A 72,089-nucleotide genomic window follows, 5' to 3' on the forward strand; every position below is an offset into this window, starting at 1 on the left:
AAAATGGGGAAGGCTTATAACGGCAGAAAACTTTCAAGATTACATAAATTGGTTATCAAGAATTAGGATTGGAGCTGGCAAGAAGTAAAGGTGCTTGTTAAGCAAGAAAGGGTTGGCTGGGGTCGAGACGATTACATAGTTGGGGGGCGGCTGTGATAGTGAAACCGTAAGGTTGCCACTAGAGCTGTTAGCAGACACTCTTGAAAACGGCTGGTGGTGTCCTTGAGTTTGAACCATTTCCGAAAACTCAAGTTCTCAGTGATGAGGGGAGGTATTTGAAACCACAACGACACAACGGCCACCTCGGTCCACTTTGATTTTTAAATGACTTTAAATCCATCACCAGTGTGTAGGTGGGGAGGAGAGGGATTAGAGCTGTGGGGCCCAGTATGAACTTGATCTTCCTCAACTTCATCGCTGCCTGCTTGCAGACACAGAGAGTACAAGTAAGTTGCCCAAAGTCACTCAGCTCCTAAGGGAGACCAGAAACCTGGCCAGGGTTTTAGTCATTCGACAGCTTAGCCGGGGACTGAGGTGATACTTGGAGATGCCATCATGGCGGGATAACACGGAGTTGACAGTCACGTGTGGGAGGCAGATTTCCAAAACCTGGGTAAATTTACAACAGCCAGAGTGGAAAGAGTTCCTGATCCTGTCCTTATAGCTCTGGCACATTTTGTTGGGGGAGGTGAGCCCTCATGGAGTCGGGCTGGGATCTGGAGGAAGGGACAAGTGAGCTCTGAGCTGGGCAGCACAGGAGACAAGTGAGGGCTCTGCTTGTACAAAGGCGCTGGGGCCAGAGGGGGCTGAACCTGCAGGAAGAGGGCAGGAGGTTGAGCACTGCAGAGGGCTTGGTGCTGGGGGAAGCTGGAGCTGAGGGAAGGCCGCAGTTCCTGTGCAGGGAACAGCAGTCCTGCAGGAGAGGGTGTGATTAGATCCTGGCGTGGGTGGGAGGAGACTGGAGGGGCCCAGCGGGTGGTGGTGGGCTGGGTGGTCGGAGGCTGGTGCAGGCACCCAGGGGAACATGTAGGGGCTTGGGCCAGGTTGTCAGTGGGGACAACAGAAGGTGTGTTCTTCGACCACAGCATCCTGAGCATGGCAAGTCTGGGATTTTGTTAGTTGAGTACCATGAGAACCTCCATGTGCCAGGCCTGCTGCTAGGCACATTTCCCCTCCTCTGTAAATCCTTTCTAAGCTGTCACAGGTCACAGGGCCATAGATGGAAGAGCCAGGATTGCAGCCCAGGCAGCCTGGCTCAGAGTCTCTGCTCGCTCACCCGACCAGGCTTCCTCTCCTTCTGGCTCCACTACCCTGTCTGTGGTCTTTTACAGAGCTCTGCCAATCAGACGAGGCGCAAAGAACAATCTCTCTTGTTTTTCACACTGATGTCTCTGAATTATTAAAAATGATCTGCTTTGACTTCATAATTGGCCATCTGTTAATCTTCTTCAACCATTTTTGTATCCTGATTGTTCATTATGTTTGCTTGAATTGCTTGATATAAGCTAATTAAATGCTTGAAGCAATCATGTAGTTTTCTGATTTTCAAAACTTTTGCCTCCTCGGCCAAACAGATTGAACGTATTTCTCTATAATTTATTTCTATAGTCTATAGTCTGTGGTTTTATGGCCACTTTTCTAGACGTGCACATAGAAAACTGCTTAAGCCTGTAACCCTACACCACCACCCAGATGAAGAAATACATTGTTACCAGCACCCCTAGAGCCTTCTCACCTTCCTCCCAATCACTAGCCCATCCCTCCTCCCCCAATACAAGCACTAATGCTGAGGTCCAGCACCATGAAGTCATTTTTCCTGCACACGCGGTGTGTATTCTTTTGCGCCGGGCTTTCTGTCACACCATGTTACATCTTTGAGATTCATTTCAGGTCTGGGGTGAAGCGTACTTAGTGCCCACCCAATGCCGATTAATGTCCCACTGTATGAATAGGTGGTAATTTATTTACGCATTCTAATGTTGTGGAACTTTGGGGTTATTTCCAGTTTGGACTTGTGGAAAGTGTTCCATTGATCCTCCGTAAATGTAGTTTTGTGCAGTTTGTAGCCCTTCTAGTTTATACTCTGGATGGTTACACAGCCTGAGTGACATACCTGAGTGTATGTTCTAAGATAGTTAATAATGCAAAATAGTTTTCAAAAGTGGTTATGCCCGGGGCTTCCCTGGTGGCGCAGTGGTTGGGGTCCGCCTGCCGGTGCAGGGGGCGCAGGTTCATGCCCCAGTCCGGGAGGATCCCGCGTGCCGCGGAGCGGCTGGGCCCGTGAGCCGTGGCCACTGGGCCTGCGCATCCGGAGCCTGTGCTCCGCGGCGGGAGAGGCCACAGCAGTGAGAGGCCCGCGTACCGCAAAAAAAAAAAAAAAAAAAAAAGTGGTTACGCCCACTTACCTCTCACCAGCTGTGTATAGGTGATCCAGTGACACCACATATCTCCAAGACGCTGTATCTTAACACTTTCAAATTCATTCTGGGGTCTCTGGACTCACAGATTGTCTTAAACCTATCAGGGCTGGAGACGATCAAATCAATAGACACCCCTCCCCGCTCCGCCCAAAGACGCTCACTTCCAGCTTTGGGATCACTTCGCTGATCCCAGTGAAAAGTCTGGAGTGTCTACCAGGACACATCCTCTGTGGGTGCCCTGAACTCTAAGTTCTCATCCCTGAAAGTCGGCCTCTCAGCCTCCTTGAGAATGAGCAGCTGCCCCTAAGGGGAAGCACCACACCTTCTGCTCAGGGTCTTGACCTCACAAATCCTCACTAGTTGGTAGCCCACCACTGTGGTCAGGGAGTACGTTTGTATATGTGCGTGTTTCTCCGCTTCAACTCAAATTGAAATACTGATCTCAATCTCATTCTGCGCTTGATGTGAAAAGTCAGTTTTGGGAGGGGGCCCAGAGCAAATTCCATCTAGCCCAAATCCCATCCACTTACGCACACAGTTTGATACATCCTGTAGTTGAGAAGCTTAAGTGAAAAGTAAATGTTGATGTATGAGTTCAACGCTGTCAGAAATATCTGTGGTTTAAGAAATACCATTCTTTTATTAGATTTTTGAGAAGATTGAAGCGATTGAAGCTGGAAGTTTTATCCTTTAACCAGATTCTCTTAGAATTGGGATGTTATGCAACTCTCCCCGGGTCCCCAGATAGCAGGTGACTGAGTGGGGACTCTCACCCAGGGCCTGGCTCTTGTCCCCAAGCCCACACACTTTCCACAGCCCCAGGACCTGGTCCCATCAACCTGTGGTCCGTGTGGGTGCAGGTGGGTCGTGGTGGAGGGAAGGATCAGAGGGTGCCTCACTGTGGCAGTTAGGGTCTCTCAAGACACAGGGCACTTCCTTTTCACAGGAAGGATTATTTTCTTAGCCCCAGGAAGGAAAAGGAACTTTGGAGTTGTGTCTGCTTTCTGACCCAGAGAGTTGCTGAGCTTGGCTTCACAACCTCCAGCTGCTGAGGGCAGCAAGTCGCCCAGATGCTCTGTGACCGGCTGCAGGAGTGAAGGAAGCCCCTCTGGGCACCTGGCTGCACACCGAGCCCTGCAGGGCCTGTAAAATTTCAGCGTCAAGGACGGCAAATAGGGAAACCCGAGGGTGCGCCTGCGGCTCAGCACACAGACCCTGCAGCCCGGCCTCCTAAGAAACCCACCTCAGTGCTGCCCCGATGGCGGTGGCCGCGGCCCTGGATGGAGTCCAGGCGGAAGCCAGATGCCCGGTCTTTCTGGAGGGCCTGAGAGACCCCGGCACCACTGTGTGTGACAACAACTCCGGCCGCTCCTGCATCCAGCGGTCCTGGGCTCACCTGGAGGGCAGGTTCCCCTGCCCCACGTGCCGCCACCCGTGCCAGGAGCGGCAGGTAAGGAGCAACGCCCAGCTGGGTAGGATGATCCGGGTGGGCAGGCTGCTCCAGAGAAGCCGGAGCAACAGGAGGAGACATGAGGAGGCGCGAGGAGCCGCGCCTGTGCAAGCTGCACCGCCAGGTCCTGAGCCTCTTCTGCGAGGAACACCTGGAGGTGCTGTGTCTGTCCCCTGTGCGCCCGGGCACCAGGGCCACTTGGTGAGGCCGGTGGGCGAGGCCGCGGCTGACCACCGGCAGAGGCTCGGCGCTCACGTGGAGCCTTTGGAGAGGCGGGGGGCAGATGTCCACAGCCTGGTGGCCGCGCAGGACAGAAAGCTGCTGGAGCTGCGGGAGCTGGTGCAGCGCCAGCGGCTGGAGCTGGCCTCGGAGTTCCGGCAGCTGAGCCGGGCTGTGGACGGCGAGCAGGAGGCCGTCCTGGCGAGGCTGGTCCAGGAGGAGCAGCACATCCGGAAGCAGCTGGGCGCCAACATCACCGCCTTCTCAGACCACATCTGCGAGCTGCGGGGCCTCCTGCACGAGGTGACGGAGAGAAGCGTGCTGCCTGGAGCCAGGCTGCTGAGCGGCATCGGGGGCGTCCTGGGCAGGTGCGAGCGTCTGAGGTGCCCCAACGTCTGCTCCTTGCAGCTGAGGCGGGAAGGCTGCAGCCTCGCCCCGCCGCACTCGGCTCTGCAGAAAATCATTCAGACGTTCCGGCAGGACGTGACACCCTGGACCCCGAGACGGCGCATCCCAACCTGCTCGTGTCCGAGGACAGAAAGTCGGTGACGTCTGCGAGGAGCAGGCAGCTCTTCCCCGCAAGCGCGTAGAGATTCTGCCCGGAGCCTGCTGCGCGAGGCCCAGGGGTCTTCGCCTGCCGCCCTTCGCCAGCTGCCGGCGGTACTGGGATGGGCGGGTGGGCAGGGCTGCGTGGGCCGTGGGCGTCTGCGCAGACTCCGTCCCCAGGAGCGTGGGCCGTGGGCGCCTGCGCAGACTCCACCCCCAGGAGCGTGGGCCGTGGGCGCCTGCGCAGACTCCGCCCCCAGGAGCGTGGGCCGTGGGCGCCTGCGCAGACTCCGCCGCGGACCGGCGCCTGCGCAGACTCCGCCCCGGAGGGATAGAGCCGCTTCCGGTCTGCGGGGCTACACCGAGGGGATTTTGAGGCCTGCGGGCCGGGAGGTGCCGTTCCGCTGGAGCTGAAGGAGGAGGCTGGCGGGATCGGTGTGTATCTGGACTGTGAGTTGGGCGCGATTTCCTTCTGCAGTTGGAAGGACGGGTCCCGCACATCCACTCTTTCACCGATAAATTTTCTGAGGTCCTAAAGCTCTCTTTCTGTATCGGATGCGAAGGATGATCAGTGATTTTGCTTCCTTTTCTTCCTGAAATTTATGGACACTAGGTAAAATATCTACACCTGTCCATACATCTAGCACCGAGACATTATTTTTTAATGGTTATTTTACTTAAAGCCATGAAGAAAGTTTCTCATTTTGTTTTCTATTTTGGTGGTGGTGGTGTCGTTTCCATAGCAGTAGAGATGTTGTCGGAACTAACAGGGACGCGGAGATTAACTGTAAAGTGTTTCTGGAGTTCTAACGTTGGAGCCTGTAAAACTATTATTTCACAGCTTCAATAAATGTGTGAACATTTGCATATTTTCTATAACCACACATTTACCTGTTCATAAACACATTACAAGTTCCAGGTTGGGAGAGAAGACACAGCTGTGCGGAGACAATTCTGAGAGGGCCTCTTGCTTTTCTGCCTGTGCTGGGATCGAAAAACCGCCTGATCCAGACTGTTTCCCAGGATGTTTTTATTATGGGAAACAGCCTTGAAAGATAGAGGTGATGTCTCCATCCAGACTTTAGGACTCGCCGTTCTCTCTTCCTTTTCCGCACACCTGGGAAAGATGATGCGAAAGCCTGAGAGCGCCTCCTTTGGTGCAGGGGGCAATGTCAAAACAGGCGAGACCCCAGTAGTGCCAGAAACCTGACACCAGCCCCACACAGTAACCACCAAAACAAACAAACAAACAAAAATCCAAGCTAGTCTCCTTTCTCTCTCAAGTTACCTTGGATCTACTCGGGTAACCACCGTTCCCTCCCCATAAATCTTATTATATGAGTAGTAAACATTTTCATATTCCTCTGCTATGTGTAGCATCATTGGATGCCTGACACTGAACCAAATTTTGAGTGGGGATCCACCGTGGCAATACAACCTGGTCCTAACATTTGGCATTCTGAGCAGGCTTTTGGTGATGTTCACCATCATCCATTTTCAGGGTGTTTCTCCTCTGGTTTTTGTTTGTTTGTTTTTGGCTTCCAACTGGCTCTGATGCCCCAAACAAGCGTGCACTTTGAGCATTTATACTTTTACTTGCGAATCAGCTCACCCTTAAGGGGGTCCTTAAAAAAAAAAAAGGGAGACAGAGAGAGAACGAAAAGAAAGAAATCTGGGGAGGATACAAAACTAGAACAGAGATCCACAATTTGACCTAATTGGAAATCTACAATTTACTAAAAGAATCGATAGAACAAAAAAGTTAAAAGGGGGAGATTCTCTTTTATGCCTCCCTAAGCTAGATGCTGATTTGGTAGGATCCCACTAAATTTAAACATAGTACCCCCGATAATGTTAGTCTGTTACCGAAGATAAAATGGACATCAAAGAGGTATGTCTCATCTTAACCATTGGAACTGTGGTTTTGCATAAATTCCCCACGGTCATAGCACATGTTGTCATAAATGTCCAAGAGAAGGCATAGATAATCTGACCCACTGAGGAATAAACTGAAATCAAATCAAGCCATTGGCACTTACACATTGGGTTCACGAAATAGGATGTCATAGGTGTCTCCATCTCCAGTTACAATAGATACTAAGACTAAATGTTAATTAAAACAAGGCATTCAAGATTTGAAATCCATTATGCATGATCTATTTAGTGGAAAGATTAATTATTCCCACTGCTTCTCTGTTTTACTTAAATTTCACCTCTTGTTTAACTTGAAAAGAATGGATTGCATCTCACAGTGAGTTACTACAACCCAAATGCTGTGTTCCCATCCAATGTTGTCTAATTACAAGCAGCGACTGGTAAATATCTGGCCATTACAGATTTGGCAGTATGTTCTGTTCAGGGCTTATTTCAACAGCTTCCCAGCTATAATTCTCCTTCACCTCCAAAGGGAAACCAGGCAATCCCATGTACATCAACAGCCTTGGCCTGGCAAGATTTTTACTTCATCCAACTTACTCTAGGAGAACTATTATGATTTACATTGATCACATCCTTCTTGAGAGATTCATTTGAACACTCAACCTTGGTTGATTTCCTGAAAGTTACTTGGTTAACTGAGAGCATCTCTATCCCTAACACTGTCAAGAAATAGCTATTGACCCTCTCAAAACCCACAACATGAAAACAAACCCAACATCTTCTAGGCCTTTTGGGATTCTGGAAGCAACATATTCCTTAAATTTCACTTAGGTCCATTTTTTTCTGTTACTTGCAAATCAGCCCACCTTTAAAGATGCCCCTTCCAACGAAGCTGATTAGAAACTAAGTTGGAATTTTTGGGGTACTCCTATTAGTGCCCCCAGAAATATCTTCTCTTTAGCAATTTCCTCATGCTTCCTGGAGACTCTGGACCACCATGACCACCATAGGTTTCCCCTGGGCTCCTGTGCTGACCTGCTTAGATTTGCTTAGATTTGTGTCATTGCCATCGCCAGTCACATGCTGGAATTTATTGGACATAGACGCTCTCACAGTGGCAGAGACTGTAACCCTCCCTACCCAGCTCCCCACAATGCCTTGAATTATGGGCCGAGAACCCCGCCAGGTCACCACAGCTACCTAGACCTCCTTACTACCAGATGGAGCCAAACTCAAGCCCTCTGGCCTATTGCCCCTGGGGGAGGGTTGGTCTTCACTGTTCTCAATCTCTTGCCAGATGCCTTGGTGCAAAGGAGGTACGTATAAGTGCATCATGCATATAAGTGCACCATGTATTTGTTTATGTTTTTCAACTATCACAAGATAGTTTTTGTCCCTCTTTTTATATAATCACGTATGTATTAGTCTGCTTGGGCTGCCATAACAGAATATCGTAAACTGGGGGGCTGAAACAATAAAACTTTATTTTATCATAGTTCTGGAAGCTAAAAGATCCCAGATCGAGGTCCAACAGTGTCAGTTTTTGGAGATAGCTCTCTTCCTGGCTTGTAGGCGGCTGCCTGTCTTCTCACTGTGTCCTCACATGCTAAAGAGGAAGAGAGAGCTACCTTCTGTCTCTTCTAAGGACATTAATCCTATCAGTTTAGGGCACATTTTTAATATTACCTTTAACCTTAGTTACCTCCTGAAGGCTCTATCTCCAAATACAGTAATACTCTATTACTGTGTTATTCATATATTACTATATCATTCAGTATATTCATATACTGAGGTTTAGGGCCTCAGTATATGAACTTGGGGTGGAGTGACATAATTCTGTCCCTAGCAACCTATGACATTTTCTCATTCCCCATTTCTCGTGGGAAGGATGTGGGTATTTATTAGAAATCTTGTGCAATTCTAGATAAAACCCTTTGTAAGAAATAAAAGAATACATTACTGGTTCTTCAAAATATACCACAAATGTCATCTGTCACATTTGGCTTTATGTTGAAGAAGCAGTAAATACTTGAAAAATATACATAATGTAATCTATGTAGGTGAATATGAAAAAGAATCTCTAGATATATTTAAGTATAAAAAGCCATGTACAGAACACTACACATAGCACACTCATACTATAAAAATAAAGAAACAAAAAAGAATTTCTATTCTTGCATATGTGTACATGAATAGGAAAAAAACAGAAGAAACTTAATAATGGTTATGCTGGAAAGGTGCTAGGAGGCCTGGGGGTCTGAGGTGAGAGAACAATTTGCTTTTTGGTGTACCCTACTTCCACGTGAATTTTTGCTACATTTATCTATATTTTTCCCTTCAAAAATTCACAACAAATAAATCTGATGTTCACTGGAAAATTGCTAGAATCCAAGTTTTAGTTTTGCCTGCTTAAAGAAAGACCTTTATCTTATTCCTTGAATGGATGGCCATCCCCATGGAGGAAGTCCTCAAACCTCAAAGTCTGCTGGCGGAGACTCTGCTTGGGATCTGAGCATCCAGGCTTCTAGCTCAGTGCCTCACATCACAGTGAGATTTTATATAAGGGCTGCTGGATGAATAATTAAATGAGATGTTTTGCTGGGATTGGTGAGTCATCAGCCTCAGTGTGAATAAAGTTACCAGGAGCCATGGTAGAACATATCAGAGTGCTCAGTCTATCTCAACTGAGAGGTTCTGCTGTTGAGCACGCAGGGAAACCTGGATCTGCTCCCAGCCCCATGCTGCCCCCTTGAATGGCATGCAGTGTGATGGAGGCTGTAACTGTCTGGTGGGCCCTGTTCATCCTGGGAAACGTGGGGTGAAGATCCAAAGATGTCAGCTGAGAAGAGAGCCAGGAGAGAAACCTGGGGATCACACACATCTGAGAGGGCTGAGAGGGAAAGATAACCTGTTGAACAGACTGAGAAAGTGCAGTCTGAGCCCAAGGTGCAGGATACAACATATACTCAAAAATCAGTTATATTTCTATATTCTGGCAATCAACAACCCTAAAAAGTAATTACGATAATTCCAGTTATAGTAGCCTTAAAAAGAAAAAAGTACTTAGGAATAAATTTAGCCATGGTGCTTTTAAGATTTATACATTGAAAACTATAAACCATTGCTGAATGAAATTATAGAAGACCTGAATAAATGGAAAGATATCTCATGTTCATGGATCGGAAGCCTTCATATGAAGGTAGTAGTGCTACCCAAAGCAGTATACAGATTCAATGCAATCCTTATCAAAACCCCAATTGTCTTTTTTTTTTTCCAGAAGTGGAAAAATTGATCTTAGAATTTATAAGCTATTGCAAGAGATGCCTAATAGCCAAAACAGTGTTGAAAAAGAAGAACAAAATAGGAAGCAAGCACAGAGTAAAGATGTTATTGGTTAAATTTGACTAGGCTCTGATGCTGTAACAAGTGAACAGTGACATCTCAATGGCTTGGCCCACAAAATTTATGTTTTGCTCTTTTGATATCCAGTACTGGAGCTGTGACTGCACCAAGTGAGTCTGAGAGCCATATTCTCTGATCTCGTGACACCACCATCACAGAGCTGTTGCAGCAGGACTCAGGAGAGTAGCAGGTCTGGTTTCCAAAGAGTACAGTGACTTGCTGCCAGTATTCCGGCATGGAAAGTAACTGCACAGTGGAGAAGCATGCAAACACTACCTTAGTCAGGAGGTCATCAAGAATGCATCATGTTGATAGCAGGTACCCTTGATGTGTGATAAAAACAGCACTTCATCTCCGTGGTCGTCTTCTCAAAATTCATAGCCCTAATCTTACCATGAGAACATAGAACAAACTGAAATTGAGGGACATTCTACAAAAACCTGACCGGTATTCCTCTAAACTGTCAGGGGACATCTGAGGACCTGTCACAGACCAGAGGAGCCCAAGGTTATATGACGCCCAAATGAAATGTGATATCATAGATGGGATCCTGGAACAGAAAAAAGAGGACATTAAGGAAAAACATGAAATCTGAATGAAATACGGAGTTCAGTTACTAATGTATCAATGGTTGTGAAAAATGTACTACAGTAGTGTAGGGAAACTGGGTATGGAGGACGCAGCCCTTTGTATCTATGGGATTTGCATCCACAGATTCAACCAACTGTGGATCAAAAATATTTTTTAAAAATTCCGGATAGTTCCAAAAAGCAAAGCTTGAATTTGCCACACCCAGTAATGATTTACATAGCATTTACATTGTATGAAGTACTGTAAGTAATCTAGGGGTGATTTGAAGTATACAGGAGGATGTGCATAGGTTATAGTATGCCATTTTATATAAGGGACTTGAGATCTGTGGATTTTTGTATCCTCCAGGGTGTTGGAACCAGTCTCCCTGCAGACACCAAGGAACGTCTGTATATATGAGAGCTCTCTCTAGTATGCATGCAACTTTGCTGTAAATCTAAAACTATGGTAAAACAACAAAGTTATTTAAATACTATATGAAAGAGCGACGCCGCGATGGTCTGTGGCTCTTATGTGCCAGGCAGGAAACAACACACATCATGTCTACACTCATGTTATCGGCTAGTTCTAGTGACACGACACCACTTGTTTGCAATGTGGCTGGGATCCTTGGGAGCCACCTTGCATGCAGGCTACTATATCCTTGAAAGAAAAGGAGAAAGAAAGAAGAAAAGAAGGAAGAAGGCAGCCTGTGGGGGGGGTCCCAGTTGTGGAAACCTTTCCTCCTTCACAGCTCCCTCCCACTGGTGCAGGTCCCGTCCCTATTCTTTTGTCTCTGTTTATTCTTCTTTCTTTTGCCCTACCCAGGTACGTGGGGGAGTTTCTTGCCTTTTGGGAGGTCTGAGGTCTTCTGCCAGCGTTCAGTAGGTGTTCTGTAGGAGTTGTTCCACATGTAGCTGTATTTCTGGTGTATCTGTGGGGAGGAAGGTGATCTCCGCGTCTTACTCCTCCACCGTCTTGAAGGTCTCCTCTAAACCTTTTGAATTGCTGGTGGCATCAGCTTCCCCTTTTTGTTTGTTCTTTTACTATGATGAGTATTTGGTTTTAATTTAAATACTCTGAGATACAAAATATGACTCATTCCCTATCACAGTTCATGTCACACAAGATTCCTTAAGACAGGAACCCCGTCAGTATGATACTGAATCCTGAAAGGCTGGCCCTGCTTTCTACGGTACAGTGTAATTCAACAGGATGGGGCCAGCCTACCTGCTACATGCTAATTAACCTAATGAGTTCATTGTTATGCACTGAATCTCCTTTGGACCCATTGCTTTTAAGAATTACCATCGTCTTCCCTACAAGACTACTTCAGAAGTTGTCTGGCTTTTACCCTTACGCCTCCTGTGTAAAAACTGAAACTGTTCTAAATTTATCAGTGATTAGTTTCTCAGCCAAGGAATATTTTTTATGTATGTTCCTCTCTGAGGCACTTTACAGTCTTGAGCTCTGGTTGCTCCAACTTGTTTTAGCAAGTTGCTCTTCCTCTCCTTCCCCTTCCTGCATATGCCTGCAAAGGCACGCAGCAAACTTCTAATATGTAGTGTGAAACGTATATATGTATGTGTGTACATATGGGCACACACAGGCATGTCTCTGTATTTATACATATGCACACGTATATTATCTATAAATTCATCTAAAAATGCCTATATCTCTTTCCTGCAGAAGTGAGATTTGGAGGGAGCAGGTCTATGTGTGCCATTTTGTTTTGTAAACCCTTTTTTAAAACAAAACACAACACTAAAATATATTTACTTTCTTTGCCATTTGAAAACAACTTTTTAAAGAGAAAAAGCCAAGTTATTTTTGTTGCAGGAGAATGGGGTGAGAGAGGATGGTCATGTCCCAGGTCTCAGGTGAGTCCCTGGGATGGGCTGCCAAGTGAGGGTCCTTGGCTTCCTGTGGGAAATAATTCAAGAGCAAGCCATATTAAGTGAAAGCAGGTTTATTTAGAGATACACACTTCATAGGTAGAATGCAGTCCGTATCAGGAGGCAAGAACAGCCCTGGGAGATAAACGTTTCAAAGACAGAATGCAATCTGTCTCAGATGGTGTGAGCAGCCCCGAAATGATATACAGTGGTTAGTTTTTATGGGCTGGATAATTTCATATCTAATAAGTAGGAGGATTATACCAACTATTTTGGGGAAGCGGGCATTTCCAGGAATTGGGACACCATCCACTTTTTGGCCTTTTATGGTCGGCCTCTGAACTGTCATGGCACCTGTGGGTGTGTCATTTTGAAACCATGCAACTCAGATTGGGACTTGGACCCACAGGCCAGGACTTGAACCCAGCCAAAACCCAGATCAGGACTTGACCCCCTGTCTTTTAATTGAGATCACATACCTGGTCTCAGGACTTAATGAAGCTTAGGTTCTTGGTGTCTTGTTGCAGAAAGAATTCAGTGAGAGACCCAGGCGAAGGTAAGAAGTGGATCTATTTAGAGAGATACACGTTCCATGGACAGAATGCGGTCTGTCTCAAAAGGCAAGAACAACACTAGGAGAAACACACTCCACAGACGGAGTGTGGGCCATCTCGGAAGGTGAGAGGCCCCAAAGTATGGGGTGGCTAGTTTTTATGGGCTGGGTAATTTCATAGGCTAATGAGTGGGAGGAATATTCCAACTGTTTTGGAGAAGGGGGTGGAGATTTCCAGGAATTGGACCACCGCCCACTGTTTGAGCTTTTATGGTCAGCCTCGGAACTGTCGTGGCACCTGTGGTTGTGTCATTTAACATCTGCTAATGTATTACAATGAGCATATAATGAGGCCCAAGTTCCACTGGAAGTTAAATCTTTCACCATCTTGATGCCAAAAGCTCAGCTTCTCTGTATATCGGTGCTGAATCCAATCTCAGAGACAGAGTTTTGGGTGAAGGAGAAAAGGAGAGCTTTAGTACTTTGTGAGGCAAAGGGGGACACAGCAGGCTCCTGCCTCGAAAAATTATGTGTCCCCACTTGGAGAGGTTAGTGAGAAGTTTTATAGTAATGGCTCAAAGGGCGTGTGGTCAGCTTGTGGACATGCTTCTGGTTGGTTGGTGGTGAGGTAAGTAGGAGTCAGCCTCATCAGCCTTCAGGTTCCAACTGGTCTGGGGTCTACATGCTTGTGGGCAGCACACCATCGTTAATTGTTAACTTTTCCCACCTGGAGGGGGTTTCAGTATCTGCAAAACAGCTCAAAGATATTGTTGTGTATATCCATTGATGGGAAACCAGGACCTTGCACCAAGGCTGCACTACTGTTTCTCTTGACTGTTTCTCCCTGGTCTCGCATGGCCTCCTTTCTTTAATTAACAATTGTTTGAATCTGCCAGTTGGAACTCAGGGAAGGTCATGGAGGCAGGTCATGGAGGCCCTGCTCAGTATCAATCTTGGACCTAGTTGGTTCTACCCAGCTTTTGTCATGTCCTCAACAGCTATGTCATTCTTTTAAAGGTTGTACCCTATCCCATTCCCTCCTGTTTCAATTTAGCATATGCTAATGTATCACAATGAGCGTATAATGAGGCTCAAAGTCTACTGGAAATTGAATCTTCAGCCATCTTGGGCCCAGTAGGTTCAAACCAGTTTTTGTTGTATGCTCAATGGCAATGTCATTCTTGTAAAGGTTGTGCCCTGCCCCCTTCCCTCCTGTCTCATTTTGATACAATTATTTTTAGAATAAAAAATATTCTGCTTAAATATGACAATAAACAAAAGAGTTTTATTTTATGCAGATACTTTTTTCTCTTTAAAAGATAAGTAAACTGAATAATTTTTAAAAGTCCTTGAAAGGAGAGGAAAGAAAATTGGGAGGAATGAAGCCAAACTTTGTTGAATTAAGTATGAGTTGTACAAACAGAGAAATACACAGGTCTCTGGTTAAGTAAGCTGAAGTGGTGATCACTACACTGATCTGCCTCAGTGCAAAAAGTGAGGACAAGGGCTAAGCAAGGAGAATGGGTGGCTTGTGCTCAAAAAACACAAACTCCCTGATGGTTTTCCAGGAGAAGTTTTTATAGGCAAAATTTGGGGTGAGGGCTGCAGGGTGTGTGACTTTCTTCTGTTTGCTTGGTGGTGAGGTAACAGAGCAGTGCTCCAGGAATCTACTGCTCAGCTGGAAGTTACCATCCTCCCCTTGGGTTGAGGCCTTAGTTCCTACAGAAGAATTCAAAGATAGAGTTATGTATATTCCTTCAGGAGGAACCAGGACTGTGCACCCATGGCTGCATTGTTTCTTTTTTCTTTTTTTAATAAATTTATTTATTTATTTTTTATTATTTATTTATTTATTTTGGGCTGTGTTGGGTCTTCATTGCTGCGCGTGGGCTTTCTCTAGTTGCGGCGAGCAGGGGCTACTTTTTATTGCCGTGCGCGGGCTTCTCGTTGCAGTGGCTTCTCTTGTTGTGGAGCATGGGCTCTCGGCATGTGGGCTTCAGTAGTTGTGGCTCGTGGGCTCAGTAGTTGTGGCTCTCGGGCTCAGTAGTTGTGGCTCACGGGCTCTAGAGCGCGCAGGCTTCAGTAGTTGTGGCTCACGGGCTTAGTTGCTCCACTGTACGTGGGGTCTTCCCAGACCAGGGCTCAAACCCATGTCTCCTGCATTGGCAGGTGGATTCTTAACCACTGCACCACCAGGGAAGTCCCTGCACTACTGTTTCTTGACTGCTCCTTCTTTGTTTTAGCATTCTCTCACTTCCCTGATTAGCAACTATTTGAATCTGCCCTTTGGTACTCAGGGAAAGTCTAGGATGCTGAAGCCTTTTTTCCTACAAACGAGAAACGGGGAACACAGAAAGGATTTGTACCCAGGGAGAGCCCACAGGGTCCTGCTTGATTTCAAAGGCGTAAACCCATGAACCAGAAATTTTTCTTCATTTTTCAGTTGCAGGTCAGGAAACTATTTTTAATTTCATGTTATATAATTTGTGGCTTTAATAAATAGTTTAAAACTTCTCTTATATCCTAGTGCTTAAGAGCATATTTTGGAAGGCGCTTGGCTTTGTATTCCAAGTACTACTATTAATTTACTAGCTGTATGTAGCTAATGTTACTCTCATTTTCTTAGTTCCTGTTTCCTCATCTAAAAACGGGCAAAATGATACTTAATCCCATAAGGTTTTGGGGAAATCACTTTGCAGAAGCGGAACCCCTTCTTTTCTCCCTTCTTCTGTCCCATCCTTACTAACAAGTGCACTTTAAATTAAACCTAGATAATTAAAAAAAGAAGAAAGAGGGCTCAAACACTCTAAAAACAGAACGCCAAAAATTACAATATGAATAACAGTCGTCTAAAGTCTTATCACAGGAAAAGAGTGTTTAACAGAAAACACAATTTTTAAAAACAGATTGCAAGTTTAGAACTTTTTTTCATTTTTCAAAGCTAATATTATTAAAAGATTTTTCCAAATGCTGAAAAATTAGAAATATTTTTGTTTTGGTTTACTTATAGTATTTGAACTTTTCGTGACACTTGTGGCTCAGTTGATACAAGTCATATTTAGTTAAGCATAACTATATCAGTTATGAAATACAAAAGCTTCCTTCCTTTGGAAGGAAGAAAATAGTGGGCACACTGACCTACTAACACATCATCACAGGAAACATTACATTAAAAATAGAAAAACAGAAATGGCTATATACCAAAATATTCTTTGCTCTTAACACCAAGTTAAAGACTTTGAAGAATATTATATGGCCACTTCCATAGCAACTGCCACAGAACAGTTGATATAAGGTATCATAAGAACTTGCAAAAATAGAGTAATATGATAATCCTGAAAGTGTACAGTCAGGAGATGGTGTAGGTAGTTCTTGTGGATTCTTCGTGTACAATCAGATGACAAATTTCCACAGGACTTTTCTGCAGAGCAGCTGACAGGGGCCAGAGCCTCAAATTATCAACCACACTGTCTCTTACCAAGACTCATTGGAATCCAATTATATGATTTTATAGTAGGATGAGAGCTTAGATATAAAATGAAGCTGGGGCTAGAATCCGGTGTTCTTTCCTTGATCACTCTGGCCAGGTGGAAGCCAAGAATGGAAGATGAAATATAGATCTGGAGTTTAGGGAGTGAAGTCATTTGTTGAAGTGAGAACAAAGGGAAGAAACAGAGGGTTGGAATTCAGGCTCTAATGTGTTAAAACAAGGCTATAGTTACTGATAGGACTAGAATTGCCAATTTTTATCTTTTTGCTTAGGCTCTGGCATGGCTCAGCTCATCCTGTACTTATCTAAAAGCTTGGTATTTTGTTCATTGTCCTTTTTCTTTTCAAAAATGATGTTAAAAATGGTGTTACTTGTCTTGACTACTGAGGTTTTGGGCACACCCTTAAATTTTGTGCCCACTTATTCTAGTACTGGCACCAGGAGAGTGAAAGTGATGAAGGGACCAAAGCCCTCACTGATTTCATGGAGTTTGGAAGGGACTGAGCCAAGAAAGAAGGGATCAACATTTACATCTCTTCTTTGGTCCACTACTCTGTATCTGCTCACTTCACTGACTCACCCACGACTCCAAATTGAGGTGGCACCATTACTTCTGATACCCTTAGCTACCTTGATTAAACTATATAAAATTTCTTTTCCTTTGTGTTCTGAAAATGTTAGAAATTGCAAAGAACTTTTAATAGAAAAATAATAAAACAAACACCGAATCACAGAGAAGGTAAAGTTTAAAGTACACATATTTGACACTCCTCTGGTCTCACCCTTCACCTTGCCAGTGAATAACATATGGCTCCACTGCCATGGACTTATGCTGGTATGCCACTTTCAACATACATGCCACTGGTTATTGAGTTTTTTAATAAATTTTGAGAGAATCTTTGCCTTTCCTCTGATAATCTTGAATTAGGTAAAAGATCTGCATTGGCAGGGTATGATCAGTCTTAAATGCCCCAATGAAAAGGAACAATGGAAAAAGAGACAAGTACAGGAACATTTCTACCATGCTGTGCTCAATACTCTGAACTTACACAAGTAAGGACAACTAGACACTCAAATCACTGAGTGTTTTATTGAACAATTACTGAAGTTGTATGAGCAGAAATCTATAACCATTTAATTATGGCTGGTTTTCAACTTTTTCTGTGAATGTGAGAGTCTGATCTTGCAAAAGTGTAGGCTTGTATTCCATGAGATGTATCTGAACGGTATGAATCTTTTCTTTTTTTGTACAAATTATATAAATAAGTACATATTTGTTTTCAACAAATATAATTGTTAATAGTTATGTTTCTACTTAAATGCACTTGTGCAAAGGAATTATAATTCATCTAGAAAACCATTTAGAGTTCCCCCCAAATATCCAATTTAAATAATAAAATAACACATTTCATAAAACATCTTTTATTTGTGTGTAAATTTAATTACAGTACTTTTATAAGCACCTTCCATCCCCCCAAAACACTGTTAACAAGCTGTGAAAGGGAGACAAACTTCCATGTATCAGAATTTATATTTCAAATTCTTTATATATAAATCTCAATTTTTTATTTTGGCAAAATCGGGATTAAAGGTTTATGGCTTCTCCCACTCTAGAATGTTTACAAAGTAAAATTTCTAGTCAAGATATGAATATGTAAATCTCATATCTAGCGTTAACTTACAGTAAAATAATTAAAACTTTATGGCAGTGAGCTAACAGTCTTTGAATAAATACAAATTAGGAGCATATTTAACAACTTGAGCACAACTAATTATCAGTACAATTCAGACTTAGGATAATGTCCTTCTTTGGTAATCATATCCTTAAATTCCCTCTGAGTTTTTATTTACATGTCTCACCACCACACCCAAATAAAGCCTAGCAGAATGATGAGCACTCAGATACTGGAGACATCACTCTGCTTGAGACTTTATTGGCATAAGTGTATTTTAAATTTCAATTTTAAGTTGGCTTTTCTGAGAAGCTGTCTATACAGATGAATGAAGGGCATAAAACAGAACTTCAAAAGAAATCAGACATTGGCTTCTTATGATGACATGTTGAAAAATAGGTTCAGAAATAAACATTTCAGCTGTAATATAAACTGAACTACAATTAGTATTTCAGACTTTATTTTACAACTATAAATGGGTACTATTCAAAGTAAAAAGTACGTTCATAAACATTAAAGCCTATTAGATAACATTGGTAGCAGTTAATAGTTTCTTTCTTAGTCTCTCTATATAAATAATCAATGAACCAATAATTTTCTCCCTATTCTGCAAAGCCAAATAGCCAATGCAACTGATTTCAGAATTAGGAATTTGTTTTACAATCACTCAAACATATAAAAAGTAATTTTAATACGTTTGGAAAATTATAAGCATATGAAAGGACAATTTTAAACTCCTACACTTTTTACTGTTAGAGAGTTCTAAGACATTAAAGAGTTTTTCTTCTTAAACCAGGTAAGAGTAATAATGTGCAGAAAAAGATAAGAGAATTTTGTTATGCAAGCAAATAATTATACTTCAGACTGGAATTGCTTTTGAATTTATTTTCTCTCTAAAGAGAAACCAGAAAGAAGAGAATCGTGTGAAACTAATAAACCATCCCATTGCTTTCAAACAATTCCGTTTCATACAGAAACTTCTAAGCAATCACACTGTTACGTGGGTGGGTATCTTTTCCTTCACTCCTCTTCTGGTAGACCTGGAGAAGTTAGATAGAGAAGGTCTAGATTTGGAGGCAAAGGAGAAAGAAACACATAATAAGAAATGCTATCCAGCAGACCAATTTACTCATGCTTAATTTCTTTTTATAGCTGATGAATTATGAAAATTTACCACGGTTTTTCAGTGCTGAAAACAACTTCATATTTTCTTACCTTTCAATATAAATACAGCACTGTATTTGTTTAAAAGTCTGAATTTATGCTATTAAGGAGGTTTTACAGTAAATTATTTTTCATCTAATAATCTTGATTTGCTCAGTGACCCACATTGATACTCTCAACTATTTTTTTTTAATATTATGGATATGGATTCCTGACATTTATACCAGCTAAGAAGGTTATTTGGAGCAGGTTAAAGAAAGATATCAGAACCAAAATCTTACTTTGGGGTATTTTATTTAACAAACAGACTGGTCCCAGAGAAAGACAAATACTGTATGATATCACTTATATGTGGAATCTAAAAAATACAACAAACTCGTGAATATAACAGAAAAGAAACAGACTCACAGATATAGAGTACAAACTAGTGATTACCTTTAGGGACAGGGAAACGGGGAGGGGCAAGATTGGGGTAGGGGGTTAAGAAGTACAAACTATTATGTATAAAATAAACTACAGTGATATATTGTACAACACAGGGAATATAACCAATATTTTATAACTATAAATGGAGTATAAACTTTCAAAATTGTGAATCACTATATTGCACACCTGTAACTTATGTAATATTGTCCATTAACTATACTTCAATTTTTTAAAATTGTTCTGAGGATTCTTAATACTACAAGACCATTTAATAATTAGTAGTTAGCAATACATTTTAAATATATGGTAGGGAAAAATATAACTAATTTTCACTTAAGAGGATCATGGATATTTTACAGGAAGAGAATTACTGGTGCCAGGGTTTCTCTAGGCAGTATACATTTTAAAAAATTTATTTCCAGCTTTAATAGAGATATAATTGACATATAACAACATTGTGTAAGTTTAAAGTGTAAACTTTAACTTAAGGGATCCCTTAAGTGATCACTTAAGGGATCCCTTAAGTTCCAACACATTCTAACAAATCTGCACTTTTACTCCTCACTCCCGCAACATTTTTGACCTCACATTTTACATAACATCATACTTAATGGTGAAAGACTGAATGCTTTCCATCTAAGATGAGGAATAAGACAAGGATGTCTGTTCTCACCACTTCTATTCAACATTGCACCAGACTAGTTAGGGCGATTAGACAAGGAAAAGAAAAGGCATCCAGATTAGAAACGAAGAAGTAAAACTACATCTATTTGCAGATGACATGAGCTCATACATAGCAAATCCTAAGGGACCTACTAAAATCTATGAGAATTAATAATTTCATTAAGGTTATAGGATATAAGGTCGATAAGCAAAGATCAATTACAGTTCTGTATATTAGCAATGAATAATTCAAAAATATAAATTAAGAAAATTCCACGTACAATAGCACCAAAAGAATAAAATATCAGGAGTAAGCTAAACAAAAGAGGTATAAAAATTGTATTCTAAAAAATTATAAAATGTTGAGATAAACTAAGTTAGATCTGATTACAATTGACCCTTGAACAACGTGGCAGTTAGGGGCACTGACCCTTCACACAGTTGAAAATCTGCGTATAACCTTACAGTTGTCGCTCTGTATCTGTGGTTCTACATCCACAGATTCAATCAACCATGGATTGTGTAGGACTGTGGCACTTACTTAGTGAAAAAAATCCACATAAGTGGACCTACACAATGCAAACCCATGTTGCTCAAGGGTCCACGTTCATGTATTGAAAAACATAATTGTGAAGATAGCAATACTTCCCACATTGATCTACAGATTAAAGATAATGCTATCCAAATCACAGCTGCCACTTTGCAGAAACTGACAAGCTGCTATTAAACTTCATACGGAAATTCAAGGAACCAGAATAACCAAAACAATCTTGAACTACAAAATTGGAGAACTCACACATCCTGATTAAAAACCTTGCTATGATAATGCAATAATCAATAGAACTATTATAGGATTAGTTCAAGGATTGACATTACATCAATGAAATAGAACAGAGAGTCCAGAAATAAACCCTTACATTAGTGGTCAACAGATTTTTGACAGTAGTGCCAAGGTAATTCAATGGGGGAAAGAACAGTAATTTCAACAAATTGTGCTAGAACAATTGGATATCCATATGCAAAAGAAGTTGGACTCCTTCCTCACACCATACACAAAATTTAACTCAAAACGGATCATAGACATAAATGTAAGATACAAAACTATAAAACTTTTAGAAGAAAATATAAATGTAAATATACGTGACCTTGGATTAGTCAATGGTGTTTTAACATATAAAGTACAAGCAACCAAAGAAAAACTAGACAAACTGGACTTTAATAAAACTAAAAACTTAGGCTTCCCTGGTGGCGCGGTGGTTGAGAGTCCGCCTGCTGATGCAGGGGACACGGGTTCGTGCCCCCATCTGGGAAGATCCCACATGCTGCGGAGCGGCTGGGCCCGTGAGCCATGGCCGCTGAACCTGCGCGTCCGGAGGCTGTGCTCCGCAACGGGAGAGGCCCCAACAGTGAGAGGCCCACGTACTGCAAAAAAAAAACAAAATAAAACAAAACAAAACTAAAAACTAAAAACTTTTGTTCTCAAAGGACAACACCAAGAAAGTGAAAGGACAATCAATAGAATGGGAGAAACTAATTTGCAAATCATATATCTGATGAGGGCCATGTATTCAAAATATATAAAGAATTTTTACAACTTGACAATAAAAAGACAAGTAAGTCAATTGAAAAACATGGGCAAAGGATTTGGATAGCTGTTTCTCCATAGAAGATAGACAAACGGCCAGTGGATACATGAAAAGATGCTCTACATTGTTAGTCATTAGGGAAATGTAAATCAAAATCACGAGATACCACTTCACATGCACTAGCATGGCTATAATAACAGGTACTGGTGAGAATGTAGAGAAATTGCAACACATATATTGTTGTTAGGAATGTAAACTGCTGTAACCACTGTAGAAAATAGTTTGGCAGTTCCTCAATAAGTCAAACACAGAGTAACCATATAATGCAGCAATTTCACTCTTGGGTATACACCCAAGAGAACTGAAAAGATGTTCAAACAAAAACTTGTACATGAACGTTCAGAACAGAATTATTCTTCCCTCCTTTAGACAACGAATCATCCCAAATTGAGGAGGGGGACTTTGAGAGCAAGATTTATGATTTTTTCCCCTTTTCCTCTTTTTGTGAGTGTGTATGTGTATGCTTCTGTGTGAGATTTTTGTCTGTATAGCTTTGCTTCCACCATTTGTCCTAAGGCCCTATACGTCCGTTTTTGTTTTTTTTTTTAATTTTTTTCTTAATAATTATTTTTAATTGAATAACTTTATTATATTTTACTCTATTTTATTTTACTTTATCTTCTTTCTTTTTTCCTTCCTTCCCTCCTTCCCTCCTTCCTTCCTTCCTCCCACCGTCCCTCCCAGAATTATTCTTAATAGCCAAATAGCCATGGTGGCTTACTCCCTTGCCATAGCGAGCTCTGAATAAATAGACTTTGCTTGTTCTCACTGAGATGATCTTCCTTTTCTCCTGCAGAGTATTACCACTCCACGTGAAGAGGTAACGGAGGCCAAAGGAATGGCTGAAACGGAGCAGGAGAGAGTAGAGAAACTCCGCCGTGCAAGTCTTTCCAGGTAAGATAACACCTGCCTAGGAGCCAGAGAGTCAGCTGAGAATTTAGCAGAAAAGTATAAGTGTGGTATCCTGGAATTTAAGGGAAGGGATTTTTGCAGATTGAGTGTAGTCAGTTGCTAAATTCTGCTGAGAAATCAGAGGGAAAACTAAGCAAATGAAGATGCTTGACGTTATTTTAAAGAAGGCGTAAGATTAGAGTAGGTTAAAATGTGCATGGAAAATAATGAATTGGAGACGAGGGGTACAGAAGACTCATTCGAGAGCCTGGACTAAGGAGTGTGTGCGTGTGTGGTTTTACTATGTAGCCTTACCAGCGTTTAAACCTCACCTCCGTGTCGACACGACGATCCAGAGGGCAGAGAGCATGAAGACAGTGTGAAAGCGGCACTTTGAGATTCCTGAGAAAGTGGGAAGGGAAGGGATCCATACACAGATGGAGCAACGGTCAGACCTTCCATGAAACCCAGAGGAAGAGGAGGGTCAGGGTGGGCAGAGTAGGAGAGGGATTGGATGGGAGTCTTGCTTTATACTTGAAGGCTGAGGGATATACCATGTGATGACTTCTCTTTTCTCTGTGATATGAGGCAAGGCCATCTGCCTGAAGATTAGGGCCTAAAATTTGAGGTGAATAGAAGAAGTTAGAAGCAGTTATTGTGGAGCGCAAGGCAGCAAGTTGACCACAGATATGTAGGTTTGCTGTACAGTTTGGGATTCACTGAAGAATTTGAAGCATTTCCAATCTGACTTCTTATGTATTCTCCAGCAGCAATAACATACCTGTTTGAAGACTTCAGGATCCTTCCAGAACAATGAGATGAAAACAGAGCAGCAGGAAAACGTGTAATACTGGCAGCAATTATGGAACTAATGAGTTATACAGTCTTAGCAGGAGAAAGGGACCAGTCAAGGGTCAATGCTCTGGAAGGCCTGATGGGGTTAGAATAGTGGCAGTGGCTGACCCAAGCTCTAGGCATGACCACAGGTGTGCAGGGCCAAGACCAGTGAAGGAGGCCTTGGGAAAGCCTGTCTATTCTGCCTATTTCTCTTCTCTAATAGAATTTTAACAAAGCAAAGCAGAAGACATGTGGTTTGCATTATTATTTTATTTATAAATATTCTGAGTGGTAACAGGTAAGCTCTCAAGGATTTTAATTATAAATTAGCAATATTCTGAGGAATTGTAGATACACTGACAAGATTTTTAATGTTTCTGGTGAAAATTGCTAATAATTTTGTTAAGATCAGGAAAGTTTAGAATTCATCTCACATTTTGATATTGTTGGTAGTGTGGAGAGAATTGTGGCATTCAGTATCACACATCACCATTAAAAAAAAATACATCCAAAAGTGGAATGTATTGAAGGAGTTAACGATAAGTGATTTTGTTTTTCTCAAGTCACTTAAAAAATATTCTCTTGTTATTGTCTAAGAATAATATATTTCTCAAATACATTACTGCTATGCAATAATAAAGTTTACCTGATATCACTAGGTCACTAATTGAGTACATAATTGAGAACAAACAAAAAATTTATGCTACAAAGAAATTTTAGATTCCTACACACGTTAGACAACAGCTAAGGTATCTGCAAAAAGAATTATTACACACTTTGTAATGAGAAATCAGTTTCCAAAGTGAAGAATACTCTGAAATGTGGCTTTAGTCCATCATATACATATTTTGCATAGGGGAATGTACATGTATTATAATAATATATATGTAAAACATAGCTGTCTATTTAAGTATTCAGTATGTTATATTGTATATATTATCATAAAGGCATCAGGGTCTTTATAAAAAAGTTTTATTTCATCGGTAAATTAGGAACATTAGGGATTTTCTCTGACATGGTCTTCGGACACTAGACTATGATTAACTGAGAAAACAGTAATTTTCTATATTTTATTTAGTCTTGAGCAAGACGTCCTACAGATACTATAGTCCATGCAAGAATCCCCTATACTTCAAGCTGCTTTCCGCTATTCACACACTATAAAGGTTTATAGGCTAAACTTTAGGGGCCAAGTCTTATCTTCAAGGAGCTCACATTCCAGTACTGGTAAAATTTGATGAAATAAAGTAGAATATGATAAATGACATTAAAAACCTACTGAAAAAAATGCAGTGACTGTTGAGAGTGGAACATTATTTTAAGCTCTTTGGATGAGGGCGGGCCTCATTTAGGAAACGGAGTTGGAAGAGAACCCTGGGGGAGAGGCAGGGTTTGCACTTGGTGAGATGAGCGAGGAAGAGTTCAGTCTGGCAGCTAATATCAGGAAATAAAGCTGAAAATGCGTGTTGGGGCCTGACGGTGGTACCTCTTAAATGCTAAGACAATAAATATTGATAAAAGTTTCATTTCATTTCTTTGAGCAAAATTGTTGGAGTGTCTGCTGTATCCCAGGCACTTTTTTCGGCTGAAAATAGGAAGATAAATAAATGCAACCCAATGATGAGAGTCTAGCTAAGCTACCCCATGGTGTTGCTGCCAGGCATGCATTTTGTGTGGGGCTTTAAACTGACACCAGCGCCTCCCACAAACGAAGCACATGCCCTGGAGAGCAGTGAAAGGTCACAAGCAAATGGAAGTTCCTGACGTGAAGCCCCAGCAGCCCTTGTGATCAACAGTCTCCCTGTCTCCCAGGGCCTGGTTACCTTATGTGCCCCTTAGGTAAGACCCCCTGGGGCTTACCAAAACCATGCTCTTTTGGTCTGAATTGACTTATCAGGCCCTTGCCCAGGAATCCAAAGGACTCCACCACAGACCCTACTAAAGGCACGTGTGTCCCCCAGGTCCCCTCTCTCTGTCTGCACTCTGCCTTGGCCACCCCATGTGGCCCCTTGAGGCATTCCGGGTGCTTCCTCCAGGACTGTAATAAACTTCTCTATTTCAACATATCTGTGGTCAGGTGTTGCAGTAAGGCTCACTATTCTGTACTCTGTGCTCCACTTAACAAATGTTAATTTAACAAAGTCAGAACACCCACACTCTGCCTTCAGAGAATTTCTAGCGTGTGGAGGGAGGTAGGGAGGAGTCCAGTCAGTTAACACATTATTACAGGGCAGTGAGTCGGGTATTTTGACAGAAGTATATGCAAACGGGGCTGAGAGCAAAAAGTGGGCATCTAATAAAATCTGTAGGGGTATCAAAACCAGGGGAGGTGTCTTGAAGGACGACCTGATAGCGAGGAAAAGAGTAAGTAGGCAGAAGTGTAGCTTGAGGAAGGGCAAGAGGTGAAGAATGGACTGACTTTAAAGCCATGTTAATAATTCTAGCTACTACCTGTTTGGCACTTATTATGTGCTAGGTACAGTTACGATAAGGTACATACCATTACATTACCAGCTCCATTTTCCAGGTCTGGAAGTGAAAGGAGGCTTAGAAGAGATAAGTGACTTACCAGAGATCACCAGTGGGTGAGCTGTGTGGCCAGAGCTAGAACCTAGGCAGTCCCGTCTTAACTCTTATCCACTCTGAGAAAGGGCAGGGGAGAAGAGGTGATGCCGCAGAGGTACCCTTTGTAATGTGTCCTTTGTTAAATTATGGGAGTTCTCACTGTCCTGAAGGCTACAGAGACAGTTAAGGATTTTAATCAAGGTGTGACATGATTGGATTTACAGTTTAAAAAGATCAGATGATAAAACAAAAAATGGATTTTCCAGAAGAGACCGGGAGGCTGGAGTGATCAGTTAAGGTGTGGCAGTCATGTTGGAGAGATATAACAGGCACTGAAATAGTAGTAAAGAGATGAAAAGGAGGAAGCAGGCTGTCAGGTAGAAATGACAGGCTGAGGAACCGAACAGAACTGGACACTAGGGCACTCTGCTCAGAAGTTTAGGTTGGGACAGCACCATGTTACATTTCACAGCACTGTGCCTAATACACAGTAACTTTGAGAACACAGGGGATATATTTGAGTGGAAGGAATTAAAGAGTTTACCTTTAGCTATTCATTCAGTCGCTCATCAAATATTTCTGAAGAGCTGATGACCAAAGTAAAGTTCCTGTTCTCATGAAACTTACATTCTAATGAAGAGAGGAAGATGCTAAACAAACAACAGAGTAAATACATGTTATGTCACATGGCATCACGTATTATGGAGAAAAACAATCCAGGAAAAGGAAAATTGGAAATATCTTGGGCAGGTTGAAGAATTGCTTTAAGACTTTATTTTGGTACTGCTTTTTTACATAAAGGATCATCAGGGAAGTCCTTCCTGAGGACATGCATGGTATTGGAACAGAGAGCTGAGTTACAGGAATAGCTGTGCAGAAGCCATGGTGGAGATCTGCATGTGCACTGTGGCCATGGGCTTCAAGTATCTGCAGGGCAGCTGAGGTGATTCCAGGTAGGCAGTTGGACACCCTGTACAGGTCCTGAAAGGAATAGTGATTTATTCCAGAGGTGGTCAGAAGGGAGCAGGGTATCTTTGAAACCAAGGAAAATTCATTCTACAACTTGACCCACGGAGACAGCTGATGTGTTCACTGAATTTGAGAAGAAGGAAGTCACTAGGGACCTTTCCCAGAATGCAGTGGGAACAGTGCATCGAAAATACATGGGAGGAAAGGAAGTAGCCACTTTTCAAGAAATTGGGCTGTGCAGAGAAGAACCTGAGCTGGTCACTAGAGAGCACTATGGGGCCAAGGGTGCACCTTCTTTCTTTTTCTTTTCTTTTTTTTTTAAAGATGAAATAGTTCAGTTTTGACATATTGAACATGCTAGGGAAGAAAGGCAGTAATTGTTGGATCAAGGTTCCTGAGGTGTGGAGAGATGAACCATAAGCAAGAAAGGAATCTCCTAATGAAAGACTAGGAGGGGAAAACAGAAGACGCTACAGATGTAGATGTTTGTAGTTTGAGGGCAGGGTCTGGTTTTGAAGCTTGATTACCTCCATTTTCGCTGGGAAGAGGAATCATCTCTTGCTGTGAGTTGGATAAGGAGGTTAAAAAGTTTAAGGAAACTGGAGGTCATTAAAGGCTTGAAATAGAACTGAATGGGAATCAGAGGTGCTTAAAAGTAAGAAGAGCTCTTTGCAGAGTGCCACTGAAGTTGGAGGTGAGGTGCTCCCCTAAAGTGGAGATTCTGCGCTGAAGGCAGAGTTGGCTTTCGGATAAGGCGAAGAGGCAGAATAGAGTGAGAAGGGCCAGGACAACAGGACGGTTGCATAGGGTTTGGAGGCAGAGCAGAGATTTGGTCAGGGGTGGGGGGGAATCACGACTTTAAGGGCGTAGGAGTAAGGCAGACAGTATGGAGGCTGGTTGTCTGGGTGTGGAGGTAGCACACAGAGACCCAGCGTCAGAGTGGAATGAAATAATACAACTGAATCTATATACAAAACAGACTCACAGGCATAGAAGACAAACTTACGGTTACCAAGGGGACAAGTGAGGGCTATGGGGATTACCAGATACAACTACGATATACATAACATAGGTAAGCAACAGGGACCTACTGTATAGCTCAAGGAGCTACATTCAATAGCTTGTAATAACCTACAGTGGAAAAAAATCTGAAAAAATATATAACTGAATCACTTGGCTATACACCTAAAACTAACGCAACATTGTAAATCAACTATACTTCTACAAAACAATTCTTTTTAAAAAGGCAGAAAATAGAGAAGTAGAAGCATTTACATTTGAATGGTAATCAAGGGTCTCAATTTTAAAAGGTAACTTTACCAAAAGTATTTTCATAGCCATTACCTCTGGGAAAGGAAAATGGGCAACAGAGGAGGGTGGAAGACTTTTACTTTTGACTTTACAGTATTCTTCCAGACTGTTAGAAAAAAAATGTTATACCATGAACATGTATTATAACTATTATTAAAAAGCTAGAAAGAGTATGTGTTAACGGAGTGTGTCGTTACCTAGAGCACATATTTATCGATAAAATCAGGGCTGTAGTGAGATGATACTGTTGGAAGGGGACATCATCAGAGTCCCCACCTCAAAGCCCCTACCTCATTTCCACATCAACCTATAAGCTCAGATTTCCTGACACCCTTCTTTTGCATTCCTTCACTCTAATTCACTTAGGGCTGAAGGTAATGCCAAAATATTTGTGAGAAAAAAAAGTATTAGAAAATAAACTTTATATGGCAAGATTTTCTATTTAATTATCTCAACAGTTAGGAAATCTCACTGAGGATCTTTGAGGGGGACTCTGTGAGAAGAAAAATTGACGGAGTAAATGTAATCGGGCTTTCCCATCAAGTGAGCTGAAAGTCTAAACCACTCTAAAAGGTTAATCTGTAAAACTTCAAAGTCAAATGTTTACCTTACCTATCCCTTTACAGTCTTCCTTGACCCTAACTGAATGAAGTCAAGACATGTGATTTTATCTAAAGCACGTAGAAAACAGAGGGGGACAAATGAAGAGAGATTCAGCCTCAGAGTTCCACTACTTATGTCTATAGTGCCTTTATCTAGTAGTCAAAGTACCTTTGTTGCAAGACATATAAAAAAGATGCAAGTATTTAGGGCAGTGAGAATCATGCTATCAAACGTGAATATAGCACTTAGAGCACTGGTTGACCAAGCTCTTGGGAAATTATCTTTTTTTTTAATTTTTAAGAAAATTTTATTGAAGTATAGTTGATTTATAATGTTTTAATTTCTGCTGTACAGCAAAGTGATTCCGTTATACATATTTTTTTTCATGTTCTTTTCTAGATGGTTGATCACTGGATATTAAATATAGTTCCCTGTGGGGAAATTAACGTTTTTCTTTCAGTGGCTCTTATACTAATGCTGGATTCCAAAATGTGACTTTTACACATTCTTCAAAGAACTGTAGCTGGAATGTAGGACTAGTCTAAACACTGAGAAAATGGATGCTGTAACCTGAGCAGTTCTTTAAAAGGATTACCCAGCTTTTGTAAAGGATTGCTATTATTAAATAGTTTATATGGCCTCGACTTACGTTTCCCTTTGGTTTACAAATTTGCTTTATAGGTCAAAATTTTCCTTAACTTTGACAATTCAAATTTCACTACTCTATCTTGTTTACTTACAGCTCTAGTTTTTATGGCAGGTGTTTGGTGGAGAAAGCCAATATAACCTGTGGCTGAGTAAGGGCTTTTGTCTGCATTTGTGAGGCATCCTTTCCTGCATATGCAGGAATTCCCTTGCTACTGTGAAATGCCTCTTTGTTATCTGTGGAGGAGTGCTGGAAAAATCACGAACTTCTCTACTCCTCCTAAGCACAGATTTTACCGTTATTTATATGAGAGACTGAAATTCATTATCGACATACACCAAAGGATTTTTTAACATATAAGACACTTTTAAAGCATGTTTTAGTCCCCACTAATTGGCTTCTCAAGAACTTCCTCTTGTATGTTTCTGGATTTCTCCACCAAATTTCTTTTTCATATTTTGATAGCAAAGATTAATTTGTTACAGATGCAGGCGTAGAGAACTTGTCTACGGGTTTTTGTCTCAGTCCTCTTGGTAAATGCTTATTACTGAACTGCTCTTCCTTTATTTAATATCCCACTACAGGGTCTTCACTGGTTTGAAAAGCGTGTATGAAACACCAGGCACAGCAATCATTCTCTTCCCTGAATGCATAGTGCCGTAAATGCTCCAGTCCACAGGCCAAATGAATAGGCTAATTTAGCAACTGCCTGTGTTATGTTAACCAGCTGAGGGATATTTCTATGACTTTTTTTTAAAGGAAGCTATATTTCATGTGAATTAAAGAGCTTAAAATAATTACAATGGAATGTCAAGTTTCTTATTTTTTAGTGTGAAGTAACAAAGTTGGGCGGTGTTTGATGTTAACTGATTCAAGCAGTATTACTGGTGATGGTGGTAGTGTAAAATCAGGAACAAAATTCTATTCAGAATTTATCCTTAAAGATGCAACCATCATGACCAACTCTATTAGTGAAGCTGGAAAGCTGCCATGTCATTAATATTAAGTTGATTTTATATATGAAAAGAAATGTTTTCAGGAAAAATAAATTACTAAGCGTTGAGGCCAACAGATCATCCATTTGGTGGTGTTGGGCAAACGTGTGCGAATGCTTTCGAGCACAGAGAGGTGGTCAGAGATTTTCAGAACACGTGTTTAAAGATACCTTTATAATTAATTACATTCTCCTCGTGCCTGATTTTTTTAATTATGAAAAATTTCAAACACACACAATGGTATTAATCCCCATATAACTATCACTCAGGTTCAACAATTATCAAGATTTTCCTACGTTTTCCTCCTCCATCCCATTAAATGATTAAAGCCATTCCCAAACATCATTTCATTTCACTGTTAGTATGCAAACCATTAGTATGCATTCCTTAAACTGACATCACTCTAAAGCCATTTAAGCATTGTCAGGTATATCTAATCTGGAGCATTGCCTAAATGTAGTAAAACTCTTTCCATCAGAAATACCTCAGGGGAAGGGCACTCGTGAATGGAGAGGCATACATCTCCTCTGAAGGCAGTTGTACCTGTGCAATTTTCTTCTCATTGCCAAATTAGCTGAAAAAAAAAAAAAAAGAGGAAAATATCAGGGGCATTTACAGAAAATTAGTTGTTGTTTAATCTGTAGACTGTGAGGGAATACTTTCGATCTAAATTATACTGTGATTATTTGCTCTCTGTTCAGATGTGATTGTGATATAAAAAATTAATGGAATGCAAATTCAGGACGGGTATTCCTAACAGTTCATTGTTGATGGTGGGATTTAATAGTAAAATTCTTCTCCTACATGACTTCTTTCTAAATGTTTCTAGACTTCTTAGTTTACGTAGTGAATTAATCACAAATATTTTACAAGACTGTTGTCCAAGTTGCTCTGTATTTTGAGAGGAGAAACAATTTGAATAGCAACTGCTATAAACAGTAAGAAGGGATCAGCTGCTTTCTGAATTGCTAACTTGAAACTTTTTTCTTATTTATGTAAAGAGGTCAGACCAGGAAACGTCATTTGAAATAGTCTCAGTGATCAAACTTCTAACTAAAAGGCAGAGACTGAATGTTTAACCAGTTATGCACCATTTTCTGTTGTAAATGGAGAAGTATATTATCAAGTGAATAATCTAACATATTTCGATATAAATGGTGTCACCTTTCTATTTAAATTTGGGTTGGCTTTTTCCTTAGAAAACGTTCTAATTTTTTTTTCTTTTTTACTTGGCAGCGCTTTGAAATCTTAGATATTTGGTTCTGAAGTAAAAGCACTTTAAAATAACTTTGTTTACTAAATCCCTCTTAGTTAAGAACAACATGACTGATATAATCCTTGAAAAATGTGTCAAGTAAATTAATATTATTTATCTTGACCACACATATTTTTGACTTTTCTTGGCTCTGTAAGCACAATAATACTAAAATGGCACTTTTTAAAGTGACACATCTAACTATATATCTAGAAATAACAGCTCTCTTTTTACTTATAAGGACACCATATCTATGATAGCTTTGGAATCAATTTTCTTCGAATTTAGAAAAATAGTGGTCAGATATTTATCATCATTCTAAAATCCAGCTATTTTTTAAATAGCCAAATAACAGACCTAACGGGATAGATAACATACTTCTGAAATCCTACACACTCACCCCCAAGCACACCTACGCGATTTCCGACAGAGACACAGTCATGCTCAGAGGCCCATTCACACAAACAGGCACGAAAACAAGTCACTCGGTACAAATCCATCCAGGTCCTACCTGGTCTCTGTCCGGGGGTGAGTAGAAGACTCATCATAAAAACAAGAAACAGAAAAAAGAATTGTTGCAATCTCATTTTTCTGCCACACTACGGTGGAGCAAAAGCTCGCAAGGTAAACCCAACAGCCTTTGAACAGTCTCTGCGGTATCTGTGTGGCGCTCTTCACATTCTGAGGACAAACCTCAGAGTACAGCCAGCTGCGTTTTCCAGAAAGGTTAATGATCCCTGCAGATAAGGTTACTGGTGCTGTTTTGCGGTCGGAGCCCCTCGGCCCCAGACCCCTCCTCCCTCCCCGGCCACGCCCCTTGATTTCCATAAGTAAATATTGGTGAAATAAACCAGTCAAGCGTCCTGTGACTTGGGTGGAAATGTCCGCTGCCGACTCCTAGGAGAGGCGGACTGCGCCCAGAGCAGGGTGTGGAGAGTGTGTAGAACCACACACTGGCCGGGCTCCCTCCCTCACCATTTACATCTGTTTACACTTTGCATTGTGCACATCGGTGTCACATGCAGAAACCCAGAGGAATGACAGGAAGTCTCTCGTCCCTTTCAGAAGGAAATCTGAAGCTCTAACTTAGACTGCCAAATGCTTTGTGGCGGAACATGTGCTGAAATGCTTTCTCTTTTCCAAGCCTACTGCAAAGTGGTGCCTGTTTGCCCCAAATCTCTAAATTGCTTAATCTATGTGGGTTTACGTCAATAAACATTCCTGGGATTTAGAATGTTCTGAAATTAACCTGAAAAATGTTCATCTTTTTTATTTTGTAAAGTGCAATTTCTAAAGTAATAGAGATCATTTTCATCTGCAGTGCATCCAGGATTTTTAAAAAGTAAGTTCAGGCAAGCCACAAATTCACGAAATCTGGGTTCTGTTAAAAGACATATATGGGGCTTCCGTGGTGGCGCAGTGGTTGAGAGTCCGCCTGCCGATGCAGGGGACACGGGTTCGTGCCCCGGTCCGGGAAGATCCCACATGCCGCGGAGCGGCTAGGTCCGTGAGCCATGGCTGCTGAGCCTGCGTGTCCAGAGCCTGTGCTCCGCAACGGGAGAGGCCACAACAGTGAGAGGCCCACGTACAGCAAAAACAAAAACAAACAAACAAAACAAAACAAAACCAAAAAAAAGACATATATGGCGGCTGATATACTTCGGACACAGAAATTAGGAATGAGCTCAGAAGACAAAAGCAGTCTCATGTCATCTTTCACACACATGCTCCAAGATCGCTTGTGGTTTTAAGTGTTTCCTTGCCTGTCATATGTAGCTGTTACAAATGAAAATGACTGTACTTAACTATAAAGTAAGTGGAAATGAGAGCGTAGACACAGTCAAATTCAGGTAGATCCCAAATACAAAATCTAAAGCATCTACGACTTGTGAATTGGCAGGAAGTTTGTTGCATTTCACTTTTCTAGATTCAGGTAGTTGGTACACAACCTTGGGCTTCCTAAGGTTTGAAATTAATGCATAATTTGCTTACCTTAGACATCAGTCAGTAAGAATCCCTGCCTGCCTGCTTATCCATGAACTTTATAACAGGCAAGAGCATACAGCAATTCTTAAAATCATTTTCTTAAAATCCTGAGACTATTTGCCCATCTGGGAGTTAAAGGGCACTATGCAGCCCTGCTGCATTTATACATCATTCCGTAACATCAGTTGAATGCAAGAGTATGGACTCATGATATAAAAGTGCCTCACGAATAGCAAAGGTAATGTTCAGATTTTACTCCCCCTGTAAGCTTCTCAGTACAGCACCCTGGAAAACCAACTGCAAGCTGACAAAACCGAGTGTTAAATCGAGCCAACCAACAGGAGACCAATACAGATTTTGACAATATAACTTCAGTCCAAGTCTCAGGTCTATTCAAAGGTACTACTATGGTCAGCCTTCTTTATGGATAAGATAGTGACTACCACAAACTGCGTAACTGATTCAAATTTGCGTATTTCATTACCAGCTGACCAACAATGAACTCCTAGAATACGGCTAACATAAGCAAGTACTGTGGAAGGTGTTCCCACCAGTCAGGATACAGCAAAGTGTTGTATTTAAGTCATGTAAGTAAACTACCTGGTTTTCCACCTGAAAGAGTTAGAAAGCAAGATAATGTATTATCATTATACATTATCTTTTAGCAAGATAATGTATTACAAATACATTACATAAATGTATTACAAATTTATGAAAGTTAAGGCATTATTTATTTACATATATTTTAAATTGTTCTTTCCAAATATAACTTAAGAAGAAGTTGACGATGACGATTAAGCAGTTGGTTTTCGGAGTCCAATAATATAGTGTATAAAGCTGACGGGAGAACTGAAATGCTAGACATTGGACAGTGACCAGTGAGCTGGCATTTCTACGGGTCATGGATCAAGAGTGGTGGTAAATCACTCGAGTTAGCATTGAACAAGCTGGCCTGGGGAAATCTTAGTGGCAGAGCACTAGACTGTAAAGATGAGAGTGGCTTTCAGCCTGCGTCTGGATGAATGGTGAGTCACGTTCACGTGAGCAGAAACCTTGCCCTGTCCCCCCGCCCCCTGCCATCTGCAGCACAGGTTGGCCTCCTTAGAGTGAGCTGAGCACCATCCCTCTGGGCCAGTACCATGCTAAGTGCATCACACGCATTACTTCCCTTAGTCCTCCCCAAACACTCTGAAGGTCTGCCCCCTGTTTATCAGATGAGAAGACTAACCACTAAAGAGGGTGTAGCCTCCAAGGCTACACACGTGGGAAGAGGAATAGATGGAATTCAGATTTCCTGACCTGGGATCTCAACCATTTTGTCCCCCTCCCCTCTAAGGCTCAAGTCCTAGTTCTTATAATAATAGCCTGTCGAAGCTATTATAAAAAATAGGAATATACTTCTTATGCCGGGTTGAAATTCCTGCCAACCTGGAACCTCAGAATGTGACCTTATTTGGAAATGGGGTCTTTGCAGATGTAATTAGTTAAGATGAGGTCATAGCGGGGTAGATTGGGCCCTAAATCCAATATGACTGTTGTCCTTGTGAGAAAAGGAGACACACAGAGACATACAAGGAGGACGCCACGTGACAACAGAGGCGGAGTTTGGGGTTAGGCGACTACAAGCATGGGAACACCAAGGATTGCCAACCACCACCAGAAGTTAAGAGAGAGGCAAGATTCTGCCTCCAAGAAAAACTCAACTCGGCCAACACCTTGATTTTGTACTTCTGGCACCTGGAATGATGCGAGAACACGTTTCTGTTGTTTTACTCCAGCAGTTTGTGGTACTTTGTTACAGCAGCCCTAGAAAATCAGTGTATTGGGTTAGCCGAAAAGTTCGTTTGGGTTTTTCCATATGATGTTCCGTACTTTTTTGGCCAACCCAATACTGCTATATCTTCTATAAGTAAACATATTCTCTATATAATTCTATGAAAACATACTTATTTTTATGGTGGTACACTGTATATGTCAGGTATTTAACAAAAGTTGTCTTATTTAGACATGATAGTATGATGTAAGTTTCATCTCCATTTCACAGATGAGAGAACACACTCAGAAGTAAGTGACTCGCCCCCAAAGTAAAGAGTTAATGGCAAAGCCAAGATGAGGCCTGTGTCCACCCAGCCCAGTGCTTCCTACTCCTGTGATTTTGGTCCTGAGGTCCTACCCCGCCTGTCCTGTCTTCCTCCCGACTTGGGTCTCACTCTTTGTTCCTCTAGCTCTCTCCCTACAGTATTGCTCTCTCCAGCCTGAAACTTCTCTCCTGGGCCCCTTCTTATTAGCCTCATGCAGCCAGGCATCTGAATTGAGTCTGCCTGGTTGACCTACTCCTTCCCCCCTTTTCCCTGATATGGGGCACACGCTTTCACCACGATGCTGAAACCAGCATGTCTCATATAAAATCAGTAAACTTTCAAATAGGCCTTTTCTGTAAACACTTCAAACCATCCAAATTAGGCTACCCTCTGCTCACATTTTTCCTCTTTTCTTATTTTTGCTCACGTCATGTCTTTCTTTTCTTCGAAAAGACCTGCTCTGTTTGCCCCAGTTTTACTTAATTGGAGTCCTACTAGTTGTCCAGGATTTAATCCAATCATTCAAGATCAGTTCAACAAATATTTGTTGTGTACTTAAATTATTACCACATTCCAGGCTCTGGTTCTAGGTACTAGGGCTAAAATGAGGAATCAGACACAGTCCCTACTCTTGAATTTAATGTTTACTCATTAAATTTTATCTAATTTAATTTAATTTTCTTATAAATTCATTAGATTTCCTCTATAAGCATTTCCTGATGCCTGCCAACTGAAAGCGATTTCAGTTCTGTTCTAGGAATCTGGAAACTGTCCTCTGTTATAGCCTTTTTACCACCACAGTACATAATGCCTCCCGTGTGGGCCATCATACATTCATCCTGGTCTGACAGCTTCTTGAGGACATATGGACTCCTGCAGAAATAAAATCTCCTTGAGTGGAGAGACTTGCCCTTTCTCCTTTTGATGTCTTTGGAACCTAGAAATATTGAATTCATATTGACTTGAATTGGATATGGGAATCATGAGATGTTAAAAAAATGAATGAGGACTTAAAACCAGAATGGCTCCAGAAGTGAATATAGGAACAAAGAAAAGGAATATGTGGGAAAAAAATTTCCTAGAAAAAGTGAATAAGAAAAAAAAAGAGACAAGTTCAGGAATTAATTAGAGCAAATGCTAGGATAGCTGTTTATGGAAGTGGACCTAGATAAGGATAGAAATTAGGTTACCTTTCAAGTCTGAAAAGTTGTGTTCTGTAACTATGCTCCATAGCCTGTATTTACCTACCTCTATAAAATGTAAACTTCATGAGGGTAGGAAATCTTACCTGTTTTCTTCATTATTATATCTTTGTTACCTAACTTATTGTTGAATAAAATTCCACTCTAAGTATCCTAGTAAAGTAGATCTTAATGTTGTCAGGATCTGCTCTTGATTCCTGGTTAACCACCTGTCTCTGTGGTGGGCTTAGCTCCTGTCCATAGATGGAAACATTTAAAACTAATTGTGGGGGCTTCCCTGGTGGCGCAGTGGTTGAGAGTCCGCCTGCCGATGCAGGGGACACGGGTTCGTGCCCCGGTCCGGGAAGATCCCACATGCCGCGGAGCGGCTGGGCCCGTGGGCCATGGCCGCTGGGCCTGCACGTCCAGAGCCTGTGCTCCGCAACGGGAGAGGCCACAACGGTGAGGGGCCCGCGTACTGCAAAAAAACAAACAAACAAACAAAAAAACTGATCCTGGTGGAGACAGACTTTGGGTTTAAACTCTCCCTCCCCAAGAGCGTTTCCTCTTTGATTCTTGATTGCTTGGATGGGTGGTGTGTTAACTTCCGCTTCCCAATCTTGCTCTGACTTCAGTTTTCTGCCTGAGACCTCATTTCCTCCTAGCTTCCCATTTCTTCCCTTTCTCTGCTTTCCAACTCTCTGGATTTCACACCAGGACATTGACCGACCTCTGGTTTGGTATGCATCTTTCCTTTGATCCTTGGTTCCATTGTGACCACTTCTGGGTCTAGACCAATCTCATGCTTTTCAGTTTTCATTCCCTACATTAGTTCTCCTAGGCCTCCCTTATTTATCTACTGCTATTCTTGGGTCCCAAATTAACACTGAAGAAGAAACTATCAACAGAAGTTATAGAAAACAGAATCTTAGCAAATAAAAAAACCTATTGTTTTTGTGTGACCAAAATTGGCAATTCTCCCTGCTTAGAGGAAATGGTGAATTAGACATGTTAGAGACATCAAATGTACACAGTTAGAACGCTGAGTATGCTAAAGCGTTTATTCAGTACAATGCTCACTCAGAAATCTTCCCAGGATCTTCTCGTTGAAAAACATTACTGATCATAAATGCTGCATCAAGCTAATATCTGAGCCAAAACATATATTTTCACAAGAAACCATAACTCCAAAAAAGGCACACACTATGGAGAGTATGGATAGCTTTCTAGCCCTCACATGCCTGGCAAACCTGAAAAAAAAAAAAAAATCAACACAGTCATGGGTTTACTAGACTCTCAGTTATATCAAGTACAAAAATAATAGAAGTCGCAACATGTGCGGAACATTCAGACACCCCCTACATTGTGGTGATTCTTACCCAGGCTACTGGGTTAAAGTGATTGACCAAATGGCATCAAGAAAACTTTTGTCATCGCGGTAGGTTAAAAAGGGATATTTGTAATCTTTACCTATTTTTGTAATGAAGAGTGAATTAGGTAAAAATCATTCAACTGACATAGGAGAAATCCCAATTAGTAATATTTCTCTCTTAAAAAAAAAGAAAAGAAAGAAAGAAGTGAGATATTTTGATTTATCTTCTCTACCCCATTTTTAACCTTGTCTATATGCTTATTTTTATCAAAAACAATCTCAAGAATTTTCATAATAAATCCAAATGATTCCAAGACAACAATTATTGTTTATTGGATGAATTACTGGGTTGGCCAAAACAAACTTTTTGGCCAACCCAAGATCTATATGCTACAAAGCTGCTAGTAAACCTTGTGTTGGGATTCTTTGAGGGTCTATTTGAGACTTTGAGAGTCACAGAATTTTGAATCTCTTTTGAACCACAGAGCTTGAATGGTCTAGAGTTTAACTGATAGAACAGAAACTTGATATTTGAATCTTGGCTTGTGAAGATTTTGTTCATCTCCCAAAGTGAAGGCCGTTTGGTGTAATGGGACTGGCATGACCTTAGAGTCAGGCAACTTGAAGTTTTAGTCCTGGCTTCTGTCACTAAGTCATATGGCTTTGGTCAAGTTGTTTTATCATATCCTTCATTTAAAATGTGAGGTATTTAGTCTTTAAATTTACACATTCTTAAGTTCTCTGAAACCCTGTTTGTCTCCAGTTTCCTCTGGCTGAAAATTTAAGAGGGATCACTAATTGATTTAATAAAGATGAAGTGAACAGTTGGTATATGCAGGGATTTTGTTGCATTTTATGAGAAAGAAAAATATAAACCCAAAGCATCCACGTCTTAAATTAACCTCTCGGTGGTAACATGCTAACTGATGTGTGGTTGACAAAGTACAGAAAACTTCGTTGATCCGTTTCTAAGCACTTCATCCTTTCAATCTTGACCTTTATTTCACCCCCTAGTAACATCCTACAAAATGTCATTTCTCTTTCCCAGAGAATCCCGTCCAATTAATGTTATCCCTGGGTGCTTCGGTGAGTTGTCTAGCGTTGCTGCACTTTGCCTGACTTTCTTCCCAATAATCAGTAAATAAAAATTTTCAACTCTCTCTTTTATACAGTGAGTGCCCTCATGAGCTACTTGACAAGGATGTTAGGTACAGTTCTCTGTCATGTCTCTTGACCTGGCTGGAAGGAGAATTTTATTATCATGGTGCTACCTCTGCCTTCCCCAAACTTGGCACCTGAACTAGAAATGTTTGCGATCAATTACTCAATTACTGTGACTGTTTTAGATTTGTTGAGCCCATATCACACACAACAATATTTAAACTAGTTTATGTGCTATTGAAGTCCAATAAATGTCCTAGAAATGTAAATATTCTATGTGTATTTTATATATATATATATATATATATATATATATATATATATAATGTTAGAAATGAAGTCCTGTCTCTTCCTTCATACAAACAAGAAAACAGGCATTAACTGGCTTGCAGAGGCCAAAGCAAGTTAGTGATGGAATAAGCATGCACCATAATAGTTCTTGTTAGAGACAAGTTCAATGTGAAAGATCTTCTGTTTGTCACCTCCTATATACCGAGCATTATTGTAAGAACTTTACTTGAATTAACTAGTTTAATTAACAATCCTCTTAGGTCTGTTTTACAAATTAGGCAACTTAGATGTAGAGAAACAGAGAGTTTTCCAAGGTTACGTAGCTAGAATCCAGACTGGATTCTCTGGGAAAGAGAAATGATATTTTGCAGGGTGTTACCAGGGAGCGAGATGAAGTTCAAGATTGAAAGGATGAAATATTTGAACCCAGACAGTGAGACCCTGGAGTTCCTCTTCTGAGTTGCTAGCTACCTCTCCACAGCTGCAGAAATAAAACGATCTTTTTTTTTTTTTTTTTTGCTGTACGCGGGCCTCTCACTGTTGTGGCCTCTCCCGTTGCGGAGCACAGGCTCCGGACGCGCACACTCAGCGGCCATGGCTCACGGGCCCAGCCGCTCCGCGGCATCTGGGATCTTCCCGGACCGGGGCACGAACCCGTGTCCCCTGCATCGGCAGGCGGACTCTCAACCACTGCGACACCAGGGAAGCCCAAAACAATCTTTTTTATGAGTTAAACTTCGTGGAGCCTTCCTTAATATTTATAGTGAAAGTGATTTGCATTTTTAATAAAGCTTTATTTGAATTTAAGTTTTATTCATGCTCTTGTCTTCAAATGAAGAAATCATATTAGATCTCTGACCGATGAACTCCCAGTCAAATGTTATTTTTCAGAAATCTAATGGTTATGGAGTTATAGAGTATGTATGCATGCATTATGTGCTTAGAGACATTTAATAATTTAGGTTAGGCTACTGCTTTCTTGCAGACAGCTTTAAGACACCCACTTCCCCTGTAACACAAGCCCAAGTCTCTGTAGAAGACTGTGATACTCACTTGCCAAGGAATAAACTAGGTGGATCATTGTAGGTGTGTCTTTTTACTTCTGCCCCTTTTCTTACTGAAATCAGAGCCCCACGCTGAAGTTAACTTCATTGAAATTTCTGTAAGCCAGCACATATGGATCCAATTGTTTAATTGTCTGCAGAGTTGTAAGGGCAGTTACTTCTACCAATATCAGCGATTTTGCCAGATTTGCACTGCAAACTGAAGGATGGCTCCTCTAACTGACCCTTTGTCCTTTTTGGAGGAAGCCAATCAGTAGCAGACACTGTTGGGTGAGTGGTGCCAGGTGTGCCTGTGTGTGCGTGTGTGTGTGTGTGTGTGTGTGTGTGTGTGTGTGTGTGTGTGTCTGTGTGTGTGTGTGTATGCGTGTGTGTGGGAAGGAAAAATGTTTATGGTAAGCTAGTCATTTCAAAGGGAAAGGAATAAAGTGCCAAGCAAAAGGGGAAAATGGGAGAGAAAGAGAAAGAAGGCGATGGAGGGAGACAAAGGGAGAGAGCTTGCATGTTAAGGAATTTCCATGGAGTCTTTCTTTGTTTACTTTTAGGAAAAGCTGTTTCACAAATTTAATCACCACACAGCATGAGTGCGCCTAGTAAAATGTAACACTACGGCCATACCGTGTTAAATGAACTTAAGGAAGTTGTAGAGCTCGAATTACATTCTTATGGAAACAACTTTAAATTTTGAAAATTCTTTGCTAGGCATCTAACCACACCTCAGCATGAGAGGTAAAGAGGCTGGTCTCCTCCTGAGTATAGCACAGGACAGGACAGTGTCATTTTCCATAAAATATCATCTTAAAAGTAAAATTGACAAAGGTGACCAACCTCTTCACTTTAAGTTTTCTGCTGAATCTCTGCTCTGTTTCTCTGATTCCTTTTTAGTCTCATTCTTTTAAAAATCTAATGCAGGAAGTTTGATGTCAGCAAAATAGGGTGGAAGGAAAATTGCAAGGCGGAATTACTAAGGAGATGGCTTTCTCCTTCACCCTTTTGGAGAACATATTCCTTTACTTTTAATGATTTTTCAGTGCTACCTACAGGTGAGGAATGAAGCACACACAGATAATTGCTAGGTGGAGCCCACATAAACTATCCCTCAAATGGTCATTGGGGGTCTGTGTTAGCAAGATTCCTCCTGCCCTCATAGCCTCCCTATTGTTTATTAATGACAGGTAATATGTTTTTTATTCCCACACTACTGGCTTTTCCTTCCCTTACCTGGGAGAGCTGATCATATACTAGCCGGCCCCTCTTGAACACAGACCAAGACCAAATATTTTCAGCATAAATACAGTATTACCAAGTGGTGCTATTCTATATACTAAGTAGCATATTACATAGGATACACTGGTTAATAAATAAGATGCCAACGTGGCACGTTGAAACCGAGTCCCCCTAAAACCGAGTTCCCTTACCAAGTTTATGATTGATCTCTCTATCCAAAATGTCATTCCCTTTCTTGTCCCCTCTGACCTCAGTCCTTTACTAACTGAACACTCATCAAGCAGAATCAGATGACTTAAATTGCTGCTGTCAATAACATAGTTAATGTACTATAACTGCTATTATGGATAGCATCATTAACATATAAACTCAGGCTGTTTCTCCAGGGCAAGATGAGCTCACAGACCCTGAGCCGTGGACCACTTGGCCAGAGAATCTAAACGAGAGACATTCTGACTCCTGAGCTAGATTAAGAAATGTCACAAGGGGATGATTAATCCAGCCTCTTTGTTTTAAAACACCCCCAACCCAAAGACCAAGTGGGAGTGGATCTGAGGTTTGTCTCCCTCTCCCTTGCTTGGTGTCCTGCAGTAGACCCTTACCTTGGGGCGAACCCCCACTGCCAGAGTTTGGCTTTCTGCACTGCGGGCACATGAGCTCTTTGCTTGGTTATATCTAGTCTAACTTCAACTAAGGACTTAAAAAGCAAGAGTGCTTTCTGTTACGTTATGACAGTGACGTGCCACAGGTGCTGTGTACAGCTTTGGGGGAAGTTAAATCACTATCCTTGATACATTATCATTTGGCATAAAAGTTCGGTTCACCAATAACCAGTGTTTTAATAATAAATATAGCAACCATTTACTGAGCTCATGATATATGGCAAGGGCCCTGAGTACATACATTATTCTACATTATCCATAACAACACCAGGAGGCAGAAACGATTGTTTCTCCATTTTATGAGCAGTGAAATCGAGCCACAGAGAGGCTAATAGCCTGCCTGTCTTCAGAGGGTTGAGAGGCCGAGTCAGGATTAGAATCCAGAGCTCACGTTTCTAACCACTGCCCTAACCTTCAGCTTCCATCCATGTAGATAGTTTACCAACATGGAAATTATTCCCAAGCAACATGGTTCAGCTATGCTGGACGTGTACAAAGATGAATAAACAGGTGGAATGTCAAAATCAGCATGTCATGAGCTGGGCTAAAATGGAAACTTCCACGGGAACGGTGAGGAGAGAGTAGAAGAAATAGCTTAAAGGTTGCCTGAGCTTCCAAAATAGCACGTACAACACGGGCTCATCTTGACAACAAAAACAAGAAACAAACAAAAACCCTACCCTATGGATGTATATGAAAAAAAGAAAGATGGAGTATTATACTGTAGTTATCAGTGGTTTTCTCTACGTAGAGGAATTGTGTTTTTTCTTCTTCGAGGTTTTTTTTTTTGTATTATTTACAGAAAGCATGTATTGCTTGTGCAATTAAAAATTAGTTGATCATTGTTGAAAAATGGGGTTCGTTATACTAGTCTTTCTTCTTTTGTTTATGTTTAAAATTTTCACACTAAAGAGCTTAGAAACGGAGTTAGAAAATAATCACGTAAAACACAGACTAATCCTTTGTGTGACTGCTGGGGCTTGTTGGGTAAGAGTGGTGTCAACGAAAAGAGTCAATGAACAATCTATGGTAGGAATAGAACAGAGTTTTATTTGAGTCAAACTGAGGACTATAGCCCGGAAGACGGCCTCTCAGATAACTCGGAGGAACTGCTCCAGGGAAGCATGGTTTTCAGTACGGTTTTATGTCTTCTCAGAACAAAGAAGATCGAACTAGTCAGGGATATATACCTTCAAGGTTTCAGAAAAAGCCAGATCAGCACATACACAACGAGTCACTATGACCTTGGTGCCTGGGAAGGGAGTCTTATTGTGGAAGGACAAGCACTGACGTCCCAGAAAGGGAGACATTTAATCTTTACTTTTAACATGGACATGCTTTACTTCTGCCCAATGTGCCCTTTTCTTTACTAATTAAACCAGATGTACAATGTATGTTTGATAGGCCACAAACAGGCTGTTCTAGTTAGGATAAAATTCAAGTTAACTCATGTATAAACCAGAATGACTTCTCCACTCCCCAATATGGGAAAATTTCTTTTATCAGTGGCCAAAGGAACAGCCTAGAATATGCTTATAAAAAAGAGGCTCCTCTTGAACAAAGATCCCTTTGAGTCTCAGAAGCAAAGTCATAAATGGTGAGAGGCATTTGGTATAGATTTCCCTCAGAAGGAGCTCTAACGTGGCACTGTTTCCTTCCACACCCTGTGTCGTGTGGCCCGTCCTTGCTTCCTTCTCCTCCTTTCCCCTTGCTGTGTTCCCTGGCTTATGAAACCCACACATTTTCCTGCTGCAGGGTCCTTGCACCTGTTCCCCCCCTTCTTGGAATTCCCTTCCTCAGATCTTCACATGCATAGTGATGGGGTTCTGGACACAGTACCCCAAAATGTGGCACCTGACATGTCGAATATTTTAAGCTGAAGGAATTTGAGAAAATGGCAGCAGGAAGGTCACTGTGACTTTCCCTCTTCCCATCTCCCATGAAGCAGGTTATAAAACCCTCATCTGAGAGGTGCCCTCCCTATACCTGGAGAACAGAAGCATCCTTATCTCCTAAGACAAAGGGACATCAAGAAGGATGTTGACAGACAGACCTTGCCATTTCCCCCAGTTTACAACCCTGAGCCCACACTCTCTAGCCTACTATATACACCCAGCATGAACTACCCTGAACTGCTCTGTTTCTTCACATCTCTATTTCCCTCAGCAGGCTCCCGTGTCACGTAAAACTTACATGAAATAAACGTGTATGCTTTTCTCCTGTGACTCTGTCAGCTTCATTTGCAGACCCAGCCAGGGATCCTAAGAGGGTGGAGGTTTCCTCCCTACAGTGGCTTTTCCTTCTGGTCTTGGCTACTCTCTCTAGTTATACGCTCTCGCACTGTCCTATTTTCTTATCTTTGGAATATTCAAATGTGCTCTTAAATGTTTAAAATATATTTGTTTAATGAGTCTCTCTCCGCTAGAATATAAACTCTGTGAAAGTGGGGATCTTGTCTCTTTTGACTCACAGACCTTGGGAGAGTGTGTGGTACATAGTAGTCACTCAATAAATACTTGATGAATAACTGAATGAATGCAAAGAGGCTCTGCTTGAGCTCTGCCAACTGCTGCTCTGTATTCACCCTGTCAATCAGACGTGAACACCCAAGCTTCCCCACAAGAACACCAGGGTGCATTATGGGTGTGGAGAAGGAGGATGTAAAGATTTTGTTGTCACTGCAGGAAACTCCTTGACTTTTGCTATAATGTGGCATGATAATGCCTTCATTGGTGTTCATAAATACTAACCTTCATAAGTTCAAAAGCCTAACTCTAAGTAACAAAATACAAATAAATAAATAAATAAAAATTATATATACATATAAAGGAACTAATTTATTTTTAATAATCATAAGGCAAAGAAAGGTTAAAGGACAAAGAACAAGCAGAATATAATTTAACGTTTCTGCAACATTTCATAATAATTTAACATTTCTGAGGGCTTTTACCAGACTGGGAAATGATATTTTTCAGAATAAATTTCATCTTCCTTGTATATGCTTCTGTATTCTGACCACCCAGGCTACAAACCATTTTTATGACTCAACTACTTTAAGTTCGGGGGCAAATGTTTATATTGTAATGTAGTCGGGAAGTTATTTTTCTTACTTTGTGAAAGCATCTAATTTGCGCGGCCTGCAGACAAATGTAAGGGTGAAATCCCACAAGAGTACTCTGTCACTGTCTGCACAGAACAGGGAATACAACCCAGGGCTGACTCATTGTGTGCTGAAGAACTGTCTGGGGGATTACAAAATGCCGGACCCAGGGAAGCGTTCAAACATGCCATCTCCTCCCTTTATGTCCAGAGAGTCAGAAAACAACCGCCAACTGACAGAAGTCACCTCTGGATTAATGACTGGTAGGTTTAATTTATGCAAATGTGTAAAGCTTCAATCTATGTGCTTTACAAATTAGATTAACAGTACCCATCTCAGGGATTTTTGTAAGCCCTGAGAAACTAAAACACTGTGGTCTGAAGGAATCAATTACTTTGGTTTAAAAACTGTGTCCAGGTTTTCAGATAACGAACTACAGAAGGGATGTTGGAAAGGCCTTTACATTTTAGTTTTACTTTCTCTGAATTCTTGGAGTTTAAACACAAGCAAGTATTTTAATTCAATTATTATTTTATCATGTTGGCAAAACCGCCTGTCTTATTCTCCATGGAAGCTGCCTGCACCAACAGAAACGTCAAATACAGGATGTTTGAGAGCAACTTACCTTATGACTCCCAATGAAAAACATCTGAGCCTCTTCCTTTCTGATTTTGGGATTTTGAATCATAGCTCTTTCTGTAGCCACCCTAAATTTAATAAAGCTGAGTGTAGAAAAAATATGAGAAAGAAGAAAATATGACTCATAATTCTACATTTGGAGGCAGTCGCTATTAAAATTTTGAAGTATTCCTTCCTTTCTTTAAAAATATTTTCCCCTATTCTTCTTATTCTCACGTTGTCCCACATTCTAATGAATATGTCGCTCTCCATTTGATGACTGACTTGTTCTATCGTTTTGTACTTTAGAGCATGTCAGACACGAGAGCTCTGGTCTCACTAACTTTTGTCCTTTAATAAATAGCCTTAAAAACATTGTGCCTGACTTTTGGATGTTTTACTTTTTTTAAATGATAGCTCAGAATAATTTATAAAATAAATATTCTGCTATGAAACTGCATTCCTCCAAATTAGGATAATATGCCCTATGCATTTTTAGAGAGAGAAACAAAAGCTTAGGAATGGAAAGGAACAAACTTAAAAAAGATTCCCCATAATTAATGGAGTTCCTTTGGGAAAGAATCCAGGTTTTGAGTAGAATATATAGTCAAAGAATTAGGAAAGGACAGTTAATGGTTTCCAGCTCATTAAAGCTGGTGCTTGGACTACTCACTAGTTTTCATTTGTGTATAAAAAATAAAGTTGTGGAGCTTCCCTGGTGGCGCAGTGGTTGAAAGTCCGCCTGCCGATGCAGGGGACACGGGTTCGTGCCCCGGTCCGGGAAGATCCCACATGCCGCGGAGCGGCTGGGCCCGTGAGCCATGGCCGCTGAGCCTGTGCGTCCGGAGCCTGTGCTCCGCAACGGGAGAGGCCACGATAGTGAGAGGCCCGCATACTGCAAAAAAATAAATAAAAATAAAGTTGTGAATTAAACCTTAATTCACTGAACAAGAATCTACCAGAATGGCTTGATACATGGTTCAGTTGCTGGTTTTGTTTTCTTTGTCCTAGCATATTCTAAGATAAACGTAAGTGCCTTTTAGTGTGGTTGGTGTCAGTTTAATCTCCATTAAAAGAGAAAGGTTTATCCTGATCTTATCAAAATGTGTGGATTATAGTGAGATGGACAAGTCAGGCATGCCTCGGCAGTGTGTGAGAGTGTGTGTCTGTGTGTGTGTCAGTGTGTGTCTGTGTGTGTGTGTGTGTGTGTGTGTGTGTGTGGGACAAATTCAGACTTAACTGAATTGACTGCCTCATCTTTGACCATCAGTCTTCTCAGACATTTCCTTCTATGGAATTTACATGTGAAAATTAATTTGTAACTTAGAGAAAACTAAAAGTATAGGGTGCTCATCATTTCTTAGGACTAGCGTGAATTTGTAGAGATGCAAGAAGAAAAAGAGCCACTATTATTTCTATTATTTGAAGGGAAGGGGAGGAAGTATAGTCAAGACTTTTATGCAGAAGGAAAGGTGTTTTTTTTTAATTAATTAATTAATTTATATTTATTTTTGGCTGCGTCAGGTCTTCGTTTCTGTGCGAGGGTTTTCTCTAGTTGTGGCAAGCAAGGGTCACTCTTCATCACGGAGCGCGGGCCTCTCACTATCGCAGCCTCTCTTGTTGCGGAGCACAGGCTCCAGACGCGCAGGCTCGGTAGTTGTGGCTCATGGGCCCAGTTGCTCCGCGGCACGTGGGATCTTCCCAGACCAGGGCTCGAACCCGTGTCCCCTGCATTGGCAGGCGGACTCTCAACCACTGCGCCACCAGGGAAGCCCAGGGTTTTTTTTTTTTTGATCTCCCCAGGTAGCTCCTCACCCTGGGGAATGTTAACGTTACATATCAGACAAAGATCTACCTTGCAAAGTGTTTTCATACTGACGTCCTTACTCTTTCAGTGTTTTCATGGGTTGTACTTAAACATATAGATCTATAATTTCTCTTTTAAAAGGGTCTTCCAGTAAGTGTATTGAGTAAAGCATTTTGAAATAGATGTGGCTATTGTCACAAAATAGTCAACAAACATTAACTTTAAAAAACAACAGATAACTTTATAGCTCTCTTATTAAGGCTGCCTGCAGTATTTTGGCATCAGGTACTTTGAAGAAGGTCAAGTTTTAAAGACGTTAGCATGTCATGATTTAGAATAATCCAAACATTTAGCCATCTGTCTATGCTTTTATTTCCAAACGTTTCCATCTGATTAAATGGGCTATAACTGTCAGTCTAGAAGTACCTAGTAACCCAATAGCAGTGGTCAAACTAGGGAATAGAAACAATCTTTGCTTTTTTCAGGCAGTAATTCCTTCTCACGCTCTCTGACTTCAAATCGTCCTCGTCAGGGAAGACTTACCCATAAACACTGTTTGAAAAGCATCACTTCTTAGCTTTGAATGTGGATAGTAATATATATTATAATGTCCCCCAAGAGACTGATGCCTGTACCTTTCATTCCTTCTCTGTGTTACTGATTTTGATGCTTGTTACTAAATCAAGATGCAGTAGGACATTGTAAGTTGCAGCGGGAAGGGCAGATACCTACTTTCCTGTGGAAATCAAGTCAGGGGAGAGCACTAAGGAGTCATCACCTCCTCCAGACCAGCTGGGTCGCTGGATACGGCATTCACCCAACTGCTGGCCGTACACGCATGTACTGTAGAAAATGTTTTATTGATGTCATTTACAGTGACATTTTGTATATGTGGCAGGAAACATCATCTACATATTTCACATGGGAATGGAATTTGCCTTTACAAAAGAATGCAGATAACATCCCCTCATGCATTTATGCATTCCTTTATTTTCTATTCCTCTCTCTCTTTTCGTTGATTTTAATTTTTAGATATACCAATTTACTTCAATAAAGACAGCATAATACATTAAGGAGCTCTATAATCTGGCCTCAGAAAGATTGCGTGCAAAACTTAGCTCCACCACACATTGACTGTGTGCTCTGAAGTTTCTTCTTGGTAAGCAGAGATCAAGCCTAATAGGAAAGGAGTGAGGCATAAATGAGAATGCAGAGCAAGCACTCAGTGCAGGGCCTGGTGAGCAAAATGCTAGCTTTTACTACTGATTGCATTTTAAATGACAGTCAAGCTGAGACAGCAATGGCTCATAGTGTGAGTGGGACCTAGCGGACATACAGTCCCTTTATTCCTGATGACATGGCCCATTAACCTCAGCGCTGCTGCCTGTGTCGCCTGTCGTGGCGTGCAGTTGTGAGGAGGAACAGAAGATCTGACAACCAGAGGAACGAGCAAAACAGAGGCATTTTTAAATCTGGTGGCAGGACCTAGGGGGACGTAGCATCACACACTGAACTGGGTAATGTGAAGCTTTTCATGATTCCAGGGCTCTTAACAATCTTACTATTAATACTATTAAGGATCATCTTTCCAGAGCCCTGCCTCAGTCCTCCACCAGAAATGCGGTGACATCTCCTTGAAACTCAGCAGCGCAGCTTCCAGATTTCCTCAGTCCTCTTCTCCCCTGAGTCACCCGGGTGTTCTTGCTTCTTCACGTGGCCAGGGGCGTTGAGTCTGCCTTCTCCATTGTGCGGGGATTTGACTCTCAGACCACAGCAAATAACGTCTCAGTTCCTACATTTCCTCCAGCCCCTCTCTTCCAGATTGCCTTCCCTGGGGGCGGATGGCGCCCAGGGTAGATATACCCAGAGCCTTGCCACCTATGCAGAGTAAGAACTAACGTGAGTCAAACCTAAAGAGCATGGCGGCACAAGCACCAGATTAACAGAGAATTTCGGTCACAGTCTCAATCCTGTCACGTACAGGATGAGACCTAGGATCCTTTCCCTGTATGACCTTGAGAGAGTCATGAAATTGCTTTAAGTCCCACTTTCATTACCTGTTAAATGGGTTTATTACTTATCCATAGTCTCTTAAAGGATCACTGTGAAATACTGAAAAATGAGAAGATAAACAGAACTCGGTCACGTGTTTATTGCATGTCATGCAGTAAGACAGTTTACACAACGGGAGCCCATAAACTCAAAAAATAAATAAATAAATATTAGCTAGTACTTTTATTATTTGTGCATTTTTTTTATGAGTCAGTAAGATGTGGAGCGGCTTCCCTGGTGGCGCAGTGGTTGAGAGTCCGCCTTTCGATGCAGGGGACGCGGGTTCGTGCCCCGGTCCGGGAAGATCCCACATGCCGCGGAGCGGCTGGGCCCGTGAGCCATGGCCGCTGAGCCTGCACGTCCGGAGCCTATGCTCCGCAATGGGAGAGGCCACAGCAGTGAGAGGCCCGCGTACCGCAAAAAAAAAAAAAAAAAAGATGTGGAAAAGTAGCATCTGTATGTTGGAATAGAATTTGAACTTTAAATGTCAGGAAGGAGCGTGGCTGGGTACAGAAGGAAACCCACCGACACCTCCCACGGTAGTTTGGGTGCTGGGCTGGCTGGATCAGGCCCTCGTGGATGCCTGGTTGGATGCAGGGTGACTGTGGACGCCTGCTTCCTTCTCTGCTGATACGGCCAAAGTTCTTGGTTCGAAGGAGTTGCTGATGGTATAGATTCCAGCAAACAAAAAGCCCACACTTTTCATAATGGGTTTCAGGCCCATTACTGGTTATAATTTAAAATTGTTTGAATTCATGGCAAAAGAGAGATGCTTCTGCTTTTCATTAAGTATCACTGAGCAGGTGCTGAGTTCTGCAGGCTTTAATGACTGCCAGCCTCTAAGTCATAGTTAAAAGTAAAATATTTGAATTCCTCCCAAACTTCAATAGTCCCATTAGTGAGAGACTTCAAACGAGCACACATTTTATCATCTCTATTTTGCACTGTTAGGTTTAGATTTCAATGACAACATTTTCCTCTTCTGGTAGAATTATTGAGTAGGCATAAATGGTTGGAAAAAAACCACAAATTTGTCTTTATTGCATATGTGGTTGCAAAAAAACTCTGGGAACGTCAGCCTTCTTTGTTTTTTTTTTTACTGCACCAAGACGTGTTGAAAGGAAGGCTGCTCTGTGGGTGAATGTTTGACGCAGACACCTTTCTGCCTGGGAGACGGCAGGTAATCGGAAGACGAATGACTCGCATGTCCGGCTGATTCAAGGAGGGTTCAACTAAATATTCCAAGCTGTTATTCAGTCTGTTTACTCACGTTTATATGAGGCTAACAAGTGCCCCAGCCGCCTTTTAGGCCCTCATTCCCAGGTGTCTTTTGTTGAGCTGTTGGGCCCATTTGAATTACTTTATGAGGAATATTTAGAAAAGAGAGAGAGTGGGGTGATCAAGGGTGACTTGGGCTGCTCACAGCCTGGGGAGAATTCTCTGTTCTCCTGTTCTTCCCTGCAGCTGTGGTGCAAAAAAAGTAAAATCTTGTGGTTTTTACTTGTGATATCTATAATTTCTTCTAGGCTTGCTAGAAATTTTACAGGAATGAAGAACTGAGTCACTGAAAGATCTCCTTTGATTCTGAAGACTAACAGCCTTATTTATTTACTTATTTTTAGAATTTTAATGAGACAACTAAAAACTTCTGTAAACTAGGTGTACGTGAAGTTTGAAGTAATGATGATGTTGGTGTAGATGTACGAGAACGTCTCAATTCTTAGGAGGTATCTGCTAAAGCATGTAGATGTGGAGTGGTATGCTGTCTGCAACGTATTTTGAAATGTTTTAGCAAAAATGTAAAGTGATAGATAAAGCAAATGTGGCACACTGTCAAGATATTGTTGAACCTGATTGTTTGGTAAATGTTCATATATTGTTCTTCCAACGTTTCTGTGTGTTTGTAAATTTTCATAACAAAAGGTTGAAAAAACCCTTGTATTGATAATCACAAAATGCTAAGTTAAGACCCAACTGACAAACTTGGGAAATATTTGTTAAATATATGCCATATATAGGATTATTATCATTAAATTATAAATCACTTATGAATCAATGAGAACAAACATGAACAGTCCAGTAAAAAACAGGCAAAGGAAATGAAGTCGTCACAAAAGGAAAAGCAAAAATGGACAATAGATACAGAAAACTATTTATATAACTGCATATCGATCTCACTATCAATAAAAGTATAGTTTAAAGCAGATAAAAAGACTTATAATAGCTATCAGGCAGTTACTCTGAGTCGGGCATTATTCAAGTATTTTCCCCTCTCTTTTCACATTTAACTCTGGCAAAAGTCCTATGATAGAGAAACTATTATTATTTCTATTTTGCTGAAGAGGAAACTGAACCTGCAGAAGTTAAATTCCTTGCCCGACACTACAGTGGGGAAAATATTAGCAAGTATTAGATTAAGATTCACACTAAGACCATCCCTGTCTAGACCCTGCTCTATTTGTAAATACTGCATGAGATCTGATACCCCTAAGGGTGGACATTCACAGCTGGCGTGTTAATAGAAACCACATGATCCCCTTTCTGGGGGACAATTTGACAATATGTATGCATCAGTTGCCTTAACATTTGACTCAGTGCATAACATTTGACTCAGTGATTCCTATCTAGGAACTCGTCTAAGGACACAGGGCAAGTGTGTAATGATGTTTATACAAAAATATTAATCCAGCACTGGGTATGTATTAAAAAATCAAAACTAAGTGCCCAGTGAGTAAAGGACTGGTTAAATAAGTTATGGCTCAGCAATACAGAGGTATGTTAGGCTGCCATTAACAGGTCTATATTTATGTTTTAAAATATTTATAAAACATTGCAAATCGAAACAATCCGGTTACTGTAGAGTATAATCCCATGTCGATGAGAAAAAGAAGTACATACAAGGCGTACGGTATATATATATGGTATATATAAATTTTAACAACATTTGATCTTTAAATGGTAACAGTAGATTTTCCTCCTTGTTTTTATATGTACTTTAGAACTTTTCCCACAAAAACATATTTTTAGTTATGTAATAAAATTTTAATGCAGTATGTGCAGTAAAATGCAGTGAATATTTGGCATGATGAATTAAACATTTTTGTTGTGTTAAGTACACTTCACATGCAATCTGCCCTCTTAACTGATGTTTAAGTGTACAGTACAGCATTGCTGGGTATGGGCGTAATGTTGTATAGCATCTCTAGAGTTTATTCACCTCGTATAAGTAAAACGTTGTACCTGCTAAGTAGCAAATCCCTATTTTCCCCTCCTCCCAGCACTTGGCAACCACAATTCTAGTCTTTGCTCCCATGAGCAGACTTTGTGACTATTTTAGATACCTCAGATAAGTGGAATCACGCAGTTATTTGTCCTACTGTGACCGACTTATGTCACTTAGCGTGGTGTCCTCAGGGTTCATCCATGTTGTCACAAATGGTGGAATTTCCTTCTTTTTTAAGGCTGAAAATATTTCATTTTATGTGTATGCCACGTTTTATTTATTTATTCACCATCAATGAAGATTTAGGTCGTTGCTGCATATTGGCTACTATGAATAGCACTGCAATGATCATGGGAGTGCAAATATTAATTCATGATTAATTTTTTTTAGGAAAGCATCTCAGAGTATAATCTTGGAGACTAAAGACTGTGCGGTCCACAAGTTATTTACTGCAGTATGAATGATCATACTTGATGTCGCATTCTTTCCTCAACTCAGCCATTCAAGGCTGTTTTCTCATTAATGAAGCAGAAATACTAACTGAAAAAGCAATGACCTGCTAGGTGTACCGCAGCTACGCACCCATGGATTGCTCTGCGTCCTCTCTCTATGGCTGCCTTCTCCACTGGCTTCTTTCTTAAGGGTATAAACATGCTCAAATGCTCAAGTCTCTTTCACTCTTAATTAAAATAAAGCAAAAATCTTCTCTGAGTTCCCTTGCTTCCCTAAACAAATCTTTCACTTTCCCTTCTTGAAATAATTGTCTTATTGACTTTATGTATTCCTCTTTGTTCGCTCTTCAATCTGCTGAGATATAGTTTCTGCTTGAAACCAACCTGGCAAAGCTCTTTATTAACAAATCTAGTGCCTTTGTCTCAGTATTTTCCCACGTAGGTCTCTAGTTAACTCAGTCAATGGACACAGTTGACTAAGACATCCTTGAGTTTCCGCTTTCCTTGCATTTACCATTTTTTAAAATTCTTTTTTATTACCCCTTCCATTTTAGTTTCCTTTGTGGCCATGTATGGTGGACTGAGTAATGGCCCCCAAATACATTCGTGTCCTCATCACCAGAACCTGTGAATGTTACCTTGTATGAAAAAAAAGAGTTTGTAGGTGTGATTAGCTGGGTCTTGAGATAGGAGATTATACTGGATTAACCCACAGGGCAGATGTTGTCCCAATGGTCCTCTTCAGAAGGATTTGGCAGCAGTCAGAGTTAGAGTGGGGGCAGGCAATGTGATGGTGCAAGCAGAAATTGGAGTGATGGAGGAAGGGGCTGAAAGCTCAGGAGTACAAGAAGCTGAGGAGGCAGGGGAACGGCCTCCCTTCAGAGCCTCTGAAAAAAACTGGCCCTCATCTCAACTCTAGCCCAGTAACCCAGTAAAACCGATTTTGGACTTCTGACCTGCAGAACTATAAGGAATAAACGTGTGTTATTTTAAGCCAGTAAGTTTGTGGTAATTTGTTACAGCAGCAATAGAAAACTAATATACTGTGTCTTTATCAACTCTTTTCTAAACCCTTGGATTATGACAGAGCTCCACCCATGGCCCCATTTTCTCCTTACTCTATATGTTCTCACTTGGACATTTCACCTTCTATCCAGGTTTCAGCCACGACCAATGACTCCCAAGACCATCTCTCTCAATATACAGACTCATCATTTCAACTCTCCACACAGCATTATCTTGCAGGCAACTAAAACTCATTAACTTCTGTGCTGTGCAAAGGAGGATTGACCAGGAAGCTAATGAAGCTGAAGCTTCACATTTCTTCACTTGCACGAGTCTCTTCTAAGATCATGGGAGGGCCCTAGAAATTTGTACTTGAATTTTATATTATTTTTCATAATAAAATTGCTCATGGTCATAAAGGCAGTATCATAGTGGTTTGAGCTGCTGTAACAGAAATTCCACAGACTGGGTGGCTTAAACAACAACCATTTATTTCTCACAGTTATGGAGGCTGAGAAGTCCAAGATCACTGCTCTGGCAGATTCCAAGTCTGGAGAGAACTCACTTCCTGTTTCATAGACAGCCGTCTTCTCTCAGTGTCCTCATGCGGTGGAAGGGGTGAGGGAGCTTTCAGTGTTCTTTTTCATAAGGGAACTAATCCCATGTGTAAGGGCTCCACCCTCATGACCTAATCACCTCCCACAGGCCCCACCTCAAATACCTTCACATTGTGAATTGGGTTTCAACACATGAATTCTGGGGACACAAGCATTCAGTCTACACCAGGCAGTAAGGTACATTTTCCTTCATAGTTCCATGAGTAAACCCAGCATTTGTGTATCCCCAAGTTTGTACAGCTGCTCATGTTTATGAAGCACTTAACCTGACGTGCAGCAGGTGGTCAACAAGTCGTAACAGCATTGTCCTTAGATGCTTTATTTTGGTTATTGGTACCACAGTCCTGCCCTACAAGAGTCAGAGACCTCAGAATTACCCTGACACTCACATACTCAATTCCTTGTATCCAAGCTGGAAAGTCCTATTGGCTTTGCCTTTCTAATTAAGCCTTTGCCTTGATTCTGCCTCAAAGTATCTAATCACCACAATCTCTGACTTTTTTCAAGCCTTCATTACCTATTTCTTGGTTCCTAATAATAGTTTCCTAATTTGTTTCCATGCTAAACTTACTCCAGTGCAATCTCTTTGCTGCTGACAAATATATCTTCCTAAAGCCAAAATGCAATCACATCTCTATAGCTTAGTGCTTTTGAGACATGGCTTCAACATAACTGACTATTGAGCCTCATGACAGTAGGGGACCAACAAGCAGGACAGCCACTGACTATTAGTGTTCCTGTACCAGGTATTGTGTTTCATCCAGAATGAGTTTTTTAGTTTCAATTTCATTCCTTCAGACAAGCTTTTCCTGGTGCCACCAACCAACACAGTCGTGTCACCTATGTTGTATACTTCATAATTCACATCTCAATCAATAATCATCTTGAATATTGGTTTGTTGTTAGTTTACTTATTTATTATCTGTCTTGCCCACTAGAATGTAGCTCTGTGAGGAGAGGGAGATTTTTTTTTAAACTTTTGTTCACTGTTGTATCTCCAGTGCTTACCACTGCACCTGACAAAAAAGCAGAATCTCACTGTTATGGACTGAATATCTGTGTCCCCCTCGATTCATATGTTGAATCCTTAATCCCCAATGTGATGGTATTAGGAGTTGGGGCCTTTAGGAGGTAACTAGTTCATGAGGGTGGCATCCCCATAAATAGGATTAGTGTCCTTATAAGGAGAGACACAAGACAGATGATCTCTTGCTCTCTCTGACATGTGAGGACATAGCAAGAAGGCAGCTGTCTGCAAACCAGAGAAGGTCCTCACCAGAACCCAACTATGATGACATCGTGATCTTAGACTTAGAGTCTCTAGAACTGTGAGAAATAAATATTTGTTTGTTGTTTAAGTCACTCTGTCTATGGCATTTTTGTTACAGCAGCCTGAGTTGACTAGAACACTCACTGAATATTTGCTGAAGCAAAGAGCTAAGCTAGGCTATTAAGAACAAACAAACCCATAACCCCAGCACTATCACACTCATTTAATAAAATAAGTGATATTATAATGCCACAAAGTTAAGAAGATCATGATTGCAGAATAAAGGACATTTAAGAACTGAGTCAGAGTTGTGTTACAAACAGTCCCTACATTTTTCTTGTGGTAGAACTTCCCTTGGATGGTACAACCTTCTCATGCCTAGTCTCTGGCTGATAGCAGGACAAGCTTTTGGGAGTGTAGGAAAAATAGGACCTTTGCTCTTCTCTGAAGAGGTGATACCCTAAAACTGGTGAGTGGCTGGTATAGAGAGCATAGTAAGCTCACAGTACCGTTCACTGTCGCTGTGACTTCACATGTGACTTTGTGCCAAGTACAAGTTTGCCCAAGTGTTTGAGGACCTCACACTTCTCTCCTCCAGCCCCTTCTTGAAGTTTAATTTTTAGCTCAAATGTCACTTGCTTTACTAGGACTTCCTGTGTACCTTAGGTAACTTGGTCTATGACACTTGTCCTAATAACTCTGGTTAAAGTCACCACTCTTGCCCACTCTCTCCCAGGAAACTACATGCCATTGGAACCAGAACACAACCTTGTGGCAGGACCTCACTACATTTCCCCAGCCCAGAGGTGGTCAAGCATTAACCTGCATCAGAATCACCTGTGTTTTATACCGATTGCTGGGCCCCACCTTGAGTTTCTGATTCAGCAGGTATATTAGCTACTTATAGCAAATTACCTCAAAACTTAACACCTTACAACAAACCAACAAACAATACTGCCAATGGTGAGTGGACAGAGAGAGGAAATCACCTTACCATTGGCAGTCCTTGTACACTCGGCTTCCCCGACCCCCCCAGCATCATTGCTACCCTCTGGCCAGCTTAGTCTCTTAATATCTATTGTTACGTTTACATGATAACGATAGTCTTCCTAATCTAGAGCTAACCCCTTCTGTTTTTGTCCATTATACATTTTTACAATACCTGGCATCCTCATTTATGTAATAATCTTCACTTATTGATAAGCATATTAATATTTTTCAGAGGCGACGAGAAGAGGTCATGAATTGGAAAAACCATGAAAGTGTGTTTTTGTGTGTTTGTGTCTTTGTGAAAAAGAGACTGTGTCAGGGAGAGAACAAATGATAGCAAATAATATTGATTCATTTCTAAAGACAGGGATCAGAGACAGAATCAGTGCTGTATTGCTGATTTCACTCTTTCTACTAAGTGTTTATTGAAGTTATAAAAGGAAATCGAAGGCAAAATTGGCATAGGTAAATACGTTTTATTGATTTACCACGAACCCGATTCTGTCTTTAGGTCCACCGGGATGTGAAACTTCCTAGACTGGTATGTGGTCTTATTTCAGTGCCTGACACACTGTTGTTATTCCAAAAATATTTGCTAGATGAATAGATTAACTTATTTTAATTGCCTTTTATATATTATTTTATAAAGAGATAATTTATATTTTTCAAATGTATTCAACACATTTATTAAGTCCTTACTATGTTTTAGGTACTTGTCTAGGTCCTGGAGTTAGCAAATGGTGAACAAAGACAAACATGGTTTGAAAATGTCCTATCTATTCAGGGCTTATAAATTCCAAGAGTATGGTCTAGGTTAAATGTTTTATGCTGTGACTCAGTAGACTTAATAAATCTCATAGCTGGCAAGAAGTTTAGGTATAATCTAGTCTAATGGCGTTACAGATGAAGCAACTAGAGTCGAGAAAATTTAAGGGATTTGCCCCAAATTACACAGTTAGCTCAGGTCATAGCTGTGAACTCCAACCCAGAGCTTTGTCCATTACCATCAACCTTGCTGCCAAGTAGATACATCAATATAATTAAAGAGAAGCATTTGAATGTGTAGACAAGTTTTCTGGGGTTTTTTTTTGTTTGTTTTTTTAATAAATGAGTTCTTGTGAATTGTTTGTATGGCTGAATTTAATACTGCCTTCAACTTTCAGGTATATGTGGTCATCTGCTCTTTACAGTTTGTCATTTATAGAATATTTATAATAATATCTTCATTTGGGGAATAGAAGACTGTTTATCATTAGAGTCCTTCAGAAATGCTGATTCATTTCAAAAAGAAACGATTAATCTGTTATAGCAGAGGTAGGCACACTGCAGACCATGGGCCAGATCTGGCTTGACGCCTATTTTTGTACAATCTATGAGCAAAGAATGATTTTCACATTTTTAAATAAATGGAAAAAATTACAAGAATAGTACTTCGTGACGTGAAAATAATAATATGAAATCCAAATTTTAGTTGTTCATTAATACAGTTTTATCAGAACACAGCCATGCTCATTCAAGTGATGCCGATGGCTGCTTGGTCAATACAACATCAGAACTGAGTGATGGCAACAGAGACCATGTGGCCTGCAAAGCTTAAAATATTTACTCTCTGGCCCTTTATGGATAGAGTTTACTCACCCCTGCGTTACAGCAGCAAATATCCTATAGTACTTCCCTATTGCTCCCAACACTTGTGGGACATTTACGTAGCTATTTAATAGGAGCCAATGATTTCAGTAACTTTGAGGACACGGAAATCTTCATCCCTAAACTGCACATAACCCAAATTAGGTCCAGATTTTTCCTTACTTTCTCTTCTTGCTTAATACTGTGTTGATGCCTGTATAGTCTTCTCCACAAAAAAATTAAAGCTTACAAGCGGTGTTTACATTTGGCAGAAATAAAAGCTTTCTACAGCCAGCAGCAGAAGGTCTGCACTGAGATAATTTGTAATGGTACAGTGGGACCAGTCTCCCGGGGATCTGACTACATTGTCTGCAAGGGAGGATGTGTTTTTTTTAATAGTTACTGGGTCTCAAACTCCTTATGCTCTATGTCTAGATGGTTAAGATTAAACATTTTACATGGATTTAAAAGCTTAATGTTCATTGAGAAGGAAGTTCTGTGCTGATAATAGAAATAGTCAAGAAAGTTTCTTGTTTTACTTAAAGAGATTTCTTGAGCTATTAAAACACATTGTACAACTTCACCTTTGACTCCATAAAGTTTACTGACAACTCAGTGAAAAGGAAATACACAAAACAAATACCCATACAGAAATGTTTACCTTCATTAGAAGTTAAATAAATCCAACTTAAAACAGTGATAAAATACCATTTTTCGTACATTAAATTACAAAGAAAAAGATGACACTTTCTAATATTCACCACTGGGTAATGACATAATAAATGTTGATACTCTTTTGTGAGACAAACTTTATTTTTTGACATTAAAGGCTTTCCAAAAATAAATTTCTTCCAAAATAATTCACTTGAACATTGCAGGTTTTGGTGCACTATAAGAAATACCAAATATTGAACCACAAGGGGTCAACTCACATTGTAAACTAAATCCCATCTTGGATACATGGCTGTTATCTAAAGCACGAATTTAACATGCCACTCCTGTTTAAAATCCTTTGAAGATTCCCCGTAATCTGCTGAGTAAAATCCAGTCTCTTTCTAGAGGCATTAAGGTCTTTGTCCTCTTGGCCTGGACCTTTCCCCCTCTTATTTCCTGCCATTCTACCTGCATAGTAAATCCTCTCCCTCCCTCACCCACTGAAACTCATCCCTCCAGAAACTGGCCCCCAACCTCTTCTGTAACATTGATTTTTTTCCCTCTTTCCTGGATCATTTGCAAATGCTTTACTTTCTCCCATCTCAAAAATTCTCTCTGGATCTCAGGTACCCTCCAGCTACCATCCTATTTCTCTCCTTTTCTTTAAAACACATTTTTTTGGAAAGAGTTGCCTAGGGAATTCCCTGGTGGTCCATACTTTCACTGCCATGGGCCCCGGGCTCAATCCCTGGTCAGGGAACTAAGATCCCATAAGTGGTGTGGCATGACCAAAAAAACCCCCCCAAAACAAAAAGAAAACCAAAAAAACCCACAAAGAGTTGCCTATACTTTATTGATGATTTGTCTCCAATTTCTCTCTTTTTTTCTCTTTTTAAAATTTGTTTGACTCTTTATTATGGAAAATTTAAAAATAAACAGAGAATTGTGAAACGAACACCTGTATACCCATCCTCCAGCTTCTAGCAGATTATTTCAAAGCCAATAGCAGTAAAAGGTATATGAGCATATTCTAAACAGCCTTTCAGACGCATCATCCCACCAACTGCTCTTTTCAAAGTCAACAATGACCTTCACCTTAGTTACTTTGTGCAGTAAAATACACACAAACATATATTGTTCTGAAAACAAAGCAATAGCTTGATTGAAAAATATACATATTTATTAAAAATGGAAAACACAGGAAAAAAAATCAACAGAAATTCTACCACTTAGAGGTAATCACTACTGACATTTTAGTGAATTCAATCCCAGATTTTATGTTCTGCAAATTAATATGTATTTTAAGAAATAAGATTATACTTTTAAACAATCTTTTATTTTTAATGAATTATGATGTGCCTTTTGTGTTCAATAAATTATAGGTCTAGATAATTTTTTAAGCTCTATAGCAGTCTGTCATTGTTACGTTTGTTTGTTTTTTGGCCACACCACGTGGCATGTGGGATCTTAGTTCCCCGACCAGGGATGGAACCCACACCCCCTGAATTGGAAGCGCAGAGTCCCAACCACTGGACCACCAGGGAAATCCCCATTTTTACGTTTTATAATTTATTCAAATAACTCTCTGTATTAGTACATTTTATATTCCAATTTTAACTCACATACAGTATTTTAATGATCATCCTTATAAAGCATTTTTGTGCACATGTGCTGTATTTCTTCAGGATAAATTCCCAGAAGTGGAATTTTGAGTAGTACATATTTTTAAAGCTACAAAGCAATGTTCTTTCAAAAGTATAAGCATTTAAGAGGGAAGAGATATGGGAACATATGTATATGTATAACTGATTCACTTTGTTATAAAGCAGAAACTAACACACCATTGTAAAGCAATTATACCCCAATAAAGATGTTAAAAAAAAAAAAAGTATAAGCATTTAATCTATAGGGTGCTAGCTGCAAAAGAAGTGTTCTTACTGGTAACAGGAGGTCATGGGGGGATACAAAGAAAGTTTGAGAAAATGCAGTGCTTCTCCAAATCTTCTGCCATGTACCAGGAAGACTCTATGGTCAATGGTTGATGGGCCTGAGTTAGAAGTTTCCCCAAATCCCATATGCCTCTAATAGAGCAGAATAAACTTCATCTATAAGCAGCCTCAGATTCTCCAACTGCCAACTTTTCAGGTCATGAAATCTTCCTGGCTCTTTGCTGAGGATGTACACTTGACTAATGCGAATGGAACATCAGAAACAAAACCGAGAATGAGCTAGTTTAGGAAACAGGTATTCAGTTCCATATTTCACTTTCAAACTAATCTCATTAGTCATAATTTGTTTTACTTGTGGGGTCTTAAGAATACAGTCAAGTTTAAAAAATGGCTAAAGAAGATTTGAGAAAATATCAACAGTACCTTCAAAGAAAGTCCCTAGACTTCAATACCACAAAAGTAAAATAAAAACAAAGACCAAAAGACTGGTCACCAAAAGACATTCTCCAAAGAGCCTTTGAAATATAACCAGTTACCTGTTGAAGCCATCTAAGGAACTTTTCTTTGGGGAAGGAAAAACTAATTTTACTCAGGAAGAGGAAGCTGGGTCTCAGTGCCAAGATCTAAGGTGAGTGTGTTTTATATTTAAAAATACTAAAAGGAAGACAGCACTTACATTTCTGAGGAAATAAATAGTTGTCACAGAGCCTGTTCATTCCTCTAACTTAAATTCTCAAATGGCCTTCAAGTCTGAAATCGTGGAAAAGAACCTTAACACTGCCTTATGTCTGACCCTCTAAGAAGTAGAGCCTAGTAAGGGAACATTTGCCCAGGGTTTACACAGATAGTCATTTCCATCTACTTTCAGAACCTCTTGAAATGAAGAATGTCAAACTAGCCTGGGCCACTGATTAGTGTAGTTTGAATGATAATAGTAACTTCAAAAAAATCAGTCACCAATAAATTACCGCTTCACTGTCATCACTGTTATTTTCACTCCTAAGTAACATTTTAAAAGTGGCACAGCCTACATTTTTTAAAATCACATTTTAGTGTAAGGGAGGTAGGAATTGGTGGGACTGGGTTCTCTGTCTCCCAGTGTGCTTTGATTTTGAAATAATTCCTTTAATTCAGGATATAATGTGAGTTTCAATTTCTTGGGATAGATGGATTTTGGATTCAGTCTGGGGTTTAGATAAGATGTTCAGTGAATCTTTAGTGCTCAGTTTATATGAGGTGAGGAGTTGGTCTGATCCCCTAAAAATGCTTTTTGTGGGGAGTGGTGAGGAGTTCCCTAGATGAGATATTATCAGGACCCAGCCAACCTTAGGATTCTCCTAGTCAATATACTGACTTCATGGTTGGGTGGGAAAACGAATGGCTGTGGTGGTAAATGCTGGGTCACAGTGGACTGGTTCTCGTATCATTGAAACTTTCTGATGGACCTAATGAGATCCAAGCCATAACTTTTCATAGAATTATAGGGCTGGCAGGTACTTTAGAAGTATTAATCTTCTTTTCACCCAGTGGAAGAATTTATTCTGCAATATCCTAGAGAGATTGTTACCGAACTTGGGTTTGGCTACTTACTGCTCAAAAACCAATACTCGAGAGACAAGCGTTGGTTGGAAAGAAAAGCCTGCTTTATTCAGGAGGAGAGGAGGAGAAGGCGGACTCATCTCTGAAAACTAACTCTGAAGATTCTGCTCAACCATGAAAGATTTTAAAGGAAGAATCATGGGGGTGGGGGAGGTGAGGATGAGAGTCTTCATTATTTTTTACTGTGTGCAGACTTTCCCCTGATTGGTTGGTGGTGAGGTAACAGGGTGCTGCTCCAGAAATCTTGTGCTCAGCCTGATGTTACCATCCTCCATCTAGTTGGGAGTCTTAGTTCCTACAGAAGAACTCAAATATATTGTTATGTATATTCCTTCAGGATGAACCAGGACCCTGTCCCAAGGCTGCAGTATTGTTTCTTGACTGCTTCTCCCTTGTCTCTGCATCCCCTCCCCTTCCCTGAGGAGCAACTGCTTGAATGAGCCCTTTGGAACTCAGGGAAGGTCAAGGAGGCTGAATGAAACCTATTCCTTACAAACAAGAAACCGGGGCCGTAGAAAGGATTTGTACCTGGGAGGACCCAGCAGGGTCCTCCTCCAACTCAAGATGGTTATCCTCAACTCTTCTAATGAGAAACTGATTTATTTATTTCATCATGAAGGATCCCATTGAACAGATTTACATTTTTTAAATGTATTTTTAATTACAAAATTTTAATAAAATTTTTCTAAGATGATAATGAGTTATATCTTTCTGAAATATCTGGCCAGTGTTTCTAGTTTTGAACTTTGTGGAGTTCTAGAATAAATCTAGTTCCTTTAAAAAAATTTTTTTTATTAAAAATATCTTTCAATATTTGGAGAAAAACTCTGCCTCTCCCTGAGCCTTTCTCTATTTTCCTCAAGAAAACTTTATATAACATGATCTCCTTATGCTGTCCTTTGCCATTCTGAGGGACCCTAGTTTACTCCTGTACCTTTTTACTGTAATTTTGATGCTGAAAACTCAACCTCTGTGCACTAGTGCTGAATCAAAACTTGAAGATAGTTTTGGGTGAAGTAGAAAAGAACAGCTTTATTGCTTTGCCAGGTAAAGGGGGACACAGCAGGTTCAACCCCTCAGAAACTGTGTGTCCCAACCTGGGGGGATTTGGTGAGGAGTTTCATAGCAATGGTTCAAGGGAAGTGCTGTTGATAAGGATCAGGGTGTGTGCAGGGCCTGCATTCCTTTAATCCGGCCTCAGATGATCTCCTGATAAGCTTGTGTGGTTCTAGAGGTTATCAAACTATGGCCTTTTCTCTGGAATGAAGAACACTTCATCAAGTAGCTCATCTTCCATTTGTTGGGGGGGTCTTAGTTGTGCAGAAGAGCTCAAAGATATTGTTATGTGTATCCCTTGAGGAGGAACCAGGACCCTGCCCCTAGTCTGCACTATTGTTTATTGACTGCTTCTCCCTTGTTTCTGCATCCCCTCCCTTCCCTGATTATCAACTGTTTGAATCTGCCCTTTGGAACTCAGGGAATGTCATGGAGGTTGAAGGCTATTCCCTACAAACAAGAAATGGGGGACACAGAAAGGCTTCCACACGCAGGAGCCCCGCAGGATCCTGCTCGGTTTCAACGTCAAAACCAGAAAACAAGGCTTTTACAGTAGCTAGGAACTCATTCAGGATCATATCATTAAAAAACAGAATTCAACTAAGTAAATTTTAAAGATGTTATTGGTTTTATTCTGCAATTCATGAATTGGGCATCTCTCAAGCTAGCTGAGAGAAAGGTGTTCCAAAGAGCTGTATAAGGTAAGAGAATTTATAGGCAGAAGGAAGCAGAAACAAGGAAGTTCCACTAGGCAGAAAGCAGATTGGTTATTGCAAAGTTACTTTCTTTATAGGGAATGACAAGTGTCTATCAAGCAGGCTACCTACTAGTCTGATCATGGGACTCCTGATCCACTGCTGTAAGATTCCATTTCTGTGAGAGCTAAAACTATAATTAAGTTTCAGTTTGGTGATGTGGGGCTTAGTATAAGTGACTTCATGTCGGGCCAGTTGTATTGCCTTTAATAATATTAAATATTTGTTGCTGTCATATATGTGTGTCTGTGTATGCTACAGATATATTTATTAGTAGTTGATCTAATAGAGCCAAGTACTGATTTTTATCCTGCTGATTTCGCTAAGTTGTAGGGGAGCTGAATTTGCCACCCTAAAACATGTCTCTTTGGCATATTAATTATTTTAAGCTGGTTATTTTCTGAGAGAGGGCAGACATGGGAAGGGCTCTGAGAACAAAGTAGGAGTTGCCCTTTTGTAAGAAACATTTACGTTTGTAAAGGAAATCTCCATTTGTAAGGGTGCCTCCCTCTCTACACCAGGAAGAGAAGGATCACATCTCTAGAAACTCTTATGAAAAGAGAAGGCAATGACTTAAATCTGCACCACAATCACCCTTGTTTACTGTGACTTTTCTGGTAACTTCCCATAACTGACTTTCTTTACCCGACATCCTCTTTTGTCTTTAGCTGAAAATGCTATTGAAAGTGAGGGCTTTGGCCATTTTGGTGAGTTACTCAATTTTCCTGGGTATTTACCATGTATACATGTTATTAAACTTTTGTTTGATTTTTCTCCAATTTGTCTCATATCAGTTTAATTTCTTAGACCAGTCAGAAGAACCTAGAAAGGTAGAGAAAAATTTCATCCTCCCCAGCAAAGTAAATATCTCTGCTTTTCCTATCTGGCATTGTAAGCAGATAAGTTAGGGGGTGCCAGGAGAAAGAGAACCAGGAATGGCTTTCTTGACATAAGAGAAGCCATTTTGGCCTAAAGCGTTTTGTGATCTAAGCCTGGCTGCAATGCTTGCCCTTGAACAGGTGTCAGTAATTAATGATCTTAAGGGAACAAAGGAATGCAGGAATGGAGAAAAGGCCGTCAAATAATAGTGCGGTGATAAAACAGAGTCCTAGTTTCCCCTTAAGGGATATATGTAGTAATATACCTTTGAGTTCTGCAGGAACTAAGGCTCCCACCCAAGTGGGAATGGAATGGTGATTTTGACCCTCCTGACTTCCATCAACTAAAGCTTGGACTCTGTTGACCTTTGCCCCAATTCTACGCAGAGTCCTCCTCTGCTGAAGCCCCTGCATGAATATGCAGGTACCCTTAGCTTAAAACTTCCCCAGTTTTGCAGCCCAGGGAGACACTGCTTTGGGAAAGATCCCCGATGTTCTCCTTACTTGCTGCAAGTAATGATAAATCCTTCCTTCTCTCCGTCTTTGGCTTGCTTGTGTCTATTGGCTCAACACCCACCAGGAGGTGAACCCTCGGGGTAACAGCAAGAGGCAAAGATGCACCTGATTTTTAAAAGTTCACTTTTTCTGATTAAATAAATAACACATGCGGTAAATATTCAAGTATTACAGAAATGTTGATCTAGAATGTGAACTTGTCTGTTATCTCTCTCTTCCACAGAACAGTGTAAACAACTGGTAAATATAACATTACAGATGTGTCCTCCTATGTATTTATATCTAGTAGCACATATAGGAAGAGGACTCATTAAGAGCTCGGGCTTTGAAGTCTGGGGGTCTTAAATTCTGACTCTACCATTCACTAGCTGATACTCTGTTTCCTCATTTGATAACAATATACCTACCTTATCAAGGTGTTGGGAATAGTCAATGAAATAACACATAAGACGCTCTGTACACATGGCTTACATTAAGTTTTCATTTAAAGTTAGCCACTTTTTGTGCTTATGTAATATGCGTCATGTATTGTTGATGAAAATTCAATTAACAATCAAGTTAAGAAGAACAAAAAAAGAGAATTTTATTTGAGCCGAGCTAAGGATTATAACCTGGGAGGCAGACTCTCAGAAGCTCTGAGGACTGTTCCATTGGTCAAGAGTTAGAAATGCAATTTTATACATTTTTGAGACAAAGAATTATGTATCAGATTGACAGGTTAGCATTATATGTAAAGTTCATCAGAGATGTTTTGTTCAGGTATGCACGTATAGAGCGAGATGTTAGGTCAATGCAACCCCTTGTATAGGATGAGAAAGAAACAATAATCTTAAAATTACAATGCCGGTGTCAGAATGTTGCAGGAAGAGGGACCCCTTCCAGGGCCTGAGAGTGGGCTCTTGTCTAACATTCAGAAATGAATTGTCCTGGGAGACACACTTGCTGACAAAGCAAGAGACTTTATTGGGAAGGGGCGCCCGGGCAGAGAGCAGCAGGGCAAGGGACCCCAGGAGAACTGCTCTGTCATGTGGCTTGCAGTCACATGTGGCTTACCAAGTTTTAAGGTAATGGGGTTAGTTTCCAGGTTGTCTCTGGCCCATCGTCTTCCTTGGCCCGTATTTGGTCTGACTCATGGTCCTTTCTGGTGGCGCGCGCATCTCTCAGCCAAGACGGATTCCAGCGTGAGGGCTTCTGGGAGGTTGGCAGGACATATCATCTCCTCCCTCCTCCTCTAGGCCCCTCCCGGATTCTTCTGGGTGAGTTTTACAAGGCATACTACCGGCTGGCGTGTCCTGCCTCCTTTCAGGCCCCCCCAAATCCTCTCAGTTTTCAGAGGCGGCACCGTGTTCCCTATCGGGACCTCTTATCACGAGACAGCTCATGCCTGGCCAAGGCGGGTGGGTTCGGTCAACAGTTCCCTAAGGAGAAGACAGGGACCATTTTTCTCAAGGTTGCTTACACCCTCCCGCCTTGAGGAGGTCTGGTTAATATACATGCAGGTGCACGTGGCACACTGGGAAAGGCCTACCACAAAGCAGGGCATGTGGAGGCCTGTTGTGTGTGTTTTAATTCTGGCTTTGATTTTTCTGCCGTAGAGAAATTCGTGATTTTTCCTCATCAATATCAATGTGATAGATACGAGAATTACAGAGAATTTTATTTTTTCCTATTTAATCATATACACCTTGAAATTCTTTTCCTAGTACAGGTATTCCCCACTTTTTGAAAGTTTGCTTTATGTCACTTAGCTTTTACGAAAGACCTACGTTAGCAGCTGTTTTGCTAACCGAAAGAAATCTGAAGAGGATTTTTGCTTTTATGAAAAAAGAAGAAAAGTGACAATAGCGGTCAGCATTTGTTCAGCAGTGAGACTTTCCAGGGCAGCGAGCATCCTGAGCAGTGGGAGTGACGTCATCAAGCTCTTCCCCCGAAATGCACTCAGCATCTCAGCATCCAGCTGCCATAGCTTTGAACTGTGTCTGTGAGCATCTGTGCTCTAACTTGATTTATTTTGTGCACCCATTAGCAAGATGTGTCCTAAGGTAATTGCTTCTTCACTTTACTCCATTTTGGCTTATGAAAAGTTTCATAGGAATGCTCTACTTTCAGACAGCAGGGGAAACTATATTATATATCCCAATAATATACTATATATATATATTAATAGTGGAGGCGTTCACAAGAGAATTCTCCAAATGCGCCACTTTTGCATGAGGATTATTTTGAGCTAAAGGCAATGGGAGCCTGCATGTTCAAGAGAAACTACTGCCCTTCCCTCAACTACCTGGAAGAAATTAAATTGGGGATTTTTCCCAGAAGAAAGTTATTTGGGAGATATATTTTATCTCAGAGGCCCCATGTATATGGCAGGGAAAACCTCTAACAACCCAACATCTGCTCTTCTTATCATCCTGTGAATGACCCTCCTGCCCTTAGACGCCCCAGGCCCCCATCCCATTCCTTAGCTCAGGATGGCATCTATGTCTCATTTTACCTTTCTGTTTCAAAACCTGTATGTGAGCTTCCCATATGGATGAAAATAAATTTTATTTTCTCCTGTTAATCTGTCTCTTGTTAATTTAATTCTTAGACCAGCCAGAAGAACCTAGAATGGTAAAGTTTTCTTCCTCCTCAACCATTATAATTAGCAATTTCTATCACATTCTTTTAATGGCTGCACAATGTTGCCGGTAATACTATAATACTGTATACATGTACCTCACTTTATAAACAAAGCTTGTCCAGTGGGCATTAACTGTAGTCCCGGTGGTATGTTGAGGGTTGTTTATAGCAGCTCGTAAGGGCTTATTGTCACATCTCTTCCTAACTCTGTGCCCAGCTGACATCATGTTGGTAACTTGAAACCAGCCATGGTAGGGGTACGTATACCATGGAAATTGGCAAATACTGCATGAGGATCACCTTCCTTTTCCCCACCTTCACCTCCACCCCGCCATTTACAAGTACACCCCTGCGTTGTTCTCAATTTTTTGTTATAACATACAATTAACATATATATTTGCACACTGGTCAGGGTATTTCCAAAGAAATATCCTTAAAAAAAAAAAAAAAAAAGAAAGAAAGAAAGAAGGAAAAAATCTCCACCCCAAAACAAAACAACAAATACCCCATGTAAAATGTTTTTAATTTATTCCTGCCAGTAGTTACTTCCTTCCTCCCACCAGGTAGTGAATCAGAAACTGAAGGAAAGTGGTTTGACCTCTTTTTAGGACATCCTTCCTGTCTTCTGCCGGATCCCACTGATGCTGTTCCTTGTTTTAAGGAATTAGGGTAGCTTGGCCTTAATATTGTCATTACTTTCAATTAATGTAATGGTCACAGAAAGGCTTGATTCAAATCTTTTGGCTTTAGAAATAACTATTAGATGTTCACTGGGGAGAAAAAAAAGATGGTGTTCCAGACATATTTCCCTTCAGTTTTTTCCTTCTTTAAGTGGATGGGTCATGGAGGGGAGGTGAAAGGAGATGCAAATTTGTACCCTTATTAAATTCTGCCCCCATTCTTATTACAATGAGAAAGTTGCTAATCGCATCACAAAACAAACTCCTTTTGCTTTAGTCTCTGAACACAAAGTGGGCTTGTAAAACGCAGATAAGTTCTTAAAGGTACAAGGAGATATACAATGGAGAAGCTCTGTCAGGGAAACATCAGGTGGGCTAATCAAAGATGAATGAAGGAGAAAGTAAGCTAATCCCCTGGGGTCACTGCTGTCACCACCTCCCTGCCCTCCGCCCGCCCCACGCAGGAAGGCATTGTAAAAGCAGCACAGAATGGAATGAAACGGCTAGTTTGTGCTGAATGGTTTTGTGCTATTCATACTTACCCTACTTACTTTGAAAAACTCAGATAATTCACTTGACAGTTTTAGATAGAGTTGTCACTTAGGGGTAAAAAGGAGGAAGAAGAAAAGCCTAGGATCTAAGACCTGGAGTGAGTCTGGCTGAGCAGCCTGAAAGGAACGGGGACCAGGACAGAAAAGAATATGTTGAAACCTCGTTTGCATATCAGGGCTGCACACAGTACATTGACTCACTTACAACCTAAAGTACACAGCGCAGTTTTAATAAGAACACAGTTATATAGTTAGTTTATAACAAAATTCCAAATTAAAATCTTCAAATTTTAGAGAACAAAAATATGAAAGCGACCATAAGTATCCAGAGTCTTATTTTAAGTAAACATGAGAGCAGCTAGAAGGGGAAAATAGAAAGAAGAAAAACAAGTAATTTCATTGACTATTTCTTAACATCATAGGATACTTCCACAAGGGCATCGCAGACCTTTAGGTGAGAAGTTAAGACCTCCCTGTTTTCCTCCCGTTTTTATATTGAGATTAATGTGATTTTTGTTCTCATAAAGCAAAAACAGATTTTGCGAAAAAATGATGTTGTCTGCTTCTAATTGCTTGGAGAGCAAAATAGTTGAAGTCAGAGTGTGTTTACTCTGGACTGAGGTGAGTACAGAATTGTGTAAAAGGTCGAAGAGATTAGAAAATTGGTCAGCACTAAAATTGTATTCTTCTCCAGGCAATGCTAATAAGGACTTGGCTACACATCGATTTTGAGGAAACACATGTGGACCTGAAATGCTACTTACGTGAAAAAAAGTTGACTTTAACCGAACCATTTTTTGTTTGCACTTGTAGCTTTTCAGACTTGCCTTTTGGTTCCAGTCTGTGAAGTCTCCACCCCATGATCCTTTAGCGAGCTGAGTGACCTCCAACAAAACCCAGTCGCAGGTGACATTTAAATAAGCAGGAGAACTTTTATAGGGCTGTAGTTTCTTGACTGTAGTTATCTATTATCAGCATTT

At 40.9% G+C, this 72,089-nt stretch overlaps 1 protein-coding gene and 1 pseudogene across 2 annotated transcripts; one reads left to right on the forward strand and one right to left on the reverse strand.

Moving 5' to 3' along the window:
- Positions 1–2,544: 2,544 nt before the first annotated feature.
- Positions 2,545–37,497, forward strand: LOC111179040 (tripartite motif-containing protein 75 pseudogene; annotated as a pseudogene). Its single transcript, XR_016393415.1, has 3 exons — positions 2,545–5,070; positions 22,792–22,889; positions 23,654–37,497. The product of XR_016393415.1 is annotated as a tripartite motif-containing protein 75 pseudogene (transcript).
- On the reverse strand, positions 29,010–33,107 carry APELA (apelin receptor early endogenous ligand). The gene is made up of 2 exons (XM_022582270.3): positions 32,579–33,107; positions 29,010–31,386 (listed from the first exon to the last, which is right to left on the reverse strand). The coding sequence occupies exons 1-2, from the start codon at positions 32,652–32,654 to the stop codon at positions 31,298–31,300; spliced, it is 165 nt and encodes a 54-aa protein (XP_022437978.1). The 5' UTR covers positions 32,655–33,107; the 3' UTR covers positions 29,010–31,297.
- Positions 37,498–72,089: the final 34,592 nt, after the last annotated feature.

The sequence above is a fragment of the Delphinapterus leucas genome, chromosome 5 (genome assembly GCF_059928025.1).
Source record: "Delphinapterus leucas isolate spDelLeu-1000000601 "Yukka" chromosome 5, BTC_Dleu_Yukka2, whole genome shotgun sequence".
Taxonomy (NCBI): domain Eukaryota; kingdom Metazoa; phylum Chordata; class Mammalia; order Artiodactyla; family Monodontidae; genus Delphinapterus; species Delphinapterus leucas.

Excerpts from the sequence above, each read along its gene's own strand:
- APELA (XM_022582270.3), bottom strand. The coding sequence starts at position 32,654 with ATGAGATTGCAACAATTCTTTTTTCTGTTTCTTGTTTTTATGATGAGT. Across the intron at positions 31,387-32,578 it reads CACCCCCGGACAGAGACCAG|CTAATTTGGCAATGAGAAGA; the intron begins GTAGGACCTGGA and ends TTTTTTTTTCAG.